The 72089-nt window shown below is 40.0% G+C and overlaps 1 protein-coding gene across 6 annotated transcripts; it reads right to left on the bottom strand.

The window, feature by feature from the left end:
- Positions 1 to 667: 667 nt before the first annotated feature.
- LOC111153478 (zinc finger CCHC-type containing 6) lies at positions 668 to 59897 on the bottom strand. 6 transcript variants are annotated; one of them, XR_002641005.1, is made up of 30 exons: positions 59307 to 59694; positions 58118 to 58669; positions 52665 to 52846; positions 52228 to 52344; positions 51546 to 51723; positions 49864 to 49952; positions 48043 to 48094; positions 47261 to 47330; positions 46349 to 46475; positions 44918 to 45037; positions 37865 to 38017; positions 34837 to 35017; positions 32323 to 33413; positions 31589 to 31739; positions 29732 to 29818; positions 28812 to 28912; positions 26847 to 26904; positions 22871 to 22974; positions 21946 to 22035; positions 21431 to 21544; positions 21179 to 21256; positions 20389 to 20566; positions 17607 to 17654; positions 17433 to 17524; positions 15541 to 15656; positions 14116 to 14441; positions 11966 to 12042; positions 11506 to 11569; positions 1222 to 1379; positions 974 to 1029 (listed from the first exon to the last, which is right to left on the bottom strand). XR_002641005.1 is itself a non-coding variant. In XM_022512501.1 (29 exons), the coding sequence occupies exons 2-29, from the start codon at positions 58635 to 58637 to the stop codon at positions 962 to 964; spliced, it is 4632 nt and encodes a 1543-aa protein (XP_022368209.1). In that variant the 5' UTR covers positions 58638 to 58669; positions 59832 to 59897; the 3' UTR covers positions 668 to 961. The 6 variants fall into 6 exon arrangements, 5 of the variants coding, with proteins under 5 accessions (XP_022368209.1, XP_022368208.1, XP_022368210.1 ...); XM_022512501.1 differs by lacking the exons at positions 1222 to 1379; positions 59307 to 59694 and adding an exon at positions 59832 to 59897 and having other exon boundaries at positions 668 to 1029; XM_022512500.1 differs by lacking the exon at positions 1222 to 1379 and having other exon boundaries at positions 668 to 1029.
- Positions 59898 to 72089: the final 12192 nt, after the last annotated feature.

Consider the following 72089-nt stretch of genomic DNA (forward strand, 5'->3'; position numbering starts at 1 on the left):
GTTCTGACCACATTCTACTTCTGGAGGGCTTGTGGAGTTAGAGAAACAGTTCCAGGGGGGCTCCAGTCAGACCCAGAATGACACCAACCAAACTTGTGATTGGCAGAGATGGCCTCTTTAATCCTCAGGGATATTTAAAAGTTCTCCACCCTAATTTCCGAGTATCATAAAAAGTAAAAAGCACTTCTGTTTTGTCATTTTTCCTTTGAAAATGTTTTTAGCAGCAAACAGGACTCCTTGTATTCCTTATTTCATTTTTTTTTTTATGAGCACAGTAATTCTATGTCAACTTACTTAAAATTAGGGAAAAAACCCCAGAGCCTCTCAGTGGCGCTGCTTGACCCACGGAAGGCTTGCATAAATAGGTGCTCATGTTCAGGTTGTCATTTCTACAAATATCAATAAAATATGGTTTGTAAATTGTAAATACAGTAGTAGCAGTTCACACATATTTGATATGCTTTCACACAAGGATTCAGTAAACAATAAATATAATTTCCCTTCTTCAAAACAAAAAAGGGATTTGTAGGTGAAAAAAAGGGTTAATTTACTCTGGGTGTATCAGCACACCACTTTCAGTGTGCTTTGAAAGAATTAAAAACCATGAAATTGTATTCACTGAATACTGGCCCACAGTTATACTTTTTTTTTTTTTTTTTTTTTTTTAAGCTTGGCCTAAAAAAAAAAAAACAACAAAAAAAACCCCCCAAACCTGGCTTAAATACATACATCATGGCTTTCTCTTAAAATCCTTACATCTATGGGGATTCATGGTACCTGGGACTGTACTAAATTTTTTTTCCTCATTAACAATTTCATTAAGTTAAAAAAAATCTGACATTTCCCTTAAATGTTAAGTTGAAGCCTGATCTATGCTGCTATGTCCTGTGAAATGAACCTAATTTCAAAGTGAATGGGAACGCCTGAGTGGCCATTTAGAGTGCTGCATTTTTTCCTTCCCTCATGATTCCTGCTGGGTCCTCTTCGCTGAGGCTTTTCCCTGAGTCATATATTTACTGGAAAGGCTACCTAGAGGGGAGGAAAAAACAAAACCCAACATAAATAAAACAAGCCTCACTTTATCACAAAAGCCATAAAATTACTTATTATTACTTATTTACAGAAACTTTTCACACTGGTACTGGTCACTTATTTTGAATTGAGTAAGCAAGGCTAGATATAAAAAAGGTATGTAAGGAACATGATCTATTAAACACAAACCTAGTCAAAATTCTTTCTAAATGCAGGCAGGTTGCTAGAGTGACATAATTCTCATCACTGTTTCCATGTTGGTGCAGAGGGCCAGGTGGACTTTTTGAAACCTCTGCTTTGCATACATCAGTGTCTTCACTTACAACCACACAGGACAAATTCTTTGGCTAAAAATAAATATCTTGCATCATTACTTTGCAGATATGAACCTGTGAATGGTGACATTCTAGCAATACCTTATTGATACAAAAGAAAAAAGGAAATTTATTATATTTACAGGTAAAGGACAGAAATGTGGATTACTAATTAAAGCCATACTACAGAAGACTTAATAAGTTTTGTTCTGGAGTATAAACAAATAGATCAATGAAAAGAAAACTGATAAATTCTTAATTATTTTTCAGAAAGTAGTATATAACAAAGGTTGCATTTCTAACCAGTAAGGTAAAGTGGATTGTTCAACAGCTGGTACTGTGTCAAATAAGTCATTTTGGGAGGGAGAGGAGCATTAGTTTTCTTTCTTTTCTTTCAACATACCCTTCCTCTCCACCCAATTCCAAATGAATTACAGAATTAAACATAAAAGCGCCAAAGTATAAGAAGTAATGATTATTTATATAATCTTGGGGTGGGGAAATTTCCTAAGCACACCACCTTGCCCTATGAGAAAGACTTGCTGAGCTTAGTACTAAAGCAAGTCAATAGGGAAAAGATGAACATCGACATACAGCTGGGGAAAGAAAAACTGACATATGAAAGGGGAAAAAAAAAGCATATGAGTATATATATATAAAACATTTAGTATCAATGAGTAATCAAAGAAATGCAACTTAAAACAATTTTTGATCATCAAGTTGAAGGAAGGTCAGAAGGACAGAGAGGTGGGTTGGAGTTTTGCTAAATGAATAGTCATAGAAATCTTACCATAACTGAGGTATGCAAATAACTTAAATGTTCAAAATTTGTGATATGAATGACTAAGTATATAATAGACACAACAGAATACTAGATTTGCATAGAATAATAATTACTAATACAAAAAGTAGGTTATAAAACCACATGAATAGTATTTTCATAGAAACTAAAAATTAAAGGGGCGCCTGGGTGGCTCAGTTGGTTAAGCGTCTGACTCTTGATTTCAGCTTAGGCCTTGACCTCAGGGTTGTGAGTTCAAGCCCTGTTTTGAAAAACAGTTTAAAAAAAAAAAAAAAACCACTAAAAATTAAAAACAAATGAAAAATCCTATCAATCCAATGTTTGGTGCCTCATTGTCCTTATCTGAAAAAATGTGGGCTATTACACCTACCCCCTTGGAATTATTCTAAAGATTAAATAAACTGATACAGTTTGTAAAGCAACTTAACAGTAGCTAGTACATAGAAAAGTACTCAATAAATATTAGCCATTATTAGTACATCGATGTGAAAAGATGGGAAGACTTTATTTCCCAAACCTAAGTAGTAGTTATGCTCTAGAATGAAGTATAAATGGCTTTTATTTTATTCATTTTTGCTTAACTATCTACATTTACTAAAGCAAACATATTAAATATGCAAATAGAAACTTATGCCCCCCCAGAAGCAAACTTTTCAAAGCAGAGCATCCAGATAGTCAATGCACAGGGAAAAATGAGTGATACCAGGAAGGAGCACAGCACTCTCCCATGGTATTTATACTCTAGAGCCTCGAATGGTCTATAGGCAACAAATCTTTGATATTCTGAACTGCCTGAAGTATTGAGGATAGACTTATCATTCCAGGGACAAAAAGTTTAGATCACTACACCTCGTATTTCACACACAATTCATAGAGGTTCAAGATCTAACTAGAAAAAAATAAAAGTTTTAAAGCTGTTAGAAGAAACTATAGATGGATATCTTTATGAACTCAGGGAAGAATTTCTTAACGATGACCCTAAAATCACTGAGTGACATGACCATGAAAACTAACCATGGAAAATCCATCACCAATTACCTCAAAATTTAGAACTTTGGAGTGGCAAAAGACACAAGTTGAAAGACAAGATATGCTGGAGGAAGATATCTGGAATGTATATAATAAAGGAGTAGTATTCAGAATAAATGAAGAATACTTACAAATTAATAAGGAAATGATAATGCAACAGGAAAATAGGCAAACAACAGGTATAGGGATTTTATAGAACTCCCAACTGGTAACAAGCACAAAATGGGTAAATGATATGAACAGGGAATTCACGGACGAGTAACTCCAATTGGCTAATAAACATATAACAGTATCACCAGAGTCAAGAAAATATACATTAGAATAACACCACAGTATTTTTCACCCATCAAATTTGCAAAAATAAACACTGCTGTTGGGAGTGGCAATTATTTCAACCAATCACTTGATAACCTAAGTTGAAAATGCACATACACTATGACTCAACAGAGTTTGACTTCAAGATACACAAATGATAAAACCTCTCATACATGCTCAAGGAGCTTCAGATGAGAATGTTCAGTACAGCACTGTTTATAAGAGCAAAAAACTGAATGCAGTCTAAATGCTCATGTGCTACGTAATGGATAGTATGTTCTGTATTCATAGATAGAATACTGGAAAGAAATACAACTAAGTCTATATATAGTGATCTATATAAATTTCAAAATCACTTCATTAAATAGATACAAAAAAGCAGGGTGTAAAACATTCTTATTATACAGTATGATGCATCATTTAAATTACAAAATTCACCAATGATATGTATGTTAAAGGGTACATATGTAAGTTTAGAAAAAAGAAGTGGAAGAACATCTGAACTCCTAATAATAGATGCCTCTGGGGTGGAGAAGCCACGAAGGATGGAATGGGTCTGAGATGGTGGTCAAAGCCTGACTTCGACCATCTTAATGATCTTTTATTGAAAAAAAGATTGAGAAGAAAATAAGGAAAAAAAATAAGGTCAGTTCTCTAGTAGATGAGTTATATTTGTATATTTGTATTTTTCCCAACATGTTAGGAAACCACTCTTTTAGAAGAATAGTGCTTATAGTCTGATTACTACATAGCCTGTATAAAAAAATAAATCATACCTGAAGAAATTTCATATAAAAATGTGCATGTAAAAAAGTAAACCCACTAGAAATAAAACATGAACTTTTAGGTACTCTGAGGGAAGAACATGAAATTTATAAAACTCTGGAAGCATGACTTGAAATCACCTAAAAATTGGCTAGATGAAACGACTACAACAAGCAAGCGACAAACTATATGGCAAAACAAATCATAAACGAGACTGAAAGATTAATAAATTGGAGTGGTGGCGGGGAAGGACAGAACATGTTTGCTAAAGGACAAATGGATTTCTATGTGGAAACTAAAGCTAAAAACAGAGATGATTACCCTACTTAAAAAATACAAAGATAGAAGCATGAAGAAATACAGTGAAAACATGTGAAAAGCAGGAGACTTCAACAGAGAATACAAGCCGATGGGCAAAAGACTACTCCCATAAAGTGAGGGTCTGGGAAACAGGCAGTCAGAGACTCTCTGGGGTGGCCAACAATCCCCTTTTGGCATTGCTGGCATCATTGTGAGAAGGTGTGCCCTTTTTAAATCTATCATTCTACTCACTAGGAATTTATCCCGAGGCAATAACTAGGCAAATATTGCCTGATGGTGTTTGATGTAAACAGTGGTCTTCAAACTTGGGTACATGTAATCCCTGAGCCAACTGAACAGGATGAGTGGGCAGGGGGCTTTATGGGACTTGACTGGGGTGCCTCATGTCTACTGGATTCTTTCTGAGAACGCCTCTGTGGCCAAGGTTTTGGGCTGGATCTCAGAAGGCACACCAGTCTTCCTTTCACAGTCCTCCTACTTTATAGAAGAAAGGCATGTCTCCTCCTCATCCAAATCTTAATGTGGTACATGGCCTTGGGAAAAAACCCAAGGAGGCAGGAAGGAAAAGAAACGCTGGTTATCTGTGGTAAGTGTGAATGCCTCTAACAAAAATTCCAAATTTTTAGCTTTTGTGAAATTACACTGATAGGTGATGTTCATCGCAAATAATTCTTAATGATACATTACTATGTGATTTTTGGTCACTTCGTTTAAAAAGGAATAGCAATAACTGAATGACACTGTTGTAATACATCTTCCATTCCCAAAGAAAGCATATCTATTACTTTTAATACCCTATCATAAAGACTACTGGGGTTTCTTGATGTTTACCAACTATAAAAACAAAAAAGATTTGGGAAAGAAATGATGAGGAACACTGTTTCATTCCTGTAGTATTGATCCAAAAATACTTGATTGTATGGAGAAAAATCCCATCTATCTCATTAAATGGCAGTCACTTTCAGTATGTAAACATAAATAGAAAAATCTTTTTCGCTAATTTTGTAACATTTGTTTTGATTATATATTCTAATGCAAAAACTCAATTTAGAAGAAATTTTTACACTTTGACAAAAAAGCTTAAAAAATCAAATTTCTATAAATATTATTGCAGATAAGAAGGATAGGCTGATCAATAATATGCTTCAATCTGAATCTTCTTTTTCTTTAAGAGTTTGTTTTTAAGTAATCTCTACACCCAAAGTGGGTCTTGAACTTACAACCTTGATATCAAGAGTTGCACACTCTACCCACTGAGCCACCCAGGTGCTCCTAAAATGCTTGAAATATATATGCTAAAAAATATACTACCTTAAGATGGAAGTAAAACAAAGGAATTCAAGGAGGAAAGTAAAATTTCTGCCTGTTAAGGAGCTGTAAATGAATGGTAGCGTGTATGAAAAAGCAGTGATATATTAATTTCATTTGATACATTTAAGGCTAGTTGGTAAGTTTTATTTTAAAATTTCAATATTTATTTTTTAAAAAACCTCAGGAATTATATGCTTTGCAATTTTGATGAAAATTTCAGATATCAACTCAAAAATATATAAGAAACATGGGCTTTCTACATTTTGAGGGAAGAATATGAGAGCAAAAAAAAAGTTTTGGAGGACACTGATGTACCAAATATTTGAAAGCAGCTAGTCCATTAATAAGGAATAATTAAATAAATAATGGGCGTGTTCATATACTGGAATATCGAGAAGGGTGTCAACAAGAATGATCTCTACTCACTGATAACAAGGTGTCCCTATATTGTTTACAAAGGTACTTCCGTTATTTTATTTTACTCAAGATTTTAAATAATCTCTACACTCAACACGAGGCTTGAACTCACAACCCTGAGATCAAGAGCTGCATGTTCTACCAACTGAGCCAACCGGGCGTCCCTGTTTCTGTTATTTTAAATTTACTAATCATAAAGATCACTTTTTAAAAAAATTAGGCTTTTAAATTCTGGTCGAGGTAAAAAACTGTGATAGTATATACACATCATCATGAGGGAGTAAAGATACCATCAATCTCTTCCAACATCTTCAGTTTTTAGGATTTCAAACTGTGAGATTAAAATGGAATAAATGAAGAGTCAGACGTAGTTCTTTTGGAAATATAACCTTCTTTGCAAAAAGGGGGAGTTGTAAGGAATAGAGAAATCTTAGTTTTTTTGAGATTCTCTTTCTGAATAAATGGTTATTATGTAAACCAGAGTAATTCACTTATGCAGGAAAACCAGCTGACTATGGTTCTAATGTCCATGATGTATGTGTCCTATTAGAAGAGGGAAGTAACAGCGAGGCAGGAAACTGTTTACACCCGTAACAAGGCAGTGATAACTTGCTGAGGGATAATATTTGCCAGATGCTGTGAAAAGAGCTTTATGTATAGAAAATTAATCCTTACAACTGTCCTGTGAGGTGTCAGCCCCAATTTATTGATAAGAAAACTAAGGTACAAAGATGTCCGGTAACTTGACAGAGGCTGAAAAGCCAGCAGATAGTTGGGCTGTATTTCAAACTCACCTATGTCTGATTTGAAAGCTCTTATTCTTGGCCCTTCTCCTGCTTAGTCTCTTTATTCTTTCAAAATGAATACATCTCTATCAGTAAAACTCACTGAACATCTAAGGCACTGCGTCAGCAGTGTGTATAAGGGGGAGGGGAGTCACAATGGAAAACAAGGAAATTCACGGAATCTTCTATTCATTACTCTCCCATTTGGCAGTTAAGGACTATATGCAGCCCAGGAGAAAGGAATGGAGCAAGAAGTATCAGGAAAGAGAACTTGGCTTTTTAGGGGCTCGGTGCTTTAACCTCAGGATTTGGTAAGATAAATGGGGCTACAGCCCTTCTCTAGATGAGACATCTGGAGCTCAGAGAAAGCAGGTCTCTTGCTTGAGGTCAATATGGCTACTGGAGAGAACAGGGGCCGTCCTATCAACAGGAAACCACCTGTGTGTCACATATTTAGTACTGTGGGGAAAAAAGAGCTCGGGGGAAATTTAACACTACTGACAGTTGAGATGTATTTCAGATTTATAATACAGACAATGGGTGAGGTTATTGTGGATAAATCTGACAAGTCTTAACAGTTGTTGACTAAGGAGTTTAACTAAGATAGATTCTAACCACCCATAAATGTTTTCTTTTTTTTTTTTTCTGGTATAAAGTAGGTATGTTTATTGTAATAATTTTTCTTCTGTAGTCAATTCAACCTTTAAGCTTTACAGTTGCTGAAAATATTTGTAAATATTTAAGTCTCTGACGCGGAAGACAATTACAGAAATCTTTACAGCCAACTGGTCATGCCATGCCCAGGTATTATGTCCAGATGTCCAACATCTGTATTCTTCTCCCACTGACAAACAAATTCAGAAAATTATAATAAATTTCTACTTTCAAGACGTGTAAGCCTTTATCAGGAGCCACGCCAATGGACACTGTGCGGGAGCATCAGTGTGTCACCACTTCTACAAACCTCTGTTCCGTGGCTACACGCAGGTGCTGTTCTAAGTGCTTTTACATGGATTTCTCAACATCCCTGTAAGCCAGCTATTATCATCCCTTTGTAACAGATGAGGAAACTGAGTCAAGCGGAGTGTAAGCAGGTTTTTCAAGATCACAAAGCTAGAAATCATATCCTGCAATCTGATGGCAGAGGCCATGTTCTTCCACACCCTACCCTCGGCAAAAGCAACATCTCGACCAAGCAAGGATCCCTATTTTCCCTGTGTAATGCTCTGGAAATATCTGTTCAAGGCTGAGGCTTGTAAAAACAACACTCTTTCGGCTTGTTTACATATGGTAACTCTGTGACCCTGAAACTCTCAGAGGATCTATGGGAAGCAACCGCACACACTGCCATGGAGAGTCCGTTTCCCGCACTTGGCTTTCAGAGGCAGAGGGTGTCAGCCTCCTCCTCTCGTCTCACAACAGGGCCCCAGGCCCACTTCACTTCTATTTGATTTGAGGTGTTTTCCCACTAGAATGTTTCTTGTTTTTACATCCGTCCATGCATTCTACTGAAAACAATGGCAAAATCTTCCCAGGAAACAGCTGCTCCTGCATTTTCTCACAGAGCCGCCTTTGTCTTTACCTTTATATCCACTGTTCCCTTTTTAGGTAAGGGCGGTACTTTTCCGAAGATTTCTGGCTCTTTCTCCTTGAACCATCTGACCTCACTCTATACCAAACCAGTGCCCATTCTTCACAAATTGGAATTGTTACGCGATCTGATGCCACTTTAAAGGTTTTCTCCAATCATTAAAAAAAAAAAAGAAAGAAAAAAAATCCCTGGAATTCACATAGCTTAAAAATCAGTGCCTACTCCTGTTTAGATTACTGTATATACTTGAGATACTTCATCCCCAGACGAGCAGAAACAGAAGTAGCTACATAATTTAACAAGTCCATTTATTTTTCTCTTGTGAACGACATTGAGAGTAGAGACAACCAAACATCCCTTGCTGGGAGCTCTCAGAGCTTTCCCAGGGTGAGAGCACCGCGCCCTGGCTCCCTCAGACTGTGCTGGTGAGAGCAGGGAAGCCTCTCGCCCCCGCGGGGCCTACAAGGCTGCTAGGGGCAGGGAGTGCTGTCTCCCGGGAACTGATGGCAGAGACCCATTCGCCTCTTCACATTCTAACGAACACAACATCTCTCCAAGCTAAAAACAAATGGTGTTTGCATATCAGCAATAACATACAATAGGCAAAAGCTGATCATAAAATATGTGGGTTGTTTTACACTACATACAAAAATGTCAGGTTCTGTCAATGGAGTTTTAAAATTTCAGAAACTTTCCTCATAAACTGTACAATCAAGTTAAAAAGACTACACACGCTCTATTTGCTTATATAATTTCCTTTCTTTAACCCTACTTTATTGAATAAGGTGAGAGAGAGAGAGAGAGAGAGAGACTAAGCAAAGTTACTAAGGGTGTTTACAGGCCAGAACTCAGAATATTTGTTATAGAGTTTATAGTTTCATCCTTTCTTAACTAAAAAAAGCTGAAAAAGTTGCTCAGTTACTTTCTTTTTCCTCTTCCCTCTCAAGTTTCCCTTCCCCTTTCCGACTCACATTCTTGAAACACCGGAGAAAAGGAGAGCCTCCGGGTTTTGCCTCCCTCTGGGCATCTGTCCACAGGCTTGTGGGCCAGGCAGGGATGGTGTGAGGTTCGGTTGCCCACAGTTCCTCTTCCAACACTGATCACCAGAAATCCCTGCAGTCAGGTTTCTGTCCTCTTCACGCCAGAGGGACGGCTCTTCCCAGAGTCACTAATGACGTGAGCACTGCCCAATGCAATGCTTACAGCGCCACCCACACCGCACCAGAATTTGCAGTGGCGAGGCCCAAGAATGGTCAAGCCCTCTCTGAGGCCCCTTGTCCTCCGTACCAGCTCCTACTCCAGGAGCCAGCTCTCCTGCTGCTCTACTCCCTCATTGACCATCTTCTGTCTGTCTTCTTTATTTTGAGCCTTTAAATGTTCTTTTTTTCTGCATTATTTTCTAGGTGATCTCATTCCTACCCAGGCCTTCAAACGCTATCTGCACTGAAAATACTCAAGTCTCGGTCTTCAGCCTGGCCCTCTGCTCTGAACACCTTGCTCGTCCATCCCACTGGCGACCTGGCATCTGTACCCAGACATCTAGCAGTCTCTTAAATTGACATGGCTACAACTGGACTCTCTTTCTCCCTGAAATCTGTTCTTCCTGAGTCCTTCTCAGCACAGGAAATTCCACTTCCATCTTCCAGTTGCTCAGGCCTAAACTTGTAGTGTCATCTCGGGTCCACTTTTTGTCCTATGTCACCATCTAATCCAGTGACAACCCACGTTGGTGCCAAATATCCAGAACACGACCAGTCTTCACATTGCCTTCTGCTCCTACCCGAGAGTAAGCCGGCACCATTTCTCCCCTGAGCTCCAGCAGAAGCCTCCTCGTGGGCCGGCTGTCACCCTCACCTCCTCACAGCAGCCATAAGGAATCTTCCACAACAGAATTCAGATTAAACTTCCTTTGTCCCAAGCCCTCCAACAGCTGTCCATCTCACAGACAGAAAGAAATCCAATCTGGCCAGTGCTCAAGGTGCCTCATGATCCACACCCATCTACCCTGACCTGACCTCCTACCACCCCCCTCCCTGCACCTGCCACTCAGTGACACCGAGGGACAACGGTGGTTTTCAGTTCTATTGGAACTGTCTACCTCCAACTTCCCCTGCCTGGCCCCTTCCTTCATTTGATTCTTTGCATAGATGTTACTTAACAGAATGGCCACCTCCCTATCCAACATTCCCTTTTCCTGCTTTGTATTTCTCAGCACCTGTTGCCATAAGAAATACTTACGTATCTCTTCTGACAAGAATACAGAGTGAACGAGAGCAAGGACTTTGCTGGTTCCCTGCTGTATCGCCCATGTTAAGGCTCGTACCTTGCACTTGGGGCTGGGCAGTGGAGGGGGGAGAGGGAAAATGGCTTAATAAGTACTTGTCGAAGGAAGGATTAAAGACATAGTGAGAGAGCGAGAGAGTGGAGTTCAGGCCAACAATTACTTTCTTCCCTTCCTCTGGTGCACAGCACATAGTCTCATGAGGAGAATACACTGCTGACAAGACAGTGGCAATTTCAAAGCAGAAAGAAAAAGTGTGAAAGAGGAATAAAGAATTAAAGACTATGGTTCCTGCTCAGGGACGGTATAGGAATAACCTTAGAACACTTAAAAGCTATGCAGGTCTAAGCCTACCCACTCGGAATCGGATTTAGGAGGTAAAGGTGGGGACAGGGCAACCGTATTTTTAAGAGTTCCCTGAGTGATTCTGATGTCCAGTCCCTGTTAAAACCACTTACTCAAAGGAAGCATCTCAAAAGGCATGTGGTAAGCTATGCAGTAAATAAAAGAACACACATTTGTTTTTTTTAAAACCCACATACCTGACTGGGGACTCAAAAATATAGTTGTTTTTTGTTTCTTTTTGTCTTCATGTAAAAGCACTGCCTAAAAAATGAAATAGACTGGTTTACAAAGTCGAAAGGAAGAGCATCTGAAAACAGCCTTAAAACCGTAACCATTTCCAAGGAGGGCCAAATTAGGCATGTGGAAGGCACAACTTTGCAAGTTAATTGAAAAGCAAGACAGAGACTCGGGAATCCTCAAAGCACGCCCCACCATCCGGAGCCATCCGGAGCTCAGCAAGCCGCACCCCACACTGCACCAGGGCCAGGGCCAGAGACAGGAGCCAGGAAGGTTAGCCAGCGGAAGGAGGGCGGGCCAGCGGCTGCCCAGCACCTCGCTGAGGTGAGGGCCTGGGACGGAGCTGCTCACACTCAGTAAGTGTTCGCTCAACAGACAGGAGACCCAGGGGCTTCCTGCTCAGGCGTGAGCTAGGTTTACCTGAGCAAATGTGCCAGTTGGTCTCAAGGGGCTAGGTGAAGAAGGGGATCCGAATACACAATCTGATTTAGACACACCTGAGAAAAAAATTAGCATTTTGTTCTCACTTTAAAATGAAAGCAGCATCCCTGTTTTCAAACTTCCACAGAACGATTTTCTGTGGACAGGAGAGAAGGTCCACTCAGCATCTTGTGTGAACAATAACATATTTGAAGACATGAGAGGGGGCAGCATAATTTTCCAATAGGAAGAAGCAACTGAGTACTTTGAGTAGCTATGGGAGGAAACGCCCCATACCCTAGCCCCACTCCTCCTTTCCTATTTTACTTTTAGAGTACAGTGACTACCTGATTTAGTGTGTAAATACTACATTCTGAGGAATCCAAGATTCTGGAGCTTTTCCTTCGGTTTGATAATAACTAGCCTCCCACCCCGCGATACCCTTGACTCTCCTTGATTTGCTGCTGCCCCTGCAGGCTTTCAGAAACACTGCTCTGTTTTGACAGTTTCACTAGTAGACAACTTAAACCTTGCTACCAGCAAGGAGGAAGAAATCCATCAAAGCTGGGGGAATGCTGGGGCTTCCCTTTACCGCTGTACTGTAGCCAAGAGGAACGCGATGGTAACGTGCTTTGTGCTACTTAGTAAACACAGACCACCAGTTTCAGAAGGGTCTACAAAAATAACTTTGGTAGAACTTCATTATATCTGATCTATACTATTTCCAGTTTCCTCATCTGTCAACTGGGATTATCGATACCACCATCTCATGGGGTTGGGGAGAAAATGAGATGAGACTGCCCACGTAAAGTACTTAAAATAGTGCCTGACTCATAGGAAGCACTCCATGAATGTTAGCTCTGGCTATTATTTTAATTTCTCTTAAATATATATTCCTCTTATAATCATTAAAGATCTGGTCTATGTCCCATGTCAGGGTAAAAAAAAGTTGGAGTTTACATTTGTCCGAGCTCCTTAGAAGTAGGACAAGTTGTATCTTCCATAAACACCGAAGTCCTATTTTAAAACCAATAATTAAATAATTTAAAAAATATACTTCATTCCATATAAAGCTCAATTTAAAAAAAAATAAGAATAAGTGCTCTAAAAATTTTGTCTTTAAAAAAAGAGACACATTATATTGCTGCTGATAGAATAAAATGGAAGAGAGGTATTAGTGTTCCAGGAACGACGAACAGTAGAGAATTTTAAGGGAATTGTCATCAGTGCTGACTCTCTTACACCACCCATACACATACACAACTGAGGACAGGAACAGGAGAGGTTACTACTTTAATCTAAAAAATGACTTCCCCAGGTTTCTTCTCTATGCCAATCAAATTCCATCCACTCTCACAGGTTTATTCTGAGAACCAAAGTGAGAGTGTATAAACTGCTTTGTAAATTCTAATTTATACACACAGAAGGTACCTTCATGCTTAACAGTCTGTTAAAGAGGTGCCCGCAGTGGACACTTCACCCATTTAATAGAAAGGGTCAATGCAGATCCAAGAACTCAAAGGGACGGGATGTATGGATGACATTCAACTATGGACTGATAGTGTGTTTCTCCTCATTGTAAGAATAATCACGTTCGCTGCAGGAAACTTATAATGTCCTATTACGTACTCCGTAATTCTCTGCTGCAGTTGGAACCACCATAACAGCTGTGTCATGGAGTTCCTTCTGGTCCCTCTCCTAGGCATGTGCATGTACATATTTAAATGAAAGCACAAGTGGCTCACTATACACAGCCTGGTGTCCTGAGATTAACTTAGCTATGCCTCCCCCGTGGCCAGTCAGTGCTTTAGTTTCCAAAGTGCACGTACTGAGAAGCGAAGCTCCAGTGGCAGCTTGTTTTCTGGTCACACAGGCTACATTTTATAGGCACTGGGGATGACCGGATTTTCCATTCATGGATAATCTTAGAAAAAGTCAAACAAATGACTTCTATAAGCCTCTCAATGAAATTGCCACTTAAGAGGGTCTGAATTTAAAGGGGGTGGGTTCACTTTCTTAAAAATCTTTTTCAGTAAGTTGATTTGTTAAAGAAATAAATATAACTAAAATAATAAAGAATTCTAAACTCTAAAAAAGAGATTTCCCTTGAGATGTGAGTGCAAACATTGAGGTATGACCGGGATCCATACCTGGAGAGCCTTTAAATTGTGGGCATTCCTTTTTAATGTGCCCTTCTCTTCCACAAATAAAACAACGTTTTTCTCTTAAGTCTTTGTCATCCTGTCTCTTCCATTTTTCCACTGGAGGCCTGAGTATTTTCTCTCTGCCCAGGTCGACAGCCGCCCTCACTGGCTTGGCTTTCTGAGGTGTGCAATGCATGGGCTTATCTTCTTTTGTCGACACCTCCCTCTCTGTGTACTTGTTCTGAATTTCTTTGTCCTCTTTGCTTCTCTTCTCTTTGTTCTCAGGGTATCTTTGGTTCAGGGTATCTTCCTGATCACGCCGTCGTCTCACTCTAGAAGATGATATAACACCGGTAGGAAAAATCTAAACAGAAACCTGACAAGATATTAAGGGTGCTCCAGGTTTGGGAGATAACCAGAGGCAGAAGGTATCAGGGGGAAAAACAAGAATGTAACACATTTCAGTTCGTCTCCTCTTTCAGGAAGCAACCTCAGGGCGATGGTATAGTTTTTCTTTTTGATTTTCACAACTACTCTAGTGCCATAAAAACAGTGTTTGCAGTTAGCAGAACTTCTTGGTCCAGTACCTGCTAAGATATGGATGTAAAGAAACTCCCGTGATCTTTGGGGTGATTTCTTGTGACTCTGAGGCCCATTCTTTTAGTAGGCACTAGAAATTTGAGATGTGGAACTTTCAGTTCACAAGGGAACAAGGGTTGTAAGGTGATTTATATTCTTAAAATGTAAAACATGTTTCTTTCTTGCTCTATATGAGCAGTGACTATTATTTGAATAGAAAACCAAAGTACTAAATAAGAGCCTCGAATTCCAGATGGTGCCTTAAGAGCATGTCTTAAATGAGAGTATTATGGTCCAATCAAGACCAACACACCATCCAAAACAACAGTATGTCCCAAGCAAGCAATCAACACTACCCCACCTCCTGCAAACGTCACCAGAAGTATCCTGACCCACGTGAGTGGGTCAGCACAGCAATCATTAAGGGTTGAACCACGTACACGTGAAGGGTCCTAAATGGCAAAAAGCTGTACATGAGTCTGGTACAGCCCTGTTACTGTACACTGGAAGTGTAACTGATGTCCCGAAGAGCCCATTTTACTTTCCTTGTTTCTTCTGCCATCCCTGTTGGAGAGGCTGCCGACCAAATAACTGAGTAGTGACTGGGGCAGTGACCAAAATGAGGAAAGGGGAGCAGGCCTGGAAGACTGGTATCTGTACACCCAAGGGACATCTGGTCATCTGTGCTTAAATGCATGTTTTAAATCAGTTCATTTTCACTGTGAAAAATCATTTTATCTGAGAACTGCTGGATTTAATACAAGTTTATTTTCTGTTACAATAGAACCTCATTTATAAACTGGTACAACAGGAAAGTAAAAATGAAACCACCCCTTTTGAACACTGACTTACTTTCTCCTCATTGGACAGTCCTTCATGAAGTGTCCAATTTTCCCACAAATTCGGCAACATCTATCGTTTGGGGCCAGCTCTCCTTCAGTTAGCACTTCTGGATCAAAAAAGTACTCCTAACAGAACGTAAGTACAGAAAAGTATGAACTATTAAAGTGAGATCAAAACATGAAAACTAACCAGATATCAATCAGAGACCCTCTTTTTAATGATTATTATACTGTTTAATTCCAAAATTGAAGACCATTAAGAGGTTTACTTTAGGATAATTTTACCTAAATTCATGTTGGTTTATTCCTTTTCATCATGCAGACCATGGTTTAACCCTAACCACAAAAGCAGCCTGTTTTTTCCAGGACATTTCTACACAAGAGCATCACACATACCCATGAGTCAGCTTTGCCAGGACTTGGGGGAGGCTGAGGTCAGGTACAAAGGCTTCGCTTTCTCATAAAATGAAAAGGCTAAAATCCAATAAACTGAGGAATATGATTTGCATTACACATACAGAGAAAAAGAAAGAAGCTATGTGCTATTCTTTGTTTGTTGTGGCTTCTGGAGAAAAATATCAGAAGAAAGGAAAGAGAATGTCTGGACTGAAGCCTCCTTGCCAGTGAAATTTAGGTGAGGACCAGAAGTATCAGGATCACTTGGGAGTCTGTAAGAAATGCAAGTTTTGGTCCCCACCCCGATCTCCTAAATCAGAATCTGCATTTTAACAAAATCCCCAAGGTGCTCTGTAGGAATAAGCTTCAGAAGCCTTGGTGTAGAAAACAACCATAGCATATCCAGCAAAAAGGAGATGCATAGATGGGATCCAGTGCTGAATATACACAAATGCACTTAAGGTTCATTTAAAAAGTCTTTATTTAAAAAAAAAAAAAATTAGGGTGCCTGGGTGGCTCAGTCTGTTGAGGGTCTGCCTTCGGCTCAGGTCATGATCCCAGGGTCTCAGGATCGAGTCCCACATCGGGCTCCCCACTCAGCAGGGAGTCTGCTTCTCCCTTTACTCCTTCCCCCAGCTTGTGCTCGCTCTCCCTATCTCTCTCATTCAAATTAAAAAAAAAAAAAAAAAAAAAAAATTAATGTTGGAAAAAAATAACTTGAACAGAAAAATCCTCTAATTCCTAACTCCCTTTTCTCTCACTGAAGGGAATTTTTACAGTGCGACTGTGTTTTGTTTTTAATGAGTCCAGTTCCATACAAATCTTGAGTATTAGGTTATAGGATACCAGTAAGCTTGCTAGCACAGAGAGCTTGGTCTCTCTCTTAGGCCCATTAAGAGATGTATTATTCTGCAATCCAAGTGAAAAATCCAGACTTCCTATGAGGTAAGTGGAGGACCCCTAGCCACGTGGAGGCTGGCCTTGGCAGAAGCTGGCATGGAGCCAAATGCCCACAGAACAGCAATGCCATCTACATGTGTTACCAAGGCAAAGCAACAGCACCACAATGACTAATCTTCCCACCCAAACTCCACTTCTGGCTGTTTCTCCCTTTTCTCCTAATAAAAAATGGCCTCAGAACTGAGATGTTTAAAAAAACGTTTTTGGAATTGCTTTGTATTGCAATTGTTTATCTTGGCTAGATTCACCAGACTTTGAGAGTATTTATTGCTGGTGTAATATGTACAAATTAATAAAGCACCTTTTTTGTTTTTTTCGTATTTCTTTTCTTTCCTTTTTTTTTTTTTTTTTTTTTTTTTTTTGAAGTTTTTAATTATTTATTTGTCAGAGAGGGGGTGGGGGAAACACAAGCAGGGGGAGGAGCAGGCTACCCGCTAAGCTAGGAGCCCGATGTGGGACTCGATCCCAGGACTCTGGGATCACAACCTGAGCTGACTGAGCCACCCAGGCATCCCAGTATTTTTGGTATTTCTAATGGACACTTACCATTTTTGAGGGACAGTCCTTCGGAAATCCTTTGACTGGAATACCAAATACTCTTCTACCATTAATGAATGCTTTCATTATAAAATTTGTCACTAAGAAGAAAGAGTAAGTGCTCAATTAGATGGAGTAAAAGGAAAAGGGATCACAATAACATTTATAAACAAAGCAACTTACTTTTCCTTGATAATCCAGCTCCAAGATTATGATTCAAATCAAAGGGATCTAAGCAAAGAAAATTAATGAGAACAAAAAGATAATGAAATAGGAAATGCCACCATTCATACATTAAGTGACTATAAAAGAAGAAGGAAGTGTTACATACTTTATTATTTGTAAAAGTATAGTTGTCCTTTGAAAAATGTAGGGGATAGAAGCAACAACCTCCCACATAGTCAAAAATCCACGCATATCTTTTGAGTCCCCCGAAACTTAACTACTAACAGTCTACTATTGACCAGAAGCCTTACCTATAACATAGGTGATTAATACATATTTTGTATATGTATTATATACTGCATTTTTACAATAAAGTAGATTAATGAAAATGTTAAGAAAATCACAAGAGAGAGTACATTACTGTATTGTATTTATTGAAAAAAATTCACATGTAAGTGAACCTGTGCAGTTCGACCTCTTGCTGTTCAAGGGTTAACTTTATTGAATGACTGCCTTTTTAATGAGTTTCCAATATGCAATACAGCTAAGTAATATCAATTCCTAAATATAAGTCAAGCGTTTTCTCCAAAGTGTCCATCAGAAGAGAGGGTGTTGCTTTATATTTGAATCTGTATAGACTCCTTCCTATTATGAGGAGCTGTTTCATTTTGAACAACAATATATTGTTTGGAGACATATTAGTTGCGTATGATCTAATGGTGCTAGTCTGGGAAGCATAAAGAGGTCACAAATATATTTAGACCATTTTAGTGCTAAATGTTCCTGCTAACTAACAAGTGTTTTAAGGATCACGTTAGTCATCTTGAAGATCATAAAACACAGTTACAAGACAAATTAAGACACATGCACCTGTCCCAACGGCATACCAATGGCTTCCTGGACCTCAGTTTTTAGTGAAATCTTCATAAAGGACTCCTCTATGATGTTAAAGGTCTGCATTACAAAGTCTTAGATAGGTATGTATATGTTGTACTCTGGAATATTATCTATTAGACGGCCCAGAAAGTGGTGGGAATGATGAAAAAAAATGCTGATGTAAGATTTATTCAAGATCTGAATAAAACTTATTCATGAAATAAATGGAGATAAAGTACTTTCTAAATTAAAATATTTTATATATAATATACATATGTAATAATTCATACTTTGAATATTATGTGTAGATATTTATTTCCAATAAATACCTAAAAACACTGAAGAAAAGCAAAGGAAAAAAACCCTCAAAACCCTTTTTAGGGATCAAGAATCGAAGACTGCTTGTATACAGTAGATAAAAAAAGAATACAGAAGTGAAAAGGGGCATCCTAAAGTTGTCTGTTACGCTTCTAATGAACAATAACTGGGGCACACCATTCTGGATTCAGACTCACTAACAGGTTCCCAGAGTAGAGGAGCCTTTGTTCAATTTGATCCTACACTAATAACTGCTATTAGAACGTTACTTCCTAGTAGGGTTTTGGTTTTTTTTTTTTTTTTTTAAGATTTTATTTATTTATCTGACAGACGGAGATCTCAAGTAGGAGGAGAGAGAAAGGAGGAAGCAGGCTCCCCGCTGAGTGGAGAGTCCAATGCGGGGCTCGATCCCAGGACCCCAGGACCATGACCTGAGCCGAACCCACTGAGCCACCCAGCTGTCCCTTCCTTCCTAGTAGGTTTGATCATGCTTCCTTCTTGTGACTTTCACATGTGTGTATGTGGAAGTATTTTTGGTTGTTTGCTTAATGCAGCAGAGACACTGTGATATTAAGCTACAGGACAGTTATAATCACTGCTGCTGTCGCCACCCCTGAAATTCCTCCATTCTAGAATAGCTGGTTAAAAGGTTTCTTTCTCACTTAGCCTATTATTAATGGTTCATCTGAAAGTAATGTAAAAATGAGAAGTAAAAGATTAAGAGACTTCAAAAATTAAAAACAAAATATGAACAACTGGAGACCATAAGAATCCACTGTGATAATGGAAAGGTTTAAGACAAAGTTCTATGTTTTTGACACATGAGATCCTAAAACATTAAAACCCTATCTAAAGCCACAGTGATCTGAATTTAACTTTATAAATGTTCACAGTATTATTATACTGCCAACAGGCAGAAGTAACGATGGAAACAGAACGTAGAGTAACACGTTATTTAGCTAATCCGTATATTTTTTAAAAAATTAAAAAGATTAAAATCAATGAAATATTTCTTAGCCATTTCTCAGTTCAGTTTTAAGCATTTAAACTTCATTTTGTCCCTAAATTTAAAATCACACAAATTGCAAATAAATAATCAACTATAAACATATATGGCCCATGGATCCTTGCATTCAGTGGGAAGAAAAGGCTTCAGCTTGGGCAAAAGAAATGTTAAAATTTATATATAATTACTTATACGTAAACTCCTTAATGAATAAAGAGCAAGTGAGGATCCTGAAAATTCATTCTTAGTGCCCCGTCTTCAATTCGGAAGGTGTTAAAAGTCCTACTCTTTTGAAGCTGCCTTATCTCTATTGCAGACTTATTCTCCAGAAGATGTTCAACAAAAATCAAAGATGTGTCCTGGTCAAAAGACTTCTGAATTGGTGAGAGGGCCCATAGGAGGACCTGGGTCACTTAAAAATAAATCTTTATACTGGAAAGAGTCAAGTGTGCTGATGTGGACAGTAATAGGAAGGCTGTGCTGCCCATCCCAACCAGTGGCTCCCGGACGTTCTGGAAGAGCTCTGCAGGGATGAAAAACAATGCCCTCATAGTTCCAACTCTATATTCTAAACCATTTTAAGTTTCATTTTATTTGTACCTTCAATAACAATGTATTTTGAGGTCCACTGTTTCTTAAAAGTTGTAAGCAGACTTTTTCTCCTGATGCTAATAACATGTTCTTTAAAATCAAATTCCTCTGTGTAGAATCGAAGAAGTCCCAACCATAGTTGCCCAACAGATTCTGTATTTTTCCCATATTCTGGCCAATAGGTGGGCTAGAAATAGAAGGGAACAAGAGATATCATGCTCTATAGTAAAGTGTTAATATCTATCTTCCTTTGTATCTTAGGGAATAAGTTTGGATTTACTTTAATTAACTGGAATTAAAATACATAAAAACATAATTACATTACTTTCTTTCACATTTTTAAATATCATTTATGAGTTTATTAATCTCTACCCTGTGTCTCAGAGACAGGGAGAGCTCAGGGTTTTAAATGTCAAACCCCAGAATGCATGTTTGTAGAAGCATCTGGAAATAAATTTTAAGAGCCTTGATGATGCCTGGGTTATTAGATCTTTGAACTCAAAGAAAGTCTTTTCAAACTCCAAAAACCACTTGGCAAATATTCACTTGGAATAAAGTTACATAACCATTTGGAATTGACAGGCATTAAAGGAATCCTAGATACAGTCCCTTGAAACTCACCTGGCTTAATAAAAACGTTTTCAACTTCAAAGGAAACATCTGTATATGCTAGTTTTTCACTATCATAATATAGATAAATATAACAAGTGATAATATAGTTGTTGACATGACACCACAGCATAATATAGCTAACTTTTAGTCAAGGATGTAAAAAAATCTTTACTCTTAAAATACGTACCAGTTCATCTATTTGATCAAAAAAATAAATATTCCAGCCATCAACAAATATTTCAGGTTTCTTTTCACCTTTGTATATCTGAAATTAATTTTTAAACTATTAGTATGGATTACAAATTTAATGCATTGATACAAAAACTTGTAGGAAAATAGTTAAATATTTAACTACAGAACCACAGAATACTAGAGAAGGAAGAGGGCTCAAAGGCAACCCAGCTTTACAGGTGAGAAACACAATTTCTTTTACTAATACCTCTTGAAGGACAGGAATGACTGGTGGATTCCTCTGCTGGAGAAAATATAGCACCATAAGCGTGTATGCATATGACGATAAGCTGCCTCTAGATGCATCACCAATATCACACATCTAGAGGGAAGGAAAGCGAGGAACAAAGAAAACATCACCAATGTTTTCTGCTAAATTTGCAGCTATCCTATTATCACTAAAAGTAAGGTGCTTCTATAGGGCAGTAATATGAAAATTACATCTTCAAATGCTAAGGTATGTCACCAAAACCAAACAAGACCACCGAAAAGGATGTCAAAAACAAAAGAAAAACCCCAACCAACAGCCACAAGCAAGATCAGATTATCATATATGAAATTTAAGATGATAAAATTGTAGCTTGCTATGGCAGGCTTCCCAAAGTAGTTAAAGGAAACATTTAATACAGTCATGGGTCCTTAAAAAATATAGACTTATGTTTTCACCTAGGTTTGAAGATGCAGTGAAATTTCCTGATGAATCCCAACAGGAAGGATACTCACCTTTGTAAAGACTTTCATGGTGTAGCATAAATATTTAACTCTGGGATCAATGGCTGAATAAGCAGATAAGAGCCTTGTGTTATGAAGGGCCTGTTAAAAGGAAAATTACACCATAAGGGATTAATTAGAAGAAAAAATTTTAGGCTGGAATATTCTGAAAAGGTTTATACTGTAATTCACTTCAGACTGAAGACCTTTAGACTGAAACCAATATATTTTCCCCCAAAACAGAGCTTCATTAACTTACTAATAATAAGAATTATAAATGATATCTGAGCTCACGACTTCCATTATGTTAATATGTCCTTAGTCTGAACATTCCTAGAAATAAGGGCTATTAAGGTAATTCTGTCTAAGTAGATGTTAGGAGTCCTCCACCTCACCCTGGCATTATTTAAACTGAATGCCCCTAGGATCCAGAGAAGGTCCATAAAGCTCCAAAGCAAACCAACTATGGGACCAAAGACAGACATACTCTACAAAATTAAACAAACTTCAAGCCAAACTAAAAGCACCTGCCACTCTGACCTCACTTTAAATAAATATGAGCAACTCTCTGTTACATCCCGTCTCTAGAACACTGCTAGGCACACAGCAAGCGCTACTAAATAATGATTAAAAGAATGAGGGGTGCCTGGGTGGCTCAGTGGGTTAAAGCCTCTGCCTTTGGCTTAGGTCGTGATCCCAGGGTCTTGGGATTGAGCCCTGCATCGGGCTCTCTGCTCAGCGGGGAGCCTGCTTCCTCCTCTCTCTCTGCCTCCCTCTCGGGCTACTTGTGATCTGTCTGTCAAATAAATAAATAAAATCTTTAAAAAAAAAATGAATAAGATTAAAAAAAAGGCTTAATTTTACTTGAGATTTTGTAAATTAAGAGAGATTTGTTCCCCTTGATCTCCCTAAAGAAAAAGCTTAGAGAAAATCTTACCAGTGTGTTATACAAACTGATGTCCACTTCCAGACCACTTCTCAAATGGAAGAACTTTACAATTGGCACCTTTGCTGTTGTGATAGGCAAAATGTTTCTCAGACCTAGGTTGGGAATAAGGTAAGTATTGTGAAATACAGCAGCTGGGCCATAAGCTACTCTTGTTAATGTTCGAATATAAAATGATGTAAACCTAACTGGTCTATTTCACTGCAGTCACTGGAACTACTCAATTCTGTTATTCAACGTCTGGGAAGACTCTTCTGGCAAAGTCTGTATTAGTGAAAGATATCGATATCTGAAGTACAAGGATGAACAAGGCAGCCAGTGCTCTCCAGGAACTCACTGGGTCACGAGCATGCATATAGGGCTGTCAGTCTCATAAACACCAGAACAGAAGAGACTACTACAGAGTCTTGGCTACATGGGCCCTCCCTATTCTTCTCACCTGACTACATCTAATATAGAGAAAAGCCTTTGGGGCAATCATCCAAATCCTCAAAACAAAAATTACTCATCACAGAGCTAGAAGTTAAGATGATAAAAGAAAGGAATCAACTTCAATAGGAGAGGAAATTGCCTGACCTAGGCTTTGAAAAAGGAGAGGGACAGGTAAAGATAGAGGCAACTGAGGGGATTTACAAGGACATATACACAGGCACAAGGCAGACGCCTAAAGCAGAAGGGCATGTTCGAGAACTTCCATGGAATTGTGAAGGCTATAGAGTAGACTTTAGGGAAAAGAACAATGAGTGATAGGAGGTGGGGCAGAAACCAGGAAGAGCCTATAGAGAACATATATATCCTGCTAAGAATTATCCTTAGAGGCAAGGAGACACCAATGAACTGTGTAAGTTGGGGAGAAACACTGACCTCATCTATCTGCACAACACCCTGGCAATGGAGACTGGAGACACCAACCAGAGGGGCACAGTGACCATTATGAAAAATGATCTATCTGGAGCTCAACTATCTTGGTGGCATGTGGTGCGGAGAAGCAGCAAGACATGCTTTGGAGAATATACACCTGGACTAGCTAGGGAAGTGGAGATAAGGGGAGCGGACATGGAAATAGGGGGGATAAGGGAGAAGAAGGAGGGCTGTAACAGTAAGCACCACCAGTTCCTTCAGACCCACAATCCTTCACAAGCACCACCTCCTAAGAATGTTCACCCTCATCCAACAGATGGAGAGTACAAAGCCCTAGAAATATTAATTTGCTTAGGAACATGGAGCTAGTAAGTTGCAGAGCTGAAATTTGCATGTAGGTGTGACCAACTCCAAATTTCTACTGAACCTATTCTAGGATGAATTAGTCATTGCTTCACCCATTTTGGTGATTCCAAGAATGTCAGTGTCAACGACGGAGAAAGTAGATTCAGAGGAAAGGGCAGGTAGTGGAAGCTGCAGCAGCAGGAAGGCAGTAAAGAGAAAGAGGAGTTCATTCTGAGATGGAGTTGGAGTTTTTTCTCAAACAGGTGAGTGGTGGTATCCGGAGGGCAGATACATAGTGATCCAAAGTTCAGGTGGAAAGTATGTAGATGATAGAAATTACAACACAAAAAGTCTGTGTGGGAGATAGAGGAGGTCTAACTTTTCCTGATGGGGAGGTGGGGCAAGGTAGGTCATATTTACTGAATCCCTGGCATATGCTAGACTCCGTACTTTAACGTACCACCTTTCTTAACCTTGAACGCTATTATTGTTATTCTACTTTGTAGATGAGGAACCAAGTACTTAAAATGAGGTTGAGTGTCTTTCTGGGAACACACAACCAGACTATATCCAATATAGAGATTATAAATATTTCCACACAAGTGGAGAGCCAAAATTTAAAACCAGAGAGTCTGACTCCAGAACCCCCACTAACTACTCTGCTATATCGCAACTAAATTAGAGAGCTCTACGCTCCATCTCCTTCCCATTCTAGAATTTGACACGGTTGTCCATTACCAGCCTGTCCGCTATGGTCTATTCCCAGCACATCATTCTGGTTCTTGTCATTCCAATGGTGCCTTTTTCAATGTCCTTTCTTAATTTCTACTCACAGGAATTGTCCTTAACTTCTCTCAAAGGATCCCTAAGAATTCTGTTTTATTCTTGGTCTCTCTCTCTCTTTCTCTTCAAGGATTTCAATGAAAAATTTTTTCTTTTGTTCTTTAATCCTGACCAACAACTCTGTATTTCTAATTGCTTGCTGGACTTTTAACTCCTGGAGATTATACCTTCATGGCAAACTACACACCTCCACGTGGTGTCCTCTTACAAACACTCGTTTCTCAAGTACCTAACATCAGTCCGAACCCTTCTTTCTTTCTTGCAGGTACCACATCCCCTTGGGAATCTCTCCTGTCCTTTTCCCTTTTAGGATCATTAGCACCTGGTTAAGGTCCTTTGGCCCTGAATTCACTTAGAGTATACCTTCTCTGAGAGACTCTACCAGCTGACGACAAAGCTTAAGTTTTGCTTTTATCGGGTTGCTCCTCTCTTGGAAGAAACTTCACTGGTTTCCAAGCATCTGCAGACTTTACCTTAACGAGTAATAAGAACCACCTGAAACTCCTCTCTAGATGTCCTGATCTTCCCACTGTCCTCCCAGATACACTGCAGTAACTCTCATGCTCACACACGTGCACTCTCAGGAATGACTTCTCTTCTGGGAGAAGAGCCTTCTCAAATCATATTCAGCATCACCTGAGATCAGCATAAACCCATCTCTTCCATGAATCTCCCCTATGTAACTCCTTCCCAGAACCTCTCTCTCCTCAGAACTTACTGAATACTTACAGTAGCTTCCGACTTGTTCTGAAAAATGAACACTGCCTTACATCATTACATGGTCTATGAGGTTACCTTCCCTTGTTTTAAATCTGAAAGTTGCCCAAGGAAAAGGCTTGTATAGACTTTTTATTTCTCCACCATCCCTAAGTGCCCAATACAGTGCTGAGCACATAGTAGGCACCCAATAAGATAGCTGGGGACTGTTTTAATGATATTAGGTTTCAATCATAGCCCTTTAGCTATTATTTACAATTCTTGTTCCATGTAATCTGTGTTCCATTACCATCTGTGTGTATAAGTCGTTTCAGTCTAAAAATGACCTGTTTTTAACATAGTTCATGCTTAAGATAGATACATTGCTGTATTTAGGTGAAAGGAACATGTCTGCAGTTTAATCTCACATGATACAGAAAAAAATTGTGATCAAGCAAGAAGACGATGATAAATCGAAGGTAGTAAAATGTTAACAGCTGGTGGCTCTGAATGAAGGACACACACAGTTCGTTATACAATGTTTGCTGCTTTCCTCTAAAAGAAAGCATCTCATGGACAGACCATGGAGTTTTACTTTTATGGGGGTCACAGACCATATTGTGTTCACCTTCATTCCCAGCTCCTAGCACAGAAATTTGCTGAACCACATTTAAAAAGAAAATACCCACTGTCAACAGCATCCATAGCTGTCTCTGACAGCAAAAGGATTCATTAACGGCATGGCAGCAGTGGGCACAATTTACAGCTATAAAAATTTAGTAGTGACCCAGTTCAGTTTTCTCAGTTTATTGGTGAGAGAAAAAGAGAGCATAAAGTTAAATTACTTGTTCAGGGCCCCATGTAATTGTCAAGCAGCACAAAGACAGTCCAGAACCCCCCAGTGCTTTCCACTACGCTTCACACCGCTGCCAGCAACACTTGGACTTACACAAGGTCAATACAGCGAAATGGATTTCCAAAATTTCTTGCCTGTATGGTATATGCTTTGTTCTGAAATAAAACTCAGCTAGGCAACAAAACGCACACAAATGATTACCGATTCTTTCCTACTTCATCACACAAAATTGTTGAAAGACACTGACTCTCTAAATGTACCCTACGTGCGCAACTTTATTTGTTGCATTGGCATGGACAAATTTTAAGTATGCAAAACACCGATAAAGAAGACAAAAATATTTTTAGACAAAGTTTGCTGAGGTACCTGAATGTTTTTTGAGGACTCTTGCCAGTTCTTCAATAGTTCTTACACAGTCCAACCCCTGCAACAAAAAGTGCATGTGCTGAATCACAAAGGAAAGACAGGTTCCTAACCTGGTTACAGAGTTTCCATTACCTTCAGAAATAATGATATTAATTTCAACTCATTCTATATACATTTTTCCCTCCTAGGCAAGCCTTGGTCAGTATTCATAGGAAAAAGCCTAAGGATACAAAAACTCTCACAGACCCTATTTACTAAAATTGTTTTTGGAGGTTTAAGAGAGACTGAAATCAGATGTCCCAGAAAAGTCTGAACCATTGTCCAAATGAGGACCTTCATTTGCCCCCTCTATGTAACTCTGCTACTCAGAAGTGTCCTCTGTGCCAGAGTAAAGAAGACGGAGCTTCTGTGCCCTGTTTTGTTCATTCTGGGTGGGCTTTCATTATATTTCAGCTAAGAGCTGACGAACAGCTGTGGAAAGTGATTAAGCTCAGATAATCCCTCCACAGGGCTGTGTATAATGCACAAATGAAAGTCATACAGCAAATCCAAATTTTCCAAATAAATCATACTTAAAAACATTGGGCTCACCTTTTACAACATAAACCCTTTTGATGGCTACACACATCCCAGAATGTACTGGAAATTTTCCTTCAGAAATGACCATAAAGCTCGTTTCTAAGTTATGTAAAAATTCAATATTGAATATTGTACATACAATGAGGTAATTCCAATTATTGGACCCAATCCTGCTTATCCTCTTTACTCACCAAACTCAGGGTAGCTAACTTTTGGCTATTCTCCCAAAACAGATACATCCTCAAAAGACAAAGATTTGAAAGTAAGCAAAGACATAAAAAGACCTTGAGTGACAGCAACGTCACTCATTTTTGGCTATACAGTGTTTGGGCTGTTGTTAAAAATAAAAAAGGGACTTCGCACTTCTCAGACTTTATATCTTTATGCAGTATTTTATATTTTATAAAGGCCTTAAATTTGTTAGGGGCTAGAAAACCTCTTCTGCTCTGTAGGCCGTATGATCCTGTTGTAACTACTCAACTCTGTCATTATCGAACGAACGCAGAGGCCATCAACACTTCACAAATGGGGGCGCCTGGGTGGCTCAGTGGGTTAAAGCCTCTGCCTTCGGCTCAGGTCGTGATCCCAGGGTTCTGGGATTGAGCCCCGCATCGGGGCTCAGCGGGGAGCCTGCTTCCTCCTCTCTCTCTGCCTGCTTCTCTGCCTACTTGTGATCTCTGTCTGTCAAATAAATAAATAAAATCTTTAAAAAAAAAACAAAAACAACAAAAAAAACCACTTCACAAATGGAGGCATGTGACTGTGCTCTGTTTCTGACAGAACAGGCAATAGGCTGGCTTTAGCCTGTGGGCTGTAGTCCGCTGACTCCTGACATACATGATCCAAGGTGAGGTGCAGGGCAAATCTCCTGAGGCACGAGGAGCAGAGGGCACGCTTTCCTTTTACAGATTACCAACCAAAGACCACGTGGTTAGGGACATATGAAGCAAGCCTGTCTTGAATCTGGGTCTCTCAACTGTACGGTTAGCGTTCTTATCATGGTACATTTGCTTGCCTAATAAACAAGTCTCAGAAGACCACACTGCCTGCTTCCTAAAACACTTTTCAAAAAGCCTCCTGTGGGTGTGTGCATCAACGTCCGCCCACTGGCCATGTCAATGGGACACCGGAGGGGCTGGTTTGGCCTGGTAGTGTTCCCACAGGCCGCTTTCAAATCCTCTCTGTACTATATGTTGAAAATACACACCCTGGTACCTCCTCACATTTACCTCTAAGCTTCTTAAGTATCTGACCAGAGAGACTGTGCCAAATGGCGTACTCCATGTGGTATTGCTGATAGATTTGGAAAACACCAAGCTGTACTGCCAGTCAAGATTGTCAAATCACACTGCCACGGCAAATTCAAGTTTTAGGTGGTCACTGTACCTCTGCAGTTTCAAGTCCATTAATTGTCATACAGACGTCAAGGTCACTCTGTTTGAACCCAAATCCATTTTTGGAGGAGCCAAACAAGCTCAATTTAGTTCCTGTTAGGGATATATGAAAAGTAATAACTAATTACCTGAATACATTTAATCATCTGATCAAAATGGCCCTCTCATGAATCAAAAATACCCAGTTGTTAATTATGCTATATGAATCTCATTATAATTATGTTCTTTTATTAACCAGTTCATTTATTACAAACTTTTTCCTCTCAAAATTTATTTTTTTTTTCAAAATTTACTTTAAATAAATACAATCTACATATAGTGTGAAAGATTACCAAGTGCCAAACTTTATTCTTAAATGAAAGGACAGTTCAAGGAAAATGTGGATCACATCAGTATATTTAATAATGTAATTTTACTGCTTTCTAAATATTCATTTTTTAGAGATGTGAACTTTGACTTTAAAAAGAACACAAAAAATGGAGCGTCTTTTTGTGGCTTTTAGTGGCTCAGGTCGTGATCTCAGGGTCCTGGGCTTGAGCCCCGCATCGGGCTCTCTGCTCAGCAGGGAGCTTGCTTCACCCCACCCTTTCTCTGCCTGCCTCTCTGCCTACTTGTGATCTCTCTGTCAAATAAATGAATAAAATCTTTAAAAAAAAATAAAAAGAACATAAAATGAGATTTCAATTGTGGGGTCTGTTAACAGAAATCCCATACTGCTACTGTCTTCACTGTTGGTAAAGTAGGATCGGGCAGACCAAATACCATCCTCAGCGTATCATAAAGTAACTGAAGCCCTGTCCCCACCATCACCATTCTTTTTCATTCTCCAAGTTAATGTGCTTGTAACACATGTACTCATTTTGAAGGAAGGTCATGCTACTTTTCTTTTCTTAAATGTAAAAAGTTATTTACCTGGAAACTCCTGTCTTATGAAACTTTCTAGGTTTTGCCGAATATGCTCACGAGCTTGATCTTCTAAAATAGTTGGAGAAAAATCCTCTGTTTAAAATTAAAAAAAAAAAAAAAATTTAGAAGCAAAGATTGTTCATGTGCTCTGGAGAAAAAAAATCATTTTATAAAACAAAATCTAACAACTTAAAAAGAAAACTAAATTCCATGTGTCTTCTTGGTAGATAGCATTAGTAATATAAAATAGAGAATGTCTTTCTTTGAAAATAGTCTGTCCCCACCATTTACACTGTTGGTGGGAAAGCAAGCTGGTGCAGCCACTCTGGAAAACAGTATGGAGGGTCCTCAAAACACTGAAAATAGAGCTACCCTAGGACCCAGTAATCGCACTACTGGGTATTTACCCCAAAGATACAAATGTAGTGATCCAAACGGGGACGTGCACCTGGATGTTTATAGCAGCAATGTCCACAATAGCCAAACTATGGAAAGAACCCAGATGTCCATCAACAGATGAATGGATCAAGAAGCTGTGGTACATATATATGATGGAATACTATGCAGTCTCAAAAAATGAAATTTTGCCATGTGCAATGACGTGGTTGGAACTAGAGGCTATGAAGCTAAGTGAAGTAAGTCAATCAGAGAAAGATAATTATCATATGATCTCACTCATATGTGGAATTTAAGAAACAAAACAGGATCAGAGGGGAAGGAAGGAAAAAAATCAAACAAAGACAAAATCAGAGAGGGAGACAAACCGTAAGAGACTCTAAATCATAGGAAACAAACTGAGGCTTGCCGGAGGGGAAAGGTATGGGAGGGATGGGGTAACTGGGTGACGGACATTAGGGAGGGCACATGATGTAACGAGCACTGAGTACATATGCAACTATTAATCACTGATTTCTACCTCTGAAACTAATAATACATTATATGTTAACTGACTTTTTTAAATTAAAAGGAAAAAATTAAAAAATTAATAATGTATTATACCCCCCCAAAATAAAAAATAATTAAAAGAAAGAATGAATGAATGAATCTGTTCCCAGGAATCTGAACAGAGGTTCTGCTATGAGGTTTCAGAAAGCCAGGGTTCTATAAAGGTGGCCCTCAGGGACAGAAGTTTGTGAGCATGTGCATATATATATAGTTTTCTAAGGGGAATCTAGTTTCCTTTTATAGCTTATAAGCTCCTAAAAGGTTTAAAAACGACTCAGTCACTGGTTAATAAGTGCCTTCCAGCACAGCTCCCTCAGGAGGTAGCACAGCGATGCATCAAGTTCATCTGAAGAGAGGCCTGCTTCTCCTTTCAGTGTTTTTCCTTTAACTCTAACCATCTGCTTCCCCAAATTGGTATTCCTCAAAGGGCTGTTAGGGGGCCATTAATAAGTGTTAATTAAAGTATTTTATGCTCAGATTTTGGAAATGCTGGGATGAAGAGTTAAATAAGTTTTTCACGCAACATTTCTCAGAGGCCATTATTATGCTAATTTGCCCCACAACTCTCCCCCAGGGGGAGCAGCAAGCACACTCCTTCCCTACTTGACCTGTGCAGCACTCCTTGCCAAGAGATACTATTAACTGCACTTAGGAAGACAGTTCAAGGAAAACCAGCTGGGAATGCTAGTATTCCAACAGTTAGAATAAAAGATCCTCCCTCCCATCCTGTCTTTCCTTCAACAATTGTTTACTGTGAGTCTCAACTGGCACAGGCATTACAGAGAGCTCCATGGACACAGTGGAGAATGGAACAGATCCGGTCTCCGTGACGGAGCTAACAGGTCAGTGATTCTGCGGACTCTTGAGCCAATGTCAATGCAATATTTTGACAAATGAAAAGAAATATGAATAACTTACTATAACATTGGATGCAAACTTGATCTAAGATATTTGAAAATTTGGGTGTCAGTGGTGGCAAAGGTTCTAGCTGAATTCTTTTGAAGTCTTCGGGACAGTCCTTCTTGAGATGACCTTCTCGTTTGCATAAGCTGCACACGACCATAGGAGACTGCAGGAAGGTGGCAAAGCAAAACAAGATGTAAGATACAACTCTGCCAAATAAAGGGGCCCTGAATCATTTTTTGAGAAGTCCACAGTCTACTCTCTCTTGCCAAAGGAATAAAAATAATGTGCAGCCAAACGGGGACATCTTATGGGATACTCAGGAGTAAAAGGTAGTAATTTCCACTACCAAGAGCATTCCCTTTCTCCAATGCAAATTCGCACGGGTCTAAGGAGGGAAGGCGATCCAGTGGTTGTATTGGACTGCACCAACTCCTCACTACCACGAGACATGGGAAAGCTCTGTTCTAGTACACGAAAATTAAAATTACATGCATTAAAACAGTTTAATGTCTTGGGGCGCCTGGGTGGCTCAGTGGGTTAAAGCCTCTGCCTTCGGCTCAGGTCATGATCCCAGGGTCCTGGGATCGAGCCCCACATCGGGCTCTCTGCTCAGCAGGGAGCCTGCTTCCTCCTCTCTCTCTGCCTACTTGTGATCTCTGTCAAATAAATAAATAAAATATTTTAAAAAAAATGTTTAATGTCTATTAGTTCTGTGGCACCAAGTGGCACTGAGTGGCACTGATTACCTTGCCTTTGGTGAAGGTGAGTTTACTAAATTCATAGAAGAAATCAGACTGATCCACAGTTGAGCCTTCCTCACATGTATTTTCTTCTTTAAGACAGATTTTATTAAATTCTGTTAGTAGAGCCCCAGCTGCAGGTTTTCCACCTTCTTTCGAGTCTTTGCACTTAGCAGACTCCCCTAATTCATCCTCCTCCTCAGACAGGGCATCCTCGTCCCCTGATCCCGTGTACGTATTTTCTAACTCATCTTCATTAGCCAAGTCATCCTCATCTTCCCTTTGGGTAACGGACAGCCTGGGCTCTTCATCGTCATCCTCTTCCTCTTCTTCCTCCTCCTCTTCATCGGAATGAATGATTCCTGACGTATGGCCCTGTCTTGAGGGGGTGAAGTGGCTTAGAGCATCTTCGAGATCATCGGTACCTTCTATGCCTTCTTCATCAACATCAGCCTTGTCCTCCGAAGCAGTGAATGCATCACACTCTTTGGCCGCGGGATTTCGGAAGCCTTCTAAATGCAAGGCGCTCTCTGTCTCATTGTTTCGCGCGCTGCCACAGATGACAAACTCTCCACGTCTGCGACTCCTTAAACCTTGATCATCGGCCGTCAAAGGATGCTTGCCCTCTCTCCCAGTTTCACTTCCCGTTTCTTGATGGTGTCCTTTAATATCCCCTTGCTCATCACAACTGGCCCCTGCCTTGACACGGTCTGGGTTTTCCAGGCGGACACTGACATGCCCATTTCCCAGTTGCTCCGACGGGGGGCTTCCAAAGCTTTCAGCCGTCTCTTTAACAAGGGTCGACGGCTGTACCGTGCAGGTGTCTGTAGTTGAAATGGCAGCACCTGGCTCTTGAGCCAAAACTGAGTTTTTCAGTTTATCCTCTTTTGTTTGTGTACTCGGGTCATGCTCGGCTACTTCTTTAGAATGTTCGGAAAGACATATGACAGTAGTCAGAGGCTTTGGAAGGCTGGATTTTGTAATTTTGTGTGGAAGGGCAAAATACTTATACGTTGTCCTTAAACAATGAAGTATATATTCAAACACTGGTTGATTATTTAGAGTCCTTGCCACATTTCTTTTAACAGAGTAGGGATCTGTAACGAAAAAAAAAGAAAGAAAAATCCACCACTTCATACATTTCTATCTCATGTTTTAAAAATTAGCCTGCTGTAGATAAAAATAGACAACAAACGATACTAAAGTTTAGCATGAATCTTGTATGCTTTTTTAAAAATTGGGGATGGGAAATAAGAAAGAGGTAGTTTAAGAACAAAAAGAAATGTTTCCTTAAACGTCTGTTCTATGAAGAGTACCCGTTCTGTTCTGAACCAATACCCCTTCCCTATTTTGTTCTGTGACTGTGGAGGTAAAAAAGGTGTAATCTGTGTGGCTCTTGTGCCTTGGGGAAGTGAGGGCTTCCCACCAGGCTCTGCTGAGTGCTCTGCCTCCCCACTCAGCCAGGCCCTGTGGTGTGTAGAGCTTACCTCCACTCTTCTGCCCTGGGAAGCCCCATCACTGAACTGGCTGGACTGAATTCAGGGGCGAGAGGGAGGCACCAGGAGGAGACACCACTTCTCTCAATCTTTTCTCCTCCCCTAGAACTCCAGCAGGTTAGGCAATTGGCCAGAAGAGCTGAGCCAGAGAAACTGCAGGGGAGGGTTTAAAAATGTGAGATCCCCATGACTGCACACAGAATTTATGCAAAATGCAAAATGCAAAAAAAAAAAACAACAAAAAAAAAAACAAAAAAAAAACCACCAAAAACCCTCTTATGCAATATAAAGCTTGAAAAAAATCAAGCAAAAATATGAGAATTCCATTTAGGAGGTTCTTTAAATTGTCTGAAGGAGGAGAATTAAGATTTCTAGAGGGGTTTCAACCTCCTGACTCTGCAAAGCTGAGAAGAGCTAGTCCATTTAATGTAGTCTACAGGGCACATCAGCAAGTCTTTCATACAATGGTTTTAGTTAAATGAGCCTTTGCTAGAAAAAATGTTTTCATGAATCAGTTCCAAATGCTACTGTAGATATTCCAAAAATAACAAGCCCTTCTCTCTATGAAAAGGAATCCAATGAACAATTATTTTTCATGAGAAAAAGTATTTTCTCACCTTCATAAAACTAAATGAACACAACAATCCAGGAAATGACTGAATCTAAAAAAATCCAACAATGAGAACAGTAAAGAGGAAAGGGGGATTCACACATCAGGGTTGGCGGCGGGGAAGGAGCGGTTAAGTCGTTAAGCAATTTACAAAGAAAGCAAGGACTCGGCCAGCCACTGTTTTAGCTGTTTTTTAACTAAGACATTTTACTGCAGTGCTTAAAAAACCCAGGATGAACAAACAGCTTGATCCCTTGGAATGACCACAGTAACACATGCAAGATTCTAACTATTTCACTTTTGGGATCAGGCCTACATTACACGTGGAGGCTGAAAGGAGAATGAAGTAAAAAGCACGCGGTTAGCCTGGTACCTTAAAAAGACAAGGAATTAAAAATAAATGTTCTGAGATACCTTCAATGGCAATGCGCTTTTTGGGCCAATCCTTTGATTCCCGAGATACAGATTCTTTAACACGAATACTGATCACTAAGTCAGCCAAATTGAATTCTAAAGCATAGAATCGAAGCATTTCCACCCAGAGCTGCCCAACTGGTACTGATGGCAGATGCTTGAAATCAAATATTAATGATACCTATTAACAGCAAAGAGAAAACACACAGGTGAGTTCAGGTGTCAGCACAATCTGAAAAACTAGAGATCATTCAAGCAAATTACAAAAAACCTGAAAAACCTTAGCAAAGATAGGAATTTGACAATCCATCTAGGTAAATCACATCTAGGTTATATTCTGTTTGTGGGAAAATGGCATTTCTACCCTGCACTCCTGGGATGAGAGCATGTTAATATCTAACCATCATTATAGGAGCAGACAGGCAATTTTAGGCAACCAGGGGGCACTCCTTATTTTGAAGCCTTAATGACAGGTGGAGAGAAACGTGCCCGGATTGCTACTCAGCACAGAACTCTCCCTGGAGCTGCCGCTGGAGGGCGCCTCTACGATCACACACTCAAAAATGGGCGGCTTCTACAGGCAGAGAGCAAAAGGCAAAACACTCATTTGTTCTGAGAAATTACATAAGCTCACTGAATCTGCCAGAGACAACTGATTTTAAAGTCAACTTTTTTTTTTTTCTCTAGAGATTTATTTATTTAAGTAATCTCTATGCCCAACATGGGGCTTGAACTCATGACCCCGAGATCAAGAGTCTCATGCTGTTACAACTGAGCCAGCCAGGTGCTCCAAAGTCAAGTAACTCTTGATATCAGAAATTGATGCCAGTTTTACATTCGCTGACTCTCAACAAACTGGAACATACAGTGACAGAATATACTGGAAGGTGCGTAGGACCTAGAATAGAAACAAAAGAGTCCAAACACTGACTCTGCCACTTCATAGCTCTTAACTGCTCTTGCCTTAGCCTCTTCACTCTCAGTCAGCATGACAGCATAGTGGCTAATGGAACTGGCTTTGCAATGGGACACTTGAGGCTTGAAATCTAACTCTGCCATGTACTAGCCATGTAGGATTCTGGCCAAGCTCTATGCTGTCTAAGGCTCAGTTTCCTCATCTGAACAATGGGGATTACAGTACCCACCTCAGAGGGTTGTTGGGAGGACTGAGTGAGAGAATGTCTGTAAAGAGCTTAGCACAGTGCCTGGCACACATGTTCAAAAAATGGTCGCTATCATTATCTGCAGAGTAGGGATGGAACCACCTATAACACAGGATAGTTATGAGGATTAAGTGAGAAACAAGGGAAAGCATCTGGCAGATTTGGCTGCTCTCTGTATTCTTTCACTTATAGTCTTTTAAGTACAAGAAATCCATTTATCATTGAAACATAACGTCACAACTGTAAGATGGCTCTTGTGAGGTAATCCAGTTCAACTCCCATTAAGTTACAAGAGAAAACTAAAGCCCGAAGAGTTGACGTGACTCGTCAAAGGTCCCACTGCTTGTCAGCGGCAGAACGAGAACATGGGTCTCGATTCTGGTACAGTGCTCTCTCACCGCACAACGCAATCACTCTAGACCCTGCCTAGGTCTTCATTTCTGATGCGGTAGCAGGACTAATCTCTCCAAATAACACGAAAATGTTAACATCAAGTATTTGCTTGGGCTTACAGCAACAGCTTTTCCTTCTCAGGGATACAAATCTGTTGCCCATCACACTTTATTATACTGAACTTCAAAACAAGTGGTATAGTATTTTATTAACCACTAAATCCTGACCACAAATATTCTTGTCAAGTATGATAATGCCATTAGGTAGATTTACGAAGCAGAACTGCCTGAAATCCGAAGTTATCTAGGTCCCAAACACTGTAGTTGAGGACACAAAGAAAACCCCCAGAAATTGAAAGCCTCATTAAATTTCACCTCTTTATCCATAACCCTTATTCAGCATCGCTAAGGGCTCGTAAGCATTTCACCGAGATGACTTGATAATACCACCACGTGGAACTTACAAAAACGTGGACTTATCCACACTAGTGGTACTTAAGCTGTTTCTCGTTATTGTTTTTCTTCTTTTAAAGTAGGAAATGCTTTCTTTTCCAAAAGACAAAAACAACCCCCCTCCCCCAAAAATGACAAGTAACATTTACTGAGTGCTTACCACTTGCTTGGCACTGAGTTAAGCATTCTAGAAGTCAATGACTCTATCAGAGGGTACCAGTATCATCTCCATTTTTAGATGAGGAAACTTGGGCCCAGGAAGATTAAGTCACTTGCCCAAGGACACACAGCCAGGAAGTGGGACAGCTGGGATATGAATTCAAAGATTCTGGCTCCACAGCCTATACTCTTCTCCACTACTGGAACCCCAAGAAGAAAACAGAAAAAAAGTGGTGGTGTTCTGGTGGCATCGGGTTGAGTGGCACCACCTCCCTTCTCTCTCCAGCGCTCAAGGATTCAAGAAAACACAACTGGAGAATCTATGACTCGCCACCACTTCCCCATTTTAGGCACAGACCAGAGGAGCGGCAGGACTTGTTTGAGTACAGCGAGGATTAGGATCCTGGTCTCAGAAGTCCTTTGTGGGTATTGCTGCCACTGCAAACCACAGAGTTACAGGGAAGGTCGTGGGGTCAGGGCCCATATCTGCCCCAAATCTTCCCCAATTTGGGGCAGATTCCTATTCTTATTTCTAGTATAATGACATTGCTCAGATTTCTGTTTAAATTTCAGCAGCAATTCTTTCCTTGTGCATAAATTTCCCTGCCTACCCCTAATGGTGCGGATGAGGACACTGAAATGCATTATACCGAGTACTTCTTCACTGTGGATTCAGTGATCTGAATTTTACCTTTTCTCATTACTTGTCTATTCCAAGGACTGAACAGACTAGGAAATGAAAACATCCATGGAAGAGTTAAGATAGCTGACAGATGAGAGGAGGACTGATAACTCACAGACTCCACAATTAACAGTGAAATCAAATATAAACGGCAAAATTAAAAATGAGAGAGAACAGACCTGTCCCCTTCTAACAGGCATTTCTTTTGGGGCCCCTTCTTTTGCTGTGTCTGCATCGCCGGCGGCACTCTCAGTGTATTCCCAGAATACAGCGTCGTTTTGAACATCTTTAAGGTTGAAGTTCCCTAGTTTGTTTAATGAAAATCCTTCAATCTAGGAAAAATTAGACATATCCTATTACAATGAGATAGAAAGGATTTTATATCAACCACAGTGTATTTATTTAGAAGAAATGAAAACATAACTCACTGAAAATAGAAAAGGTTATCATATCAGTTTATGAACCGAGACATCTGTTCATTTAAAAATACTCTTTGAAGTAAAAAACAAGTTTTCACTTGCAAAAGAAGTGGTGATTTTGTGAAGTATTTCTTTAGTAAACAGTCTATGAGAAGGTAACACAGCCTGGGCTCAAGGCCACGGGTTCTGGAGTCAAACTGCACAGGTCCCAACCTCGGCTCCCTGGAGGAACTGTGAGGTCTCAGGTTTCTGTAGAAACGGGCTACACTATAACTTCCTCCGTGATACTTGTGACATGAAATAATGGACAAAATCCACCGACACAGCATAGGGCACACAGTGAACGCTCAATGTAAGAAACAGTTTCTACTGATGTTCCTGAGATGTCAATTGCTAAAGAACACAGCCTGGGCTCAAAAGGTCTAAGAAATGTGGAACAAAGTTGAACAGGTTTTTTGTTTTGTTTTGTTTTGTTTTTACTGTGCGGTTGGATTGATCACAGGCTTTAAACTGGTTAAGGTACCCGAGTCATGGTACGGATGTGGTACCGTTTCTCAAATATATTTCTACAACAAGTGGGACTACTTTTTTGGTTTAGTACACAGAGTAATCCCAAAACATAAGCCGTCCTGTCATTTCTCCTCACAGTAGTTTCCTTCGAACTCACGATAAAATTCAGGGCTTAGAAAGAAGGTAGGTAATCTGTCCCTTTGCCACTGCTCAGTCCCATCTTCCCCATACACGCCCCCCCCCCCCCCCCCCCGCCCGCCCAGCTCAGGCTCACAGCGCTACTTCCTCTGCTTTGAAAGCTCTTCCCGTAACAATCACTGAGCCACGCTCCCTGGGGGACTGTGCTTTTAGGGCTCTAGCTAAGAAATTCTTGCCCACCCTCAGGCTGCAAAGATTTTTTCCTGTTTTCTTCTAGGTATTTGATTATTTCAGAGCGAGTGAGCCAGAGCATGAGTTGAGGGAGAGGCAGACGGAGGAGCGTTAGACTCTCCACCGACCAGGGATCCCGATAAGGGGCTCCGTCCCAGGAGCCTGGGATCTTGACCTGAGCTGAACGCAGAGGCTTAACGGACTGAGCCATCCAGTTGCCCAGGGAATTTGATAATTTTAACTTCCACCTTTAAGTCTTTGATCTATTTTGAGTTAATTTGGGGGTAATTTGGGAGGTAAAGGGTTGATGTTTATATATTTTTTCCCTTATTATCTAGTTTTTCCATGATCAACTGCTGAACAAGACTTCCCCCCCAATGAAATGCGTAGGCACTTTTGTTGAAAACAGTATCAATGCTTCCAATCCACAGACTTGGTATGTCTCTACATTTATGTATATTCTTACTTAACTTTCACAGTAATATTCTAGTTTTCAAGTTGAAAGTCTTATGGATCTTTTGTTAAATTTATTCTTCATTAGTGTGTTTTCAAGAAGCATTGTTAATGGAATTTTTCAAAACCTTTTTAAATGTTGCTAATATATAAAAGTACAATTTTTTTTTGTATATCATCTTTTTATTCTATGTTCAAACTAAATATACTAGTAAGCTCTAGAGGTGGATTTGTAGTTTTCTAGGATTTTCTATGTAAACCATCACATTACCCGAAATAGAGAAACTTCTACTTCTTCCTTTCAGGTTTTTGATTTTATTTTCTTTCCTTATTGTAATGACGAGAACTTCCTTTAAATATTTAGATAGAAATAGTGTGTGGGGGGATGGGATGGGGAAGGACACATCCTTTTTTGTTCACAGTGCTACAGGTAAAATATCCAGAATCCAATATTAGGTAGGATGTTACTGACAGGTGTTTTTCATAAATGCCCATTTTCAGGCTGAGAAAGTTCCCTTCTGTTCCCAGTTTGTAGAGAGGTTTTGTTTTTATTTTCTTTTAATCATAAATGAATGTTGAATTTTATTGTTTTTTTTCTTTTTCCTGCATCTCTTGAGGATCACATGGCTTTTTCTCCTTTGTTATTTTTGTATATTTCTCAGTTGATTTGTTAATATTTTGCTCAGGGTTTCAGTGTCCATGCTCATGAGGGATACTGGTATATAACAGCTTTCTTTTGTGTGTCTGGTTTTGATATCAGGGTAATGCTGGCCTCTTTCTCCTATCTTTTGAAAGAGCTTATGTAGTTGATACTATTTCTTCCTTAAACGTTTGGCAGAATTCACAAGTAAAGCCATTTGGGCCTGGAGTTTTCTTCATGGGAAGGTCTTTAATTTCAAATTCATTTTCTTCAGTGAATAAAGGGAGTAAATAAAAATAAAGGGAGTAAATAAAAAAAAAAAGTCAGAGACATGCTGAGTTTACACAGGCTATTTTTTTTCTTGAATGCTCTTTTTGTGAGTCTTACAGGGACAGGTCTCCTTGATCTAAGTTTTCTAATTTTTTGGTATAAAATTGTTTATAGGGGCGCCTGGGTGGCTCAGTGGGTTGGGCCTCTGCCTTCGGCTCAGGTCATGGTTTCAGAGTCCTGGGATCGAGCCCCTCGTTGGGCTCTCCACTCAGCGGGGAGCCTGGTTCCCCTTTCCTCTCTCTGCCTGCTTCTCTGCGTACTTGTGATCTCTTGTCTGTCAAATAAATAAATAAAATCTTTAAAAATTGTTTATAATATTCTTTTATCCATTTATGTCTGTAAGATCTGGAGAGATAACCCCCCTTCATTCCTGATACTGTGTTCTCTTCCTTTCTCATGAATCTATGGGGGGCTCATCAGTATTACTTATTGAACAGTTGGCCTTGTTTTCTCTATTGTTACTCTATTTTCTCCTTGTTGATTTTGTCCGTATCTTTATTTATTATTTCCTTTCTTCAAGAACTTATTATGGGTTGCAACACCTGGATGGCTCAGTCAGTTGAGCATCCCACTCTTGATTTCAGCTCAGGTCATACATATCTCAGGGTTGTGAGATGTAAGCCCTGCCTCAGGCTCCCTCTAGGTCCCATTTTCCTTGCTCTTTGTATATTGAGTAATTTTAGACTGCATTCTGGATACTATAATGCTATACTGTATTGTGAAAATTCTGGATTCTTTATGTTGCTCCAGAACATGTGGCTACTTTTATAGGTAATTAACTTGGCTACACCAACTGCAGACTGGTGGACAGCAATTCTGATCTCAGTTCATTTTTTTAAGGAAATGAGGCAGAAAGGCCTTTAGTGTGAAGTTTAATTTTGCTAGGAGTTAGGCTATGTTTACTGATTGCTGTAGCTGTAGATGTCAAGAGGTTCAAAGTTTCTCTGGACTTCTTGTTTTTGTCTTCCCTGTTGTTTTTGGGTTTCCCAAGAGATTTCTTCTGAATTGAGGTCTTGCCATTATAATCCCATTTTATGCAGGAGCCCTAACAATGTGGTAAGGTCTGGGGGAGGGGAAGCATTCTATAGTCCTATGATCAGGTGTCAGTCTTCTAGCAGAGCCTGTGGTCCTGGACTGTGACCTTGACAAAATGCTTTTCAATCCTCCCCACCTGAAGTAAGACAGGAAGGCTCAGGAAAGGGGCTACTGGAGTTGGGTATTTTTCTTTTCCCTAGGCCGGTTAGGCCCTGGTAAAAAAAAGTTTCACTTGAAGACAGGCTTTTGTTTAGGAGAATAGCGTGCTCTGGGCATACTTCAAAATGGTGACTTCTTTTCTCATCCTGCCAAAAGCACAAGGGGATTTTTCTTGGATCTCCATCCTGAGAACCTGGTGGGGGTTCTTGGAGTAGAACCTGTGAAATCACTGGGAGGTTCCCAAAGACTGGGGCCCCTGCTATTTTTCACTCTCAGGCTTGTGCAGACTGAGCCTCCAGAACCACAGTCTAAGCCCTCTTACCCTAGTATTGGCTCTGCTCCTGGGCTTCTGCTCTAACAAGTTATAATTTGCTGTATTTGCCTGTCTCTCCAGTTCTAGGGGCATTGGCTTTCCTTGACCTCAAATCTCTGATAGATCTAAGAGCTGTTCATTCTCAGTTTATTCAGTTTTTTTTTTTTTTTCTTTTTGTGAAGACAGAGTGATGACTTCCAAGTTCCTTACAGGACAGACTAGACTGGTTCAGGAGTTGGTCAGAGACATGCTGAATTCACACAGAGAATTAAGGGTTCCATTTTCAGTATCTTTCCCTCCATATTTTTCCCTTCTATCTGGTGGCACTCGTTCCTCTGGCCAGAGAGAGGGCTGGTTTTGCTGTCAGAGTGCGTGCCTTCAGGATAAAGCCACAAAAGAAGAACAGAAACTCGCTATTTGTTGGCCACTTGCTCCAAAGTCTGACACTGTCCGAAGTCTGCTTGTGCTTGTTCAGTCTCCAGAGCCTTCACGTTGTTGTTTTCTGTGTTTTGCTGAGAATTTATAGCTGTTATTTATATAAGGATCATTTGGTCAGGAGGTTGTGCCCCCCCATCATAAGTAGAACTTGACTTTCTGTTGAGGGGGAAAAGAACTACATTTGTTCTCCTGCCTTGGTTTAGGAGCTTTACATTCATGATCTCATTTCAGAATTTCTCAGTGAGGACTCCGAGACTCCAAGAAAATAAATAACTTGCTGAAGGTCCTAAGGACATGTGTGACAAGATCTGGAGGAATCGTAGGGCTAGCAAACTTTAGACTACTCTTTTTTCTATTATATTACCTGCCATCTTTCATGGGTAAATAACTGCTAAAAGCTAAATCTATACAGATTTAGGTATATTCCAAAGAACAACTACTAGAAGACTAGTTGTTGGGGATAAAAGATGCTGAGAAGACAGGGTTAAACCTGCTCATCAGTCACAACTCACTATGATTAATTTTAGTCAAATCAAAGTCTAATAACGATACATGGGAGTAATAGGTCTGCGAGGACAGCCTCCGACATGGAAGAGGTCGGCGTAAGTTGGGAGGGAATGGTTCAACAATCTCTGAAGAGCTAGATGAGGGCACAGAGGCACGATACCTGAAGTTCTTGACCGGGAATTTCATCTTAGTTATCTGTATATTCCCTTCGGGGCCAAGTAAAATGACAAACGTACATAGAGCTTTAAAGATTTTAAGGAATTAACAGTTTAGAAACTTTTATAAACATAACTGAAATCTTCAAAGCATTTTGTCCAGGAATAACAATGTAAAATTTCTGGCACCAATAAGGAGCTGAATTTAATTTCTTTCCCGTACTTGCTTTATATTTCTATGACCCTAGCAGAAGCTTCTAGTATTGGTTAAGACTTTAGCAGTGATGCCTGATGAGTTTAAAATACTGAAAACTGTAGATCATTTCAGTTCAGGCAGTAGAGTGTACCTTATTTGATCACAGAATTCAATCCATTTTTGGCCACTACATACCTGTTTCTGTGATTAAATCTTAAAAAACAAATGGTATAATCAAAAGCAAATTCAATGTCACTTTAGAGGATGTCCAGTACCACTACCTAGAATACACTAGCCATTGAGCAAGGTACTCATACTACTGTGTTCTTAAGCAAATCCTGAGGAGAATCACATCACCAGAATAGACACATCCCTTTTCCTGCATCCTCACATCAGTGACAGATGAGTACTCAGAGATGACCAGGACACCAGAAAAAGTAGATCTCACTAAGACAACAGTAAGCATGGGAACACATACGATGTGTTCTAATGGCCCTCTCAGGCACAGGAATCCAACTGGTTTGGTTTCATTCTAAACTCCTGTCTCTATGGATTAAAGTGAAAGAAAAAACTTAAAGACCTTCACAGGCCCTTTTGGGTCTGATGGAAATAGTTACTTATCAGCTAAGGGTTGACTGTTCTCTCTTCTTTCCACCAGGACAGCTATCTGGCAGACACCCACTGGTCCTGTGCATTCTCTCGTTTCAGTGCCACAAGCACAAAGAAAGTACCCTTTAGGCCAGTGGGACACACAGTGGTCTGTGATCCCTCCTCCATGACAGAGTTTACGAGGGGCTCATTCTGCTTTGGTCTTTGGTCTTTGTTCCTAGGACCCAGCAGATAAAGGTCCTTGCTCAATACTCACTATATAAGTACAAAGAAAAAGCTTTTCCCTATAATCATATATTTTTCGTATGTATTCATAGTTAAGCTACTGCTGCAGAACAAATCCTCCTTAAATGATGAGAATCCTGTGTACTTAAGAAGAAAGGTGGTTACGGTACCATATGTGCCGAAATAAGCTTTTTACCAAGTTAGACTTTTTATATAGTAAGTATACATATAAGATTTTATCAAGATAAACACCTAGGATTTAAAAGAAAAGTTCCCAAAAGGATGAAAAGAGTATTATTTTGACTTTGAGATGGAGACTTCTTCGATCCTATTTGAATAAATCAACTTTAATTTATGTAGAAAAAGAGTGGTCACATTACTGAATTCTAACTCATCTTGAACAACAAAATACTATTCAAGAGGTGACGACAACATTCTGCATCTTGCAGTCTCCGTACTTCTATTTCTATTCTTTCCCCAGAGAATGGGGAATGCAGAGAGCTATTTAGACATTCTAGAACAGAAAGTAAGTTACAGCAATCGAGTGCTTCGTACAGTTTGTCTGGAGGTGACTTGTAAATTTAAGTATATAGTTATACCCAAAGGAAGTATGTACCAAAGGATAAATTTAATTCAGGTTCACAATGTCTTGTTTAAAATCCTCAGGACCCTACGTGTTTCGCAAATTAAAACACCAGCATCTTATAGTCAAATACAATAAGATTTCAGCAGTGAGAGGCATGAATATTCACACTAGCATGATAAATAAATTCATGTCCGTTCTGGTTAAGTTTAGATTTTGAAATTACGTGTAAGCAATTCTGGCCCTGTAATAAAATCAGTATCAGATATATAAGCAAAAAAAGTTTTATACCCATGATCCTAGATAAACAGGCAGAAGAGGTTCTTTCCTCTGTTGAAGAAAGAAAATGGCCATCAGGGCAAACACATAAGGTGGCAAGCCTCCTTCTTCAGGGCGATCTATACTGCAAAGCTACAAATAAGAGAAAAAAGGATAAGCATTCTTTTGTACCAGTCTATGATTTATATAATTTGGTCTAAAACCCAAAACACCACAGTGACAAAAAATAAAACTTCCTGAAACTTTTGGAGCAACCATATGTTGTGATGTTGAGGGGCAACTTCCATTTCAAATTTTTAATCTAATTTTTTTTTTTTTTTTTGACACCAGTGGCAAATCCACTCGACTTGGTTAACACACTTGTTAGTGAAATCAAAATGATGGTTCAATCCTAAGTGCAAGCCAACTGGCTCTGCTCAGTTTAATGGTCCCCTCATCTGAACCTATTGCCTTGAAAATTCATGCTTTGCTCAGAAAGGTGACTGGGAAGAGAATGTAGGCAAACTCATTAGCACCAACAGGAATAACCATTTAAAAAGCACAGACTACTCAGTGAAGTGGGAAGCAGCTTTCAAAGGATGGCATGTTGTAATTACCAATTCACCCGGTTAAGACTGGTGCAATCCTTGGCTTATCCTGGACCACAGCAATAGGCACTATATATTGTTACTGCTATATCTTTTTTTTTTTTTTTTTTTTAAGATTTTATTTATTTATCAGAGAGAAAGAGAGAGAGAACGCATTAAAATGCTCAGGCAGGGGGAGTGGCAGGCAGAGAGAGAAGCAGGTTCCCCACTGAGCAAGGATTCTGATGCAGGCTTGATCCCAGAACCCTGGGATCATGACCTGAGACAAAGGCAGACGCTTAACCCACTGAGCCACCTAGGTGTCCCTGTTACTGCCAAATCTTAATCAGTAAAGCTCTAGCTTTTCTCTATAAAGTACCTACACAGAATCTCAATTTTATAATCATCATGGGGCCTTCAATTTTAAGGAAATACTAAAAGCTCTAATAAATATCGAGATATCACACTTAAAACATTATAGAAATGTAAGCATGAGCAGAGAATGGCTTCAATTTTTTGGAGTTTCTGCGTACATGATTATAAATGGTATCACTCAAACCTTTCTGTGCCTAAGAATCGTGTTGGGAAACTAGTTAGATTGTAAATTCTTGGGTCATATTCTATATTTGACCCACAAATCTGATTTTTAATAAGCACTATAAGTCATTTTGATCTTTTCAGCAATGTTACAGTGAAATAGACACACTAAATTTTCCTTTCTGCAGACATTAAAATTTCTGTTCCAATGCTCAGATGCTTACTCTCTTCATGTCTATAAATATGCATCCAAACGTTTCAGATTACCCAGGCAAAAATCAAAGTAGACCGTTTATGCATACATAGAAAGTGCTCACACATTTAAAGAACTCAAACCTACCTTTGCCCAGTGCCGAAAGGCAATCACCAAAGGAATCAGCTTCGATTCAAGTTTTCCAAGGGCAGTTAAATGGTTTGTTGTCAAACAAGCATTTTCATTTCCTGCACTCACTTTACAAAGAAGACCACTGGGGGTAGGGGGAAAGAAAAAGAAAGATAAAAAGCATTACACAGGTATCAGATATTGTTTACACTGACAATAACTAATTTGCACTGATAACAAATATCTTCAAAATGAAAATTAAAAACTCACAAAATCTTTATGGGTCATTTAGGTCACTGCATTAAGAAAAAGACAGGGCAGCTATTCTCTGAGTGAACTTTATTTTTCAGAACTAAAACTCTGTATTTTCATACATTAAAACTATTTCTGGGGGGAAATAAAAATCAGGAAAATATGGTAAAATGGTTCAAATGGGAGTAGGAATTCATCTTTGTAAAAGAGTGTTTTCCCAAGAGTTGGGGGAATCTGCCTAATGAAGAATCATTACAGCCTACAAACCACTCATGTACTGTGGTGATGGTAATATTTCCAGATGGAGGAAGAGACACAGGGGGAAGTCACGCTAATTGTTATTCAGCACTGCTAAAAATGCTGCTAAAAAGGATGACAAAGTAAGGTGGCTACAGAAAGTAGCCCTTCGATAAAGTTGTTTTTTACTGAAATGAAAGGGGTCAAAATACCTCCTTCCTCTGCTGTTGCCTCTCAAATAATTTTATTCTTTTTAAAAATAAAATACCTTCTCCTCTTGCATCAAATGCCAACATATAGAAAGAATGCTAATAGTGAGCCTGTGAAATTAACTACATAAGGAGCTTGTTATTCTAGAAATTAGACATTAAGATATAATAAAGTACACGTGCTCCTGGCAAGTTTCTATTTAATATATAAACAGCTTAAAGAAATGGAGACCTTTGCTTTTCTCTGCACACCACCACTGGCACCCTAGCGTGGAAGTCTGCATCAACATCAATAAAAGAGTCTGAGGAAAGAAGAAAAAATATTAAGTAGGTTAATTAAACGTCTGTTTAAAAGCAGAACTAGATGAAGTACAAGTTGTGACTTAATCCGTTTGGCCTTCTGAAAGAGGATTACGAAATAAAGCTCTGAGAGGACTTGAAAAGGGAAACAGTAATATGTATAACAGCCTAGTAATCACGTTAATTTAAAACCCTTATTTTGTAAGACTCACATTTGATTAGAGCTGACTCATTATTGAATCAGAATATTTAAGTGTTGTTATGTGGATAAGATAATTAGAAATGTGGATAGGATATATTCAAAAACAAAACTGCTGCAAAAGCTATCTGGGCTCAAAATACATATTGACTGAAGTAAGAAGAAATGTTTCAATGTTTCATCCAACCCAAACAAGAAGGATAGGAAAGACTAATTCATGAGATGAGACAGTTTAATGAGTCATCAAGTCCTAAGCCAGACATTACTTTGGACACTGATAACCCTAACCAGGAGCAAGTATTTGATGACTTATTAATCAGGGTTGGGTCACACCTATTTATCATCTGTGAGGTATTAATTTAAATCACAGAATAGTTTTCTGTTTGGATATTACCCACAGAAATAATTAAAAGATGCATGACTTCCTTCCTATTTTCAACGTTTGACAAATAAGATATATTCAAATTATGACAAAAGAAAATTTAGAGCAAAACGTGGAAAGAATTTGGCCTTACCACTGTTCTTTAAACATTCTTGAACCAGTAAGAGAACATCTGGCTGAGACATCTAGGAAACAATTCAATGAATACATTACTAATCCATACGTAGGAAACAAATCAATGAATACAATAATCCATAAGTACTGTTGTTTCACTGAGATAATACACAGTCATTGGAAGTTATCCAAACTCCTTTCCAAATTAGAAAGCACGCTGCTACCCCAGTAAATAAATTAATCATTATGCTACGTGTACACATTAGTCAGAGACAGAGACGAACGCCAAATGAGGGCAAGTGATCTGTTGCACAGTCAACTCCTGCATAACGAATTCCTGACATAATCAGCCTCTCCGCAAACCTCCAAGACGTGAGACTGTTCATGTCGCTGATCACTATAAGATTACTTCAACAGATTGCTTGCTGGTCTCCACTTCAGCCTTGCCCTCTCCAGTCCTTGCTCCACGTAGGAAGCACAACCACTTAACATCATAAATCAGACCTAGTCCTGCCCCTCCTTAAAACTCTCAATAGCTTCCTACTGCCCTTAGGTCACAGTGAAACTCTTCACCAAGGCCCACAGATCCCGCATGTTGGGCCCTCTGTCCTAATATTACAGATGCTTCTTTCTCTTGGTCCTTCCACCATGGCTTCCGTTCCACCTTCCGTTCAGCTCCCTGACTAGGCTAAGCTCTGTAGGGATTTAGGGTGCTTGCAAACACTGCTCTCTCTGCCTGAAACACTCACCCTTTGACTTCCTTATTCCTTTTCATTGTTTAGAGCCTGGAGTCAAAGCCATTGCTTCAAAGGGGACTTCATGATGGCTGGATCTACATATTTCCTGTTCTTTTCTGTCACAGAACCTTGTTTCCCAACATAGCTCTCATTCTAATTAATCATATATATATGTAATTACTTATTTCCTCCACTAGGCATGAGTTCCACGAGGGAGGAATCCTAACTGTTTTGTTCTCTGGGATCTAGGACAGTGCCTGGCATACAACACGGACTCAGTGAGTATTTGCTAAATGCTATGCTGGTAAATTACTAACTTTGATTGAATTTTAATTCAAGTTTAAATTTAATTCAATTTTGACTGTTAAAAGATGAGTAAAATCTATTGGTCAGCTGACCATGTAGCTGTAGCAGTCAGGGATGGCAGTCAGGGATGAGAAGCTGTATGACAGAACATCTGAGGATGGTGCTCAGGAATCTTCATTATTTTTAACTAGCAAACCAGGTAAATGGGCATAAACCATCTGCAAACTGGCCTGGGGAACCAGCAGTGGATGAACAGATGATCTATTAGAGTGCCTTCCAGATTCAAAATTCTGACTCATATCTTTTTCAATCACCTTTGAACCAGAAATCCAGGCTAGGTGTGAGTCTTCAAAAGCCTAATTATTTTAACAAAGTAGGTGTATAGAAGTAGCAACTTAGGAGCGAATGGAGTTTTCAGGTCACAAATGTTGCCACATCCACACTGTTTAAAATCTGAAATTCTTCTCTGACATTGGAAAGTTGACTTTACCAAGATAATTTAATCTTCTCAAGTTAACAGAACCTAAAAAGCCCCATTAGAGTTACATAGTTAAAAAACCAGCATTTGAAGTATACATGAAAGATCTATAAAGAAGTACAGAAATCTGTACAGTATTAAAAGAAATGCGCTAAAATTGAAGGTTGGCAGAAGAGCATGGAACTGGAAGTTTTAGGGGGGAAAGCTGCCACTTATATTATCTTCAAGTATCTAAATATACTCTTATATAGCTCACATTTGAAAAAAAAGAATTTCCAGACCATTCTGTGAAAATTTCAACATTTTATTTTGTACTTACAATGGCTGGAAATTGAATGTCAATATTTACATCTGAATTTTTGAAACCCAATCTGCTACAGGATGACCCATATAATCTCAGAGAACAATCTGAAAAAAAAAAAAAAGTGAGTCATATGTAAGGTGAAATTTCTCAGAATTCATAACAAAACACTGCTGTTTAAGACATGGAACCATCAATTAAGACTATGCATGAATGTAAGACAGTATTCAAATCTGGTATAAACAAACAGGAACAGCTGGCTCTTTGCTTGTATTCATTTTGTTTTATGTAACCGGGGAAGGCTGTATTGTCTGCAGTTTAGGTTAACAGCTACTCTTTCATGCCAATTGTAAAACATGTTTAAAAAATTCTAACTTATTTTATATTTTGTGCAGAAAATATTATTTGCCAGGATTTTTACAATCTGAAAGTCAAAAACGATGCTTAACTTCGTCTTATATTTATAAACCTGATAGTATATTCAAGAGTTAGTACAAACATTTAATCTTTTAGAAAATACACACACACACACACAGGTATAATTTACTGTAAAGATTGTTTCAATAGAATACTCATAAAAATCAGCATAAAGTTACTTTTCAGTATAATTATGAACAAAAAGACCCTTAATACAGTATGTTCTCTTAGGGAAAACTTTTGAAAAATAATTATAAAATCACTGATATAACTTAAAATGTTAGGCAACAAGCAATTCACTCTTAAGAGGAAGACAGGTGTGTGTGTGTGTGTGTGTGTGTGTGTGTGTGTGTTTGCTGCCTATATTTATTTATGGCATTTTCCCCCAATGTTTAACATTACTGGGCCAAAAAATCATCTCCTTTCCACCAGGGTTTTTGTGGGGTTTTCTAGGTTTGTTAAGTCAAGTGGTTTCTTTGAGTTTTAACAGTTTTCCATGACAAAGTACATTACATTTTATAATGGAAAGCTACAGCAAAAATCATTGACATTACAAATCCCTTTCTTGGAACTTGTCTATAACACAAAGGATGAGATACAGATATAATGAAATGAACAGATCCTTGCCCTTTATTTTTATGAAGGTATACACAAGTATGAATGATAGGCCATATGAATGCTTTTTCAATAGAACAAATGGTTCTATGGGGGATATGGTGATAACCTCTGAATAGTGATTCCAATCCTAACTGTGGGTTAGAATCACTTGTGGAGCTTTCTAAAAAATAGTTTTCTGTGGCTCCACAGACATAGCCTGGAAAATTTAATCAACAGTACACAAAATTTATTACAAAATAGGTTCAGAGCTCAGTTTAGATGTTGCAATTCTTTTTAAAAGTGGTTAAACAGAACCTTTTTGGGACACAGATAACCTGAGAATGACTCAAATATACTTTTATTTTAACTCAAAATGTTGCGTCAATTTGAATAGGTAGGAAGGTAAACAGGTAGATACACAAGAGTCCCACAGTGCCCCCATAATCTGGAGCATTTAACTTAAAGTACATGTGTACAAGAAAATTCATAATGAAGACAGGTTTAATGACAGTGCACATAAAAGTCTTTGTTACCTTGGGGGAAAGCCAGAAGAAACAAAAACAAACAAAAATTAAGAGCTTCAGGACATGGTAACTCAGTTTCTATTAGATGAAAATTACTACGGGTTGGAAAAATGCATGAGGCACTTTTAGGTAGCTAAATAGAAAAACAAATCTAGAAAATACCTGGTAACTTGTGTTGGAACACATTTCCCATGATACGTTTAATTTCTAGTCTCTGTTCCAAGTTCTCATTGTGTAAGCCAAACTCCTGTACCACTTTGTCAATGGCAATACCAATTGCATTAATCTGGGAGGGTGTAGGCGGGGGTAACGTAGTGAGCAACTCTTCCTCTTGTTTCTCCTTTTAAGATCAATATTGAGATTAAAAATGACTCACACAGTTTTTACCTTCTACCATTCACTGAGATAACACCCTGTAGAATATTCTGGAATATTTTTCTTAGCTCTCCCTCTCACCTTAGCTGTGTTAGTCTTCAGTTCATCAAACACATATACTTCTTTATGCACATAAAGTGATAATAGAAGGCAGGCAAAAATAAGGAAAAAGTGCAGGGAAAAAACATTAAAAGCAGCAATGACAAATTATTTGCTTTATTATTACGGGCATAAGGGCATATACCAAGGTCTATCAATGACTTTACTCATCCTGATACTGTTCTTAATGAAATTCACAAGACTGCCCAGCAAAACGTATCTCACCAATGTATTTTGTCTAAAATAAATTCAGTAACATATATAAGTAGTGAAGTTATTAATATCATACCCTTAAAGACAGAAAAGTCACAAAGATGACAAGTAAAAACAACTAACAAATAAACATTTGTTTGGGTTACATTAAACTTACCTTAATGTTTTTCTTGTGCCTCTTCTCTTTGATGTGCTTATGGGCAAATGCAATGGATTCAATTAAAACATCACAAAGTTTGCAGGTGTACTTAGCTGTAGGGTAGTTTCTTGGTCGCTATAATTTGGAGAGATTTAGATATATATATATATATATATATATACAGTATCTTCCAAAACAGAGGCAAACAAAAGTTAGCCAGAAATGATTTCCCCATCATATTATCTGCTAACATATTATCGTCACTCTTAACCACTATCCTAATGGCCATTTTTTGGAAGTGATTCAATTAAATCAAAATGAGTATCACTTTTAACTCACAGTGCTTAAATGCTAATAACTGTAGTAGGATGCCTAACTGATCAAAGCACACGTTCCAATTACTAGCACAGCTTAAACCAAGACAAGGACTTTAAGTAACAAATAAAAGACATTACCCTTTTTAGCCTGTCAATGAAGTCTCTTTTTAATCGCTCCTCTGCCTGCTGTAAGCCCAGGAGCTCCTTCGTTGAAAGCACAGACTCGTCAATCACGGGGCCTTCCAAGTCTCCGTCCTGCTCATTTTCCTCATTTCTAGTCCTACGTGGCTTCCGAGGTCTGGACCTCTGCTTCTTGTTTTCTTAAGTTAGGGGGAAAATATTATTGGTAATCTTGAGTAATACCACTCTGACAAAAAAGCAGACCGTACATATTTATTCATACATATTTATTAACTAAATAATGTGGTTATCTGAACGATATCTGAACACAGCAAAAGGAAAGCTCCTCCATGGATAAAATGTGTGAATACTCATTGGCCACCTCATCTAGATACACCAACCCAAAGAAATCCTCTTTCGGAAACACTAGAAAAGAATTCGCTTCAACCATACAATGTGATTTTATCATTTCTTCCAAGTATACTCCTGAACATATTCAGCAATAGTAAAAATTGTCCTCTGAAGGTAAGTATACTTGTAATTCTAATACACCTAATACGTTATGATATACAATATAAATGTATCAAATATATTCTGGTATACCTGTTATTCTACTGAAAACTATCCACATTTGCTTTCATTTGTTTTGTAAACAACCTCCACAGAGCAAAGACTGACAATATGATCTCCAAAGAACTCAGAAATTAACTATATTCTCACGTGGAATGAAAATCCATCATTTAGTTGTAAATTCAGTTTTCATGTAATTGGGCCCTCTCCCCACATGGATATAAGCAGTTCAAGCCAAAATTTTATTTACAGAGGACAACTAGTTCCCATCTTATCTTTACTTTCATTTTAGCTTCTTTGGACAGCCTGTACAATAAGCACATTTCAAAGAAAAAAAGGCCGTTAGTTGAAATAAAAGTTTTCTACAAGTATAGACTAATTCATTTAAACTCTGCTGTTAATTCTACAATCTTTGTAACTAATAAGTCAATCTGTTGCCTTTTTAAAATTTACAACTTTTCTACCTGTGGAACTGAAGATGACTATGGGATTAATCTATTAAAAATTGTTTTAAATAGCTCTGATAACCTCTATTAAGCTCTGAAAATAAATCAGTATTACATACGATTAAGATAAAACTCATATCCCCAATTAAAATTGTGATAAATGTTTTGAATAATGTTTAAATGGCTGATCAAAAACTACTCTTTCAAAATATAAACCTACTGAAAAGCCCTGCATGAGGCAATTCCTATGTCAAGTTTTCAGTGGAATGCATTTCTTGTACAGCAGTTACAATAAACCAGTTGTCTGAAAAAACTTGTGTCAGAAATGGGAAATATAGGCTCTCTAATTTGCAAAAAGCTGTTGCCAATAACTCTAAAGGAAAAGTAGCAAGCACTGTGCTCAAAGTACCATAAGATGAATATACAATGAAATTCCATAAATAGCTTCTCTAAGTGGCAATTGAAAGAAATTAAAGTATTAGGACAAACAGTTTCTTTTTTTTTAAAGCCATCAAAAGGGGCCAAACAAATAAAATACTACAAGGTAAGTAGTCATTTGCGGAGAAAAACCAGTCTACTTTTAATACTTGCTTTTTAATGCTCCTCTACTCCCAATTAAATTATCACCATCTTTTAAGGACTGTGCTCTCCATCTGCATCAACTTCTGAGATAAGCACTTCTTTTAACTTAGAGGTGTGTCTGTTCTCATTTAATTTGTGTATCTTCCAAGCTCTACTCTAAATAATTATATCTGATTTCAGTGTTCACTAGTTTCCTACTTTGGCAAACACTCATTAGAGATTTACACAAATATGTGCAATACCATTAGAAAAGTCCATATTAGAGGCACCTGGGTGGCTCAGTCAGTTAAATGTCTGCCATTGGCTCAGGTCGTGATCCCAGGGTTGTGGGATCCAGTCTCTCATCGGGCTCCCTGCTCAGTGGGGAGCCTGCTTCTCCCTCTCCTTCTGCCATTCCCTGTTTGTGCACCTGCTCTATCTCCTGTCAAATAAATAAATAAAATCTTAAAAAAAAATATACAGATGAATCCCTACTTAAAAAAAAAACAACAAAGAAAAAAGTCCATATTAGTTATACTACAGTAATTGATATGGAACCAAATCCCATTTTTAACTCCTCCTCTCTCGAATCACAAAGGCTTTTCATATAACTATATTTGCTGTCATCTTCTGGGATGACAACTTCCCTTCAAAGAGCACGATTAACTCCTTTTATCCTTTTAAAGATTTTATTTTTAGGTAATCTCTACATCAAATGTGGGGCTCAAAGTCACAACCCCAATATCAAGGGTTGCATGCTCCAACTGAGCCAGCCAGGTGCCCCACTCCTTATTGTCTTTATACAGAGAAGGGATGGCTGCAGAAATTCTGTCTGATGGCGATGACGACGGCAGCTGTCATTATGGAGTATTTTTTATGCGACAGATGCAATGCAAGTACTTGATGTGCACTGCCTTGTTTCATCCCCGTAGTGATCCTGTCATAGATGCTGATACTGCCCCCATCATCCAGATGGGGAAAATGCTGGCCCAAGAAAATAACTTACTCGGGGACTAATGACTAAGTGAAAGTAATGGGATTTAAAATAAGGATTAAAGCATGGATGGAATTCTGACATTCAGCCTTTTATCTAACAATATAAGAACTGGAAAGAACTTACTGAAATCCCCCCTTGCATCCATGCACATCTAGAGTAGACCATAACTGACAAGACAGTATCACCTTCCGAACTGAGATTCACAGGACTGCATGGTAAAAACGGTCAAATAAAGTCTCATTGAAGGGAATCTTGAAAGACAAAACTGGATATTGCTAAAAAGTTCCCACAATTACATAGAGGAAGACTACCTGGCTCTTGCAGGTGTCTTGTAACGTGAATTCTCTGTATACAGTATTACAAGTCTCCCATATTTTATTTGCTTATGGCCCATGATACCATTCACAAAGGACATGTGTATATGAACAGATATTTTCCAGCTAAGATCACTAATGGCATTGTCCCAAATACATTAAATTGGCAATCTAGGATATTTGAGGGATGAAGTACAGGGCGGTAACACAGAACTGGAAAATAGAAAATAAGTATTAAAAAACAAAGCAACTCTAAGATAATTTTCACTGGCTTCTCACATCATTTAATGAGACCCTTCCTTAAGAGAGAATTCTGATTCAAGGAAAATTTCAGTCCCTTTAATGAGATCCTTTTTGGGATCCTGAGTGCAGTGCAAAGTTTATACTTCAAATTGAATTTCTCTCTACAGTAAGTTATTTTATACCAAAGCTTAGTATTTCCCTTATGAATGTTCAAGGTCTAGAAGCTGAACAGTTCTTCATCTTGCAGTTGGGAAAGAACATACGTATTTTTCATTTACAGAGAACATGGGGGTTTGGGCACTGTCTTCAATTAAAAGGACAGTAAAAATGTATGTACTTCCTGTTCAAAACCACTTAAAAGTAACTTTCTTAGCTGCTTTTCAGACTAAACAAGAATACATATACAAGAAGTTTTTAGTCTGTTAACAGTTCCTGTTAATGTCTATCTGGTTGCAAACTTTTATTCTATAAATCTTTGTTTTTATAATGCTACTCGAGACCAACTTTTTCTTGTAAAAGACTACTGGTAACTGCGTTAAGATGTCCATGTCCTACCTGGACACAATAATATAGAAAAATATATGAAGACTTTAAAAAAGATAAACACCAATCAAAAGCTGAGAAATTATGAGTGTTCGGTTTCCCTCTGTCAGATTCAAGGTCTAGTGAGGCTGAGTTAACGGCCAAAGCAGCACAGCACTCAATTTCAGTTCCACTTCCTCAGCCACTACCCCAGTAAATAAATTTAACCTCGCCAGACCACAGCAGCCTGCTTTTTTGAAAAGTTGTGACTGTACCCTGATGTATCACAACAGAGCACTAGATCAGACAATTTTTTCCATTTCTTTCTAGCTTAAAGATTCATGCAGCCAAGCTTTTTCCTCTCCTGGGATTCCTTTATAACACCTCATTCTATTTCTACTATACAAGGCATATTCTCTTGCTTTTCCTACCTTAAGAAATCTAAAATGGCACCTCTTCTCTCATTTAAGACTATCATAAGACTCCCTAAAGATAACAAATGACATTTTCTGTTAAGTATTCCAAATGTCCAGATCACAAATTCAAATGCCTTACCAGTAACATGCATAAATGTAACTGGCCACTGTGAGATAACACGTAAGAAAAGGGCTTCTGGATACCGAGGAGAGGGCCAACATCGCCTAGATTCATTTAAATTAAAAAAACAAAAAACAAAAAACTTTAAAATGCCGGCCAATTTGCCACCCATTCCATATGGTCACTAAAAAAAGGCTTACGGCCCGGCAGCTGGGTGGCTCAGTTAGGAGTCTGCCTTTGGCACAGGTCATGATCCCTGGGTGGCTCAGTTAGGAGTCTGCCTTTGGCACAGGTCATGATCCCAGGACTCTGGGATGAAGTCCTGCATAGAGCTTCTTGCTCAGCGGGGAGCCTACTTCTGTCTCTCCCTCTCTGTCTTTGTGTGCTCAGGCATGCTCTCTCTTTCTCACTCTCACTCTCTCAATAAATAAAATCTTTAAAAAAAAAGGCCTACAGCCAATATATTTAAAAGCCCATTTTCCCATTTTCAGACTAAATACTGTTACTTTTTCCTTCAGATTTATTAGTTTCTTTCATTTCAGTAACTACTGTCCATTAGCTAATTTTCCTGTTTATAAAAATCACTGCTACATGGACAAAATCTATTCACCTTTTAGAAAAACTTATACTCACTTTGAGGCAATTATTATCAAACACAGAGGGCACTTAGAAATGGGTTTTGGTGTTACAGAAACTAAAAGGCAAAACTTTCATCTGTATTTCCTGACTTTCAAAACTTAATGTGTTCCAGCCTATTTGCCATGGTCACTTTTGAGAGGAAAAAAAAAAAAATCGTGGACTACCCCCCTGTGGAGATCGATACTCCATCCAAAAGACAGATAACCCTCTGTGATAGGAAATACAGTCTATATTGCGTACTTAAATTGAATACGATTTTTTTTAGCTTTATATTCTGTCATTTATATTATGGACGCATTTGCTATTGAAACACAAAATTACAATACATAATTTTAGAAAATACATATACACCACTCAGAAAATATGATATAGTCCCCAGGGCGATAGAGTAAAAGGCACCAATGGGAAATATGTTTACTGAAGTAAAATGGGCCTCATAGCCAAGTGAACTTTTGAAGTGATCAGTACATGCAATGTTTTTAAGTTGCCCAAATAGCATGATTACAATTTTTAAAGTATCCACATTAAATAAGCAGGAACTATGAAAAATCAGAACTACATTGCTGAAAATAATAAACCTCATTTGGATGAAAAAAACATTGCAACTTTGGAGTTGTAACTTGACAAGTTGGAACACATTACCAGGGCTTCCCGCTTCCATTTCTGACATGGTTTCTAGGCTTGTCAAGTCTTTATGAAGTAGTCGTCTGACAGTTCTGCAGCCTCTTGTGTCTTGCCACCTATATCCATCCTCACTTTCTTGAAAGGAGTCTTTTCTTGGTCGGTTTATAACAGGAATTCTAGGTCCAGGTTTATATTCCCTCCGACTGTCTGAATTACCAGCAAGTTCATCAGAGAGCCACCTCTTACTCTGATCTTTGTGGTTGTCATTTATCCAAGCAGGTTGACTGTATATTGGGTTTTTAAATGCATAGGGATTGCTGGAAACAGCATATGGTCCTTTTCTGGGGGTACTCCCATAGTTCCCTGGTGTTATTTTTTTTTTTGGAAGGCCTTTTTCCATTTTACTGCTATGGCCTTTAGCATAATCATCCATTATCAAATAATCTTGCTGGGGGTGACCCCTTCTGAAATCCTCATCATCTATAGTTCCTCGGTCCTTAGCACGTTTCACAAAATACGGTTTTGCTGCATCTCCCATGGTCTTTGACTTCCAATTTTCTTACTCTGCACCTGAAAGAAGGCATTTTGGGAAATCATCAAACTGTAACAAGATATTGAAATACAACACGTTTATTGCACAGACACTCAAAAGCCTATACAAACTCTTGTTTTCCTAATTTCCATCTCATTCTAATAATCAGCGCATCACACTGAAAGTTGGGAGGCTTGAATCCTGTAATATTCTTCACGAAAATTAGTACTTACTATTTAACATGAAGATTATATATGTGACTAAGGGAAGCTCCCTACAGTCTCGAAAACTGGAGTATTAAAAAATGTTACTCATATCAAGTTGGGTGGCTTTACCAATAAAACAAAAGTTTTCTACAAAACCAAACAAAACCCTCATTCCCAAACCTCTGTTGTTAGAAAACTCCGGAAACGGACTTAAAAAAAAAAAAGTTGGCAATTACTTTTAAGTGTTATACAAAGTAACCGAAACTTTCTGTGAACGTAGCTCATCTCCACTTTCCTGTCCCTTCTCCGTCCTTTAGGGAAGGGCCTCGGCCCCCCATCGCCACCTTATCCAGAACCAGGGGCTTCGATTGCTTGGTCTGGGGAGGGCCTCGCGGAGGGGCTCGCTCCCCACCAAGGCTTCCCTCGTCAAGGGGGCTAGATTTCAGATTAAGAGACAACTCCAGCTTACCTCCCCAGCCTTCATTCTCTAACCCCAAACAAGTTTGGTTTTGTCACGAACACCAGTTCTCCCTCTTCGACCCCGTTTGATCGCCCCAACCCGATCTGCCTCAGTTTACACACTTCGGGGCAGGAGGCAGAGAAAGGGGAGGCGTCCCCGCACTCCTGGCCACGAAGCCACCTCGGGGACCAGGAAGCAGGAAGTGACCTGCCTCCTCGATGGGGTTCCGGGGTCCCCCCGGCCGTCCAGGGGGCCGGTGCCGAGTGCCTCCACCCAAGTCACTGCTTCTCAAGCGCCGGCAGGGTCTGACACAAAGTGAAGATGCAGACTCGAATCCGAGGAGCTCAGTCCCCGCCGGCCTGAGGGCTCCCAGGTCCTCGCAACTGGGGCAAGGAGGCCGGCGGGGGATGGAGCCAACGTTTCTCTCTCCGGCCGGGCCCGCCCTCTACTCCGGAGACCAAGGAACCCACCGGAGACCCACCCCGGAGGCTGGTCTGGGAGGGACGCGGGGAGAAGGCTCTCCGTAGCACTCACCACCTCCGCCGCGGTCCCCCGCCTCTTCCTGTCCCGGCCGGGCTCCCTCTCCGTGTTTTCCTTCGGCCCCACTTCCGGCGCTCAGCGCTGTCTCATTGTGCGCTGTTCTGAGCCGGCGGTGCCCCCACCCGAGCGCTCCGCCGCTCACGCCGGAAACGCGCGCCGCGCCCGGAGGCGCCCGCCGCCCAGCCCCGCCCAGCCCCGCCCCGCCCCGCCCCCGCCCCGCCCCCGCCCCGCCCGCTTCCGCCGCGGCCGCACGGCGCGCGCTCCAGGGCTCCGGACCCGGGCCAGGCAGCAGTATTGTAGCTCCGTCCCTCCTCTTCTCGCCCCGGCCGGCTTCACCCGGGCCGCAGGTCTCTTCCAGGCCTTGAAAGCACCGCGGAAGCGCGGGGAGCAGGCCTCTGGTTCTCCGCGGGAGGCGCGGGGCTCGCTCGGCTCGGACGCCCGGCGGCTTGGCTTTGCCCCTGGATGCTCTCGTTTGCGTCCAGGGCAAGTGCAGCCTGACGCTAAGGCCTCGTGGCGTTCTTGCTGTTTTTCTGACAAGTCCGAGTGATAGAAGGACTCAGCGAGGTCTTCATTGCCGACCGTTTAGAAATGTCAGTGTCTAATAATCCGTCGTTCACCCAGATCTCAGTGTGGTCAGGAGAGATGCTCCGCTTTTTTCTTAGGTTGTCTACGGATTGGTTTTTCTTAACGGAGCAAAACCGTGTACTCAAGAATGTGTGTAATCACAAAGATGATCTGGGAGTCATGGTCGAGTTTTTGAACGAAGAAGACACGCCTGGAACTCGCGAACAAACAACTCGGGGTTCCCTATCTTTTCTTCTTTTGACCTTCTTTGCTGTCCGTCATGTTCTAAATGCTTTGAAACGAATAAAATCAGAGAGCGTTGAAAAAGTGTGGCAGTTTTGGTTTCTCTGCTTTTTAAGAGCATTAAATTTAAATCCCTGAGATGCCGGGGAGCATTGGTCCTTAATAATGGACACATACACACAGGGTATTGCCAGGCACTGTTCAGAGCGCTTTACAAATATTAACTCTAATCCTCACAACAAATCCTCTAAAAATATCATTATGCCCGTTTTAAAGGTGGGGAAGTAGCATTTATGGTAAAGTAAATGGCACTGCTGGAAACCAAACTTCAATGGGGCAGAGTCCATTATTAACTACTATCTATACTTAGGTGATTTAAAACACATTGGTACAACTTTTGTATAATGCCTCATCTAGATGCTTTGGTTCTGAACAGACATGAGAATCAAGCCAATAATCTGTCCGACAGGCAGAGAATGGCTTTTAAAGAGGCTCCAAAGGGAGTGTGGTGATACATGAATACATTTATTATGGGACAGGAGCGTCACCACACCCAGCTGAGTAATTCTTATACAGAAGAACTAGTTGAGGAAAAGTCTGCGTCAAATATCCAGAGTTCTATAGGATCAGTGGAGGATACACCTTTTTGAGTTTAAAATATTTTTTATTTGCATTTTCTTCAATGTATTTGTTCCCCAATGTCTATTCCATTCTAAATTTGCCTTCAAGATTCACGTTGAGGGTAGATGAGGCTCTCTCAAACGAGATGCAATACTAATCAAAAGATACTGACAGATAGTACAGCTCTTTTTGTCTATATAATACTACAATGGGAATTTAAGTTGATCCTTATAATCTGGTTGTAAAAGTTTGGTTTTTTTGTTTTGTTTTCTTTTGGCTGTTCCTGGAGGGAATGCTGAGTTTCTCAGAACCTTTGTGATGATTGTTTCATGGTCTAGACATATTTCTTTCTTTCTTTTTTTTTTTTTTTAGATTTTATTTTTTTATTCGACAGATCACAAGTAGGCAGAGAGGCAGGCAGGCAGAGAGAGACAGTGGAGGAAGCAGGCTCCCTGCTGAGCAGAGAGGCTGATGTAGGACTCCATCTCAGGACCCTGAGATCCTGACCTGAGCTGAAGGCAGAGGCTTAATCCACTGAGCCACCCAGGTGCCCCTAGACATATTTCTTAACAACATGAAGCAGAAATTTGGCCGCTGTCTGCTTCCAGGAACATTAACCCTGCTCCATGTGTTACACTGTATCTTCTATCTTCAACCACACTTTGACATTGTGATACATCTTGACAAGTCAACCTTTCACAAACCCAGTGCCACTGTTCTTGTTCTTTGTAGGGCCATGGAGTCAGAAGCTGAGGAGTTGTATTCACAGCTTTGTCAGCACATGTTTTTTCCTCATGTGTTTTATCTACTTGGTTAAGGGAATTGTGTTGGGTCCTTCAAATATGTCTGGAATCCAAGGTTATCTCACCATCTCTGCTACTTCCAACCTGCTAGTTACCACCACTGCTTCACTGTATTGCTGTGATCATCAGCTTTCATTTATGTTCTCCTTTATCTGTACATGATAGCCAGGAAAGTCATGGTAAAATCTGAGCCAGATTATGATTCCCCCCTCAAGATCCCTCAGTGACTCCCCATTCCTGTGGAAGTAAAAGCCAAAGTCCATACAATGACTACAAAGCCCTTCCCTTTACTTCTGATCTCACTCCTAATTCCTCTTACCCCTCCATTCATTCCACCCTAGCCACACTACCTTCTTGCCGTTCCTGCATCATACCAGGAAAACTCTTGCCTCAGTACTTTGCACTGGCTGTTCCCTCCGTCTAGAATGATTTTCTTCTCTTTGGTGTCTGTATTGCTAACACCCTCTAATATCTTCTCTCAAAGATCATTTCTCAATGAGGCCTACTCTGACTGCCTATTTAAGCTGCTATTCACCACCCTCTCCTCTGCCTTCTCAACTCCCCTCACCTCATCTATTACATTTAAAAAATTTTTAAATTTATTTTTTATTTTTAGGTAGGCTCCATGCCCATTGTGGGGCCTGAACTCACCACCCTGAGATCAAGACCTGAGCTGAGATCAAGAGTCAGATGCCTTAAAAAAAGAAAGCAAGAAAGCAAGAGAAAGAAAGAAAGAAAAGAAAAGAAAGAAAGAAAGAAAGAAAGAAAGAAAGAAAAAGAAAGAAAGAAAGAAAGAAAGAGGGACACATGGGTGGCTCCAGCAGTTAAGCATCTGCCCTCCACTCAGGTCAGGATCCCAGGGTCTCCCAGGGCCTCCCAGGGCCTTGGGATCAAGTTCTGGATCAGGATCCTTGCTCAGCGGGGAGCTTGCTTGTCCCTCTACCTGCAGCTCACCCTCCTTGTGCTCTCTTCTCTCCCCAAATAAATAAATAAAATCTAAAAAAAAAAGGGTCCAATGCTTAACCAGGGAGCCACCCAGGGGCTTCTCTATTGTTTTTTCTTGTAACACTACATACACCTTGTCACCTGCCTTGCCATTTAGTTATTTATCATGGTTATTTGTTTCTTGTCTGTCTCCCTCCGCTAGACTGTAAGTTCGACAAAGGCAACGACCTGACTGTTCCCGACTGTTCTGTCTACCAGTCCTCTAGAGCTTAGACCATTGCCTGACTCATAGCAGACTCTCCAAAACTATTTGTGGAATGAACGAAAGGTACAGGACCAGCCAGGCTCTACAACAATGCTTCTTCATGAACATTCGATTCCCCTCTCTTCTTGAGGTTTATCAATTCTCTTACAAATGTCTCATATTACAGTGGGATTGACAATGAACTCAGAAACTTTAAAATATTCTATCCCTCCCTCACTGTCTGTCTAAAGTCTTTAATATCCTCATAATGGCTTTCTTTCTTTTCCTTTTCTTTCTTTTTTTCCCCAGATTTCTCAGAAAATTATGTTAGAATACTTCTTGAATCAGTTAGGATGCAGGCAGCTTTGAGTTGAGTGTAAAACTGAATTTAAACTATAACTGGGACACAGAAGAGTGAGAGCACCTGGCTCCAGGGTCCCAAGCAGACCAGGTTTGGCCACTGGCCACTGATCCAATCTGAAGGCAGAGAGATAAGTCGTGGTGAAACAGGAAAGGAATTTATTTCAGTGAGGCCAGCACTAGGAAGAAGGCAGGCTAGTGTCTCAAAGACTGTCTCCAAAGTGCTGAAAATACTTCTAGGTTTATATAAGGAGAATGTGGGACAAAGGTGAGTGGGTACGTGCAGGTAGGCAGTAAAGGTCAAGTAGATCATTGTCTTGGGGTCAATCACACAAGTCTTGCTGGCTTAGGGCACTAGTTACTGCTTGAGAGGGTAGTTTTGGTTCCCGTCATGGGATGCTTTGCCCTGTAGGGTCTTTTGTTTGAGTTAAGAGATAAAACAGAAAGAATTTAATTAGGAAGTACAGAGAGAGGTCAAAATGGAGGTAGGTGATGTCTTCTCTCAAAACTAGCTTACACAGGGGCGCCTGGGTGGCTCAGTGGGTTAAGCCTCTGCCTTCAGCTCAGGTCATGATCTCAGGGTCCTGGGATCGAGTCCCGCATCGGGCTCTCTGCTCAGCAGGGAGCCTGCTTCCTTCTCTCTCTCTCTCTCTGCCTGCCTCTCTACCTATCTGTGATCTCTCTCTCTGTCAAGTAAATAAATAAAATCTTTAAAAAAAAAAAAAACTGGCTTTCACAGGGGCGCCTGGGTGGCTCAGTGGGTTAATTCTCTGCCTTTGGCCCAGATCATGATCTCAGAGTCCTGGGATCGAGCCTTGCATCAGGAGCGGGGAAACTGCTTCCTCCTCTCTCTGCCTGCCTCTTTGCCTACTTGTGATCTCTGTCTGTCAAATAAAGAAATAAAATCTTAAAAAAAAAAAAACAAACAAATCTGGCTTACACAATGAAGATACTTATTGGCTCACAAAACTGGGAGTTCAGAGGGGCGGCGTAAGCTTCAATGTCAGCCTTAATGAAGCAGTTGTACCCTCCTGTGTGTTTGGACCTGTAACAATGGCATTGGCAGATCCTGACATCACATCTGTCCACCACCGTATCCAGCAGGAGAGAAGGCAGTCTCCGGAAGCCAGGACCAATCTACCAAGAAACTTGCCAACTTAAATCAATTGCTGGTAAGGAGGATGCCATGACCCTTAGACCAAGGTTTCTCTACCAGTGGACTTTTTGCATTTTGGGTTGAACAGTTCTCTGTTGTGGAAGGCTGTCCTGGGTGTGGCAGGCTGTTTTGCAATGTTCTTGACCTCTACCTAGTAGATGACTTCCCCCTTTTTGTGACAAGCCAAAATTATCCCCAGGCATTGCCAGACATCCTTGGGGTGCAATATTACCTTCAGTTAAGAACCATGTTATAGAGCCTCAGGCTCCCCCTTAGAGTGAGGGGGAGGGGCCAACTTGCTTTGGGGGAGGCTGGGATAATGGATAAAATCTGGGTCCTCTTAGGAAGGAGAGAGAGCACTGACTCCTAACCACTAGACCACCAGGGAGCGTCTGATAGGAAGGAGAAAGGTGAGAATGGATGGCAGCCAACAATGTTTATATCACCTCTATTAAACAGATTCACCTCCAGACTTTGCAACAAACTTTGGCTTTCCTGAAAATTACAGTATGAATGGGGAAATTTTAAAAATGTGTTTAGAATTTTGATGTTTGATCAGAGAAGAGCTTCCAGTCCGATATAGACCTTTTTAGAATTTCAGAGGAGACAGATACTCCTTCCGCTACTCCATGGAAGGCAGAGGACAGAGGAGAATTACAGGGGACAACATTCAGGGGGTCTCTGGGGGGCTGTCCTTGTACGGGCTTTTCGAAGACCTTCCTCTAAGTCTGGCTTAGACTGGACATTTCTAATTTCTGTGGCTTGAGGAATTGCCAAGGGCTAACAGAATCTCCTGCTTCTGCCTGTCAAAGAGTCTTAGTTGAAATTACTCCAGGACCTTATATTTACAACCTAAGATGTGTTGTGTAAAGTAAAAGAAGTTTATTTCCAGTGCATGTTTTTAAACCTCAGGAAAATCAGGAAGCCAGTGAACTCTAATTAAAACCTAGACCTTGTTGTTCCAGAATTAGCCATATATTTATGGTCTTTCCTTCATTACATTTTTTCAAGAAATGTCGAGTACCTGATTTGTGTCTGATGAGTGAGAGAAAACAAACATAGTCCCAGATCTTGTTGTGTTCAAATATATGATAATGGTGACAAATGTCCTGAAATGGAAAAGTTAAGGCTTGACTTTGAAAGTACTCCCCCCCACCCGCCCCCCCCCAAATTGGTCTAATCTTACTCTGGGGCTCTACTCTCCTAGGAACGATGGAGGAAAAAAGTTAAACTTGCCAGTAAATGTATCTCAGTCTTTGGATTTAAATCGTATCTTTGATGGTTTGGCCTCTTGGATATGTCCCCCATTGTTCAGATTTCCTTCTCCACTTTCCTTGGATGTCGTCTGGGGAAGTGATGCTCTGTAATCATAGAACTGGAAAGAAGTGCCCTCTGGATACACAACCACAGACTCTATAAGCAGACCTGTTGCTTCTCTGGTATCTTTACAGTCTCTCTTCTTTGCCTTGTTGCTGGACATCTAATGCTGAGTCTCAAGCTCAGGGACTCACGATTGGTTCTCTCAAGCCAGTCCGTTCCAGTGGTTTGCCTTCGCTGACCTGGACTTGCCCTGTACTTGATGGTGTCGCGTGTCACTCTTGACTTCCAGCTGCAACTCCCAGGTGATTTTCCGCATGGCTACTCCACTGACACACACACACCCTCCCCTTTTCCCCCAGTTCTAGCAATCTCTAGACTACTTTGCCATCTGTCTTCCTTGGCACCAAGAATCCAGAAACACCTGGATACTTTCAAAGGACACATAGAATCTCAAGGATGCCTGAAGTGCCAATTTCAGCTTCCTCTGCTTGGCTGTGCCCTGCTGTTAGTTTCATACTTCTGAAATCATCCCATGTTTCTCCTGGGTGGGGTGGTCTACTCCCCTCTGGTTCTAAGCTGGGGATGGATCATGTGCTTGAAACTTTTCCCTCAAGTAATCTCGCCTTCTGATTGATGGAAAGTTCTGCTTCCCCTTCCTGTTGCCATGGAGACCAGCCACCTTATCTTTCCCTCCTCCCCCCACTTCCAAGTCACAGCTGTCTCTTTTTCCCATGGAAACTGAATATCCAACTCGGGGCTGTTTCTTAAATCCCACTGCATGCCTCTCCAACTGTCACAGTGGAGGAAGAACCTCTCATCTCCATACACATCAAATGCTTTACTCTAGACTTCTCTAGGCTCCCACAGGCCTTCCACGACCAGGGCTTTCCTGGGGTCAGACTTCCGAGTAGGCTTCTAAGCATTCACTGGATCTGGAGCCTGAGAATATTTCTGGGCTCACAGGCTATACCCCAGAGCCTGCAGCCCTCCCTCGGCTCCCCAGAGATGGGACTATCTGAGCCCATCAGAACTCATCACTAGGCCATCTTTGGCTTTCAAGACCCAGCCCCTCTGGACGTTGCTGCCTTTCTCCTCACCAATCCACTCTGCCCAGAAGGCATCCCTTCTTCTGGCTCTGGACACAGGGCAGCGAGAAATCAGGGCTGGATTACTCAGAAGAAGACAAACCCAAACAAAACTTTCTTTCAAAAGGAGACATAGCTGGTGGTGGGTGGGTCTGTGGCAGAAGGAAGGAAAAATCTCCTGATGGAATGAGCACTGAGCTGAGTATTCGGGACATGGGTCTGATTGTCCTCTAGGAATTTTACAATTCAAAGTGTTATGGTATAAAACAGAGGCTCAGGGGCGCCTGGGTGGCTCAGTCGGTTAAGTGACCAACTCTTATCTTGCCTCACATCATGATTTCTCAGGGTCTTGAGATCAAGCCCCCATTCGGGCTGCGTGCTGGGTGTGGAGACTGCTTAGGATTCTCTCTGTCCCTCTGCCCCTTCCCGCTCACACGTGTGTGCTCTCTCTCTCATTCTCTCAAAGAAACCAAAAAACAAACCAAAAAAAACCCCAGAGGCTCAGAGTGAAATAACGGGGGTGGGTGGGTGGGAAAGAAATGACATAGTTTGAGTGGCCTAGTCTAGTCAAGACCTGACCAGAGTCTTTCTGATTCCATCGTTTTTGTTATTTTTACTCTATCACACACCAAGCTCCTGTCCCCTGATGAAGCCTTCACACCCCAGAGAAGCACTGTTCCTTTCTGAATGCTCCCATTCTGAGATCACACTCTGAAGCTGGGACTCACCAGCCTCTGGCTATCAATTCAGCTCTCTCTCTTTTTTGCTTTGATCTTGGGCAACTAACTTATCTTCCTTCCTGAGCCTCAGTTTCCCTAACTGTAAGCTGGAGACAAGGAACATGAAGCCAAATCACCGCTATTCCTGTCTGACCACAAATCGTTCAATTCTCTGTAACTTATTTTGGGGTGTGCATTTTATAAGTTTATAAATTTTTAAAGACTTGCCTTTATTGGTTATTTTAAACCCAAGTTAAAAATTAAATTTTATGTAGTTGGGGTTTTTAAATTTTTAGATTTATCTTCTGACATACTAAATTTCCATTTAGAGTTGTGAAGTAAAATTTTCTTTTAAACATCTAAATTAAAATGATCAAATCCATTTGAAGAAAAAATACTGATAATTATGCAGAGATGTCCAAAATCATAAAGATGATCTACTCATGATTGAACTTTGGTAAGCACTAGACCTAAGGGAGAAAAAAGAATATATCCAGGATTAAAAACTGAGGCTAACTAACCTTTAGAACTAAGAAAAATAAGAGAAGCTGATAAAGAAGACCAAAAAAGGAGGGGCTTCACTGAATTTAAGAAAGTGTAGTATATAAATATTTTGTCTTAGTTACCCTGGCCTCAAGGAGGCCAAATGTACTAAAAATGCAGGAGAAGACATCCAGGGATTACTTTGGGAGGGGAGAGTCTCCTAATGGCTTAGGTCAAGGCATTTAACTAATGGCATTGGGTAGGGTTACACCGTGACTCAAATTCCTGGAAGCAATTCTTGCGAACTATCATCTGTTGCTTTGGAGCTATTCATGCCTGGGCCAAAGAGATGGAAGTTGAGATGGGAAAACGGTAGACTAAGGGGTGGGAAAAGTGAAGTATTTAGAAATCAAAGCTGGGTGGAGCTGGGAGAAAACTTTGAAAGGCAGTGAGAGAAAATTGAGTCTAAATGAGGGTTGTACCAATAATATGTAAGGAGAAAATATGACTTGAGGAGTTCTTCATTAAAGAAGAGCTGAGTTTGATTAAAGAAAAGTAGTAATAACAAATATAATACATTCCTAACCTTGAACTGTCCTGGTCTTCCTGAAACTGGCAAGCTTTATCCCCTGGGCACAGAAGAGGTCAAAGTGCCTCTCAGGGCAGGGCTGCCAGATAAAATATAGTGTGACCCAGGCAATATTTGGGGCATACTTATACTCAAAAATTGTTGATTGTTTATCTGAAATTCAAATATAACAGGGCGTCCTGTATTTAATTGTTTGATTAAATAATTTTGTTGTTGCTAAATTCATCTTCATCCCAACGTTCCCAGGGCTTTCTGCTGGGGCTTGCATTCTCTCTCTCTCTCTCTTTTTTTTTTTTTTTTTTAAGATTTGATTTGTTTATTTGACAGACAGAGATCACAAGTAGGCAGAGAGGGAGGGGGGAAGCAGGCTCTCCGTTGAGCAGAGAGCCAGATGCGGGACTCGATCCTAGGACCTGAAATCATGACCTGAGCTGAAGGCAGAGGCTTAACCCACTGAGCCTCCCAGGCATGGGGCTTGCATTCTTTTTTTGTTTTGTTTTTTTAATTTATTTGACAGACAGAGAGCACAGGTAGGCAGAGATGTAGGCCAAGAGAGAGGAGGGGAAGCAGGCTCCCCGCTGAGCAGAGAGCCCAATGTGGGTCTCGATCCCAGGACCCTGGGACCATGACCTGAGCTGAAGGCAGAGGCTTTAACCCACTGAGCCATCCAGGCACCCCAAAGGGGCTTGCATTCTTGATAAGGATTCATTCAGCTGGTGAATTGTTCACGCCTCAGATTTTCCCATTCTGCTGTCTTCTCATAGTGCCCATATAAAAAGTCCCCACCCCATGTTGTATTTTGAAAAATATCAAACCTATAGAAAATTTGCCAGAAATGTACAATGAACATCCATTTGCTATGTATGTAACTCACCAATTTTAGCAGTTTATCTCGTTCTTTCTCTCCCTCCCTCTTTTCTTCCCTTTGTGCACATGTGTGTACTTAGCTGAACCATTCGAGGGTTAGATGCAGACATCCGGACACCTAAGCTCCCAGACCCTCAGTACGGATCTTCCAAAAATGAGGATATTTTCCATTATAACCACGATGCAATTCTCACACTCAGGACATTAATATTGACATGACACTATTTTCTAACATGAAGTTCATATCTTAATTCTGCAACCGTCCCAATAAGGGGACATTTGTCATTTAAAGCTGTTTTACTTTTTTTTTTTAAAGATTTTATTTATTTATTTGACAGACAGAGATCACAAGTAGGCAGAGAGGCAGGCAGAGAGAAAGAGGAGGAAGCAGGCTCCCCGCTGAGCAGAGAGCCCGATACGGGGCTCGATCCCAGGACCCTGGGATCATGACCTGAACCGAAGGCAGAGGCTTTAACCCACTGAGCCTTCTAGGCGCCCCAAAGCTGTTTTACTTTTTTCTTTTCCCAATCTGAGCAAGAATCACATACTGCATTTATTTTCACATCTCTGTAGTTGGTAGCATTTTTCATTTATTTATTAAAATTTTAATATTTATTATTATTTTTAAAGATTTTATTTATTTATTTGACACAGAGAGAGAGAGAGAGAGCATGAGCAAGGGGAGCAGCAGAGGGAGTGGGAGAAGCAGGCTCCCCGCTGAGCAAGCAGCCTGACGTGGGACTCAATCCCAGGACTCTGGGATCATGACCTGAGCCAAAGGCAGACGGTTATAATCCATTCCTGTCATTATCCATTTTAATGCTCAAATTGTCCTTAATCTGGCAAGTGACAGCCCCTTACGCTGGTTCTTGTATCTCTTCAACATATCTTCCTCAGTTTCCTTAATTTCTGGAATAAGGTGTTTTGGGCTCACCTTGAAATTAGGCATTTTCCCAAAGGGTTTTAGGAATGGTGTTCAGAAAGCAAGACCTGTAGTTTCTTATCACTCTGGAGTGAAGTTGCTTTTAGTTTTTCCCGGTGGACAGAGCTAGGAAATGCTTTTGAAAAATCATGAGTTCATCATGACACTTCTGATTGATACCCAAGCCAACTGTACATGATTCTTCTTTTCCCTCCTCAATTCCATATTGGTATCTTTGTTCTCCCACAGTGAACTCCTGCTTTCTTTCTTTCTTTTTTTTTCTTTCATTCTTTTGGAAAGATTTTATCTATTCATTTGAGAGAGAAAAAGAGAACGTGGGCATGCGTGAGAAAGCACAGGCAGAGGGAACAGCAGAGGGAGAGGGAGAAGCAGACTCTTGGGTGAGCAGGGACCCCAATGTGGGGCTCGATCCCAGGATCCTGGGATCATGACCTGAGCTGAAGGCAGATGCCCAACCAACTCAGCCACCCAGGCGCCCTGAACTCCTGCTTTCTTAAAACATCAAAATATTTATTTGCTCAATCCTGCAAAATACACAAAGCACTTTCTGAATTGCCTCACCAATATCACTGCTCAAACAAGCCTGCCAAATAAAGTTCAAGATTTCTTTTGTCCTTAGAATATATATCCCACTGAAAGCGTCAGAACACCTTGTTATTATGCTCAAAAGCTTATCAGATACACTATTTTTCTTTACAGTTGGGTTATCAGCTTGGTTATAATCAAGTACATTCATTTCTTTCACTTTCAGGTTCTGCTACCAACCTCCTCCCCACCCCCATTCTTGTTGATTTACTTCTATTTTCTGAATACGTAAAATGTTAACCTTGTTCAAAATCTGAAACTATATAAAAAGTTATATTCAGACGCATCCTCTTTTCCTCTTCCATCCCATTCCCCCTAACACCATAGATAATCAAATTCATTTGTTTATCTTTTCTGTGTTTCTGTTTTCTTTCAAAGATTTTATTTATGTATTTGAGTGAGAGAGTGAAAGACAGAGCATAAGCAGGGGGAGGGGCAGAGGGAGAGGGAGAAGCAGGATCCTCACTGAGCAGGGAGTCCGATGCAGGGCTCGATTCCAAGACCCTGAGATCATGACCTCAGCTGAAGGCAGATGCTTAACCAACTGAGTCTCCCAGGCACCCTGGAAATGCATTTTAAAAATATTAGTTATTAAAAAAAATTGGTTATTTAAGAAAAATTACTAAGATGACAATGTTAAATATTTTCTTTTCTGATTTTGGGCATGTTCAGTTGTTCCCGCAAAGCCAGACTGATAGTCAATGGAGATGCCAAGGAAAGTGGGG

This window comes from Enhydra lutris, unplaced genomic scaffold (genome assembly GCF_002288905.1).
Source record: "Enhydra lutris kenyoni isolate GAN:26980312 unplaced genomic scaffold, ASM228890v2 scaffoldscaffold33, whole genome shotgun sequence".
NCBI lineage: Eukaryota > Metazoa > Chordata > Mammalia > Carnivora > Mustelidae > Enhydra > Enhydra lutris.

Bases quoted from the DNA above. Each gene is read 5' to 3' on its own strand.
- LOC111153478 (XM_022512501.1), bottom strand. From the start codon at position 58,637: ATGGGAGATGCAGCAAAACCGTATTTTGTGAAACGTGCTAAGGACCGA. The intron at 47,331-48,042 runs GTAAGGCCAAAT...TTCTTTCCTCAG, and splicing joins AGAATGTTTAAAGAACAGTG to ACTCTTTTATTGATGTTGAT. The intron at 29,819-31,588 runs GTAAGTTATTCA...AATTTTAAACAG, and splicing joins AGTTTGCATCCAATGTTATA to AGGATTTTTCTCCAACTATT.